The 67,771-nt window shown below is 49.2% G+C and overlaps 5 protein-coding genes and 1 pseudogene across 13 annotated transcripts; 2 read left to right on the top strand and 4 right to left on the bottom strand.

Moving 5' to 3' along the window:
* Positions 1-1,163: 1,163 nt before the first annotated feature.
* MUC21 (mucin 21, cell surface associated) lies at positions 1,164-4,346 on the bottom strand. The gene is made up of 3 exons (XM_087437858.1): positions 4,279-4,346; positions 1,764-2,574; positions 1,164-1,414 (listed from the first exon to the last, which is right to left on the bottom strand). Exons 1-3 carry the CDS (start codon positions 4,344-4,346, stop codon positions 1,226-1,228), a joined length of 1,068 nt encoding a protein of 355 aa, XP_087293984.1. The 3' UTR covers positions 1,164-1,225.
* A 14,555-nt stretch (positions 4,347-18,901) lies between these two features.
* LOC101396624 (gamma-soluble NSF attachment protein pseudogene) lies at positions 18,902-19,569 on the top strand (annotated as a pseudogene).
* A 9,213-nt stretch (positions 19,570-28,782) lies between these two features.
* Positions 28,783-37,100, bottom strand: MUCL3 (mucin like 3). Its single transcript, XM_087437857.1, has 4 exons — positions 37,002-37,100; positions 30,338-31,197; positions 29,540-29,980; positions 28,783-29,026 (listed from the first exon to the last, which is right to left on the bottom strand). Exons 1-4 carry the CDS (start codon positions 37,081-37,083, stop codon positions 28,880-28,882), a joined length of 1,530 nt encoding a protein of 509 aa, XP_087293983.1. The 5' UTR covers positions 37,084-37,100; the 3' UTR covers positions 28,783-28,879.
* Positions 37,101-45,436: 8,336 nt separating this feature from the next.
* Positions 45,437-46,801, top strand: SFTA2 (surfactant associated 2). The gene is made up of 3 exons (XM_004424388.3): positions 45,437-45,552; positions 45,803-45,891; positions 46,030-46,801. Exons 1-3 carry the CDS (start codon positions 45,489-45,491, stop codon positions 46,114-46,116), a joined length of 240 nt encoding a protein of 79 aa, XP_004424445.3. The 5' UTR covers positions 45,437-45,488; the 3' UTR covers positions 46,117-46,801.
* Positions 46,802-48,987: 2,186 nt separating this feature from the next.
* VARS2 (valyl-tRNA synthetase 2, mitochondrial) lies at positions 48,988-60,613 on the bottom strand. Of its 8 annotated transcripts, none has more exons than XM_087438287.1 (30): positions 60,483-60,613; positions 59,758-60,287; positions 59,553-59,634; positions 59,336-59,436; positions 58,926-59,047; positions 58,747-58,813; positions 58,550-58,647; positions 57,900-57,981; positions 57,609-57,728; positions 57,040-57,151; positions 56,217-56,305; positions 55,588-55,678; positions 55,214-55,341; positions 54,991-55,094; positions 54,678-54,759; positions 54,283-54,359; positions 54,125-54,200; positions 53,738-53,843; positions 53,460-53,530; positions 53,210-53,335; positions 52,887-52,991; positions 52,657-52,725; positions 52,453-52,531; positions 52,205-52,332; positions 51,910-52,062; positions 50,887-51,093; positions 50,078-50,189; positions 49,750-49,925; positions 49,456-49,584; positions 48,988-49,351 (listed from the first exon to the last, which is right to left on the bottom strand). In XM_087438287.1, the coding sequence occupies exons 2-30, from the start codon at positions 59,956-59,958 to the stop codon at positions 49,256-49,258; spliced, it is 3,189 nt and encodes a 1,062-aa protein (XP_087294413.1). In that variant the 5' UTR covers positions 59,959-60,287; positions 60,483-60,613; the 3' UTR covers positions 48,988-49,255. The 8 variants fall into 8 exon arrangements, 6 of the variants coding, with proteins under 6 accessions (XP_087294413.1, XP_014638386.2, XP_087294416.1 ...); XM_014782900.2 differs by having other exon boundaries at positions 59,758-59,985; XM_087438290.1 differs by having other exon boundaries at positions 59,758-59,861; positions 60,483-60,612.
* A 120-nt stretch (positions 60,614-60,733) lies between these two features.
* On the bottom strand, positions 60,734-66,410 carry GTF2H4 (general transcription factor IIH subunit 4). 2 transcript variants are annotated; one of them, XM_087438291.1, is made up of 14 exons: positions 66,202-66,410; positions 65,657-65,799; positions 65,276-65,380; positions 64,790-64,921; positions 64,465-64,561; positions 64,284-64,372; positions 63,952-64,063; positions 63,734-63,802; positions 63,417-63,500; positions 63,039-63,171; positions 62,707-62,837; positions 61,984-62,031; positions 61,744-61,822; positions 60,734-61,034 (listed from the first exon to the last, which is right to left on the bottom strand). In XM_087438291.1, exons 2-14 carry the CDS (start codon positions 65,794-65,796, stop codon positions 60,862-60,864), a joined length of 1,392 nt encoding a protein of 463 aa, XP_087294417.1. In that variant the 5' UTR covers positions 65,797-65,799; positions 66,202-66,410; the 3' UTR covers positions 60,734-60,861. The 2 variants fall into 2 exon arrangements, with proteins under 2 accessions (XP_087294417.1, XP_004424447.1); XM_004424390.3 differs by having other exon boundaries at positions 66,174-66,409.
* Positions 66,411-67,771: the final 1,361 nt, after the last annotated feature.

Below are 67,771 nucleotides of genomic sequence, written 5' to 3'. Positions count from 1 at the left end.
CCTTTTCAGGGTGTTCAATTCAGCTTCTCCTTCTGGTTGCTGGATCCCTTTAAGTAAGATGATGATGATGATGACGACGACGATGATAATGATGATCCCGCATAGGGTTTAGCATGGCCTCATTGATTCGGATCAACTGTTTGGTTTGCTGACATTTGAGAAACCCAATGAATGTTGAAAGGCAGGGCAGTTTCCACTGCTGTGAGTTGAAGTGAACCCCCCAACAAACTGCTAATTCTTTCCTGAGGGCTCTGTCCCATGTGAGAGTCCTCTCACTGCCTCATGGATTCAGAGCAACTCAACCCTCCAAAGTAGCTCCCCTTTGTCCTCCAAGACCTGTGAGATCAGGTAGCCTTCTCTCCTGGACCCATGAAAGGGAGATGTGCAGCGCCTCTGGGAGGGTAATTCATGACAATCTCTTTAAAATGTTTTACCCCAGATGTCTCTGCTGTGACCCTCTCGAAAGGTTAGACCTTAGCCAGAAATGTTAGGGCCAGAAAGTCTTTCCCTTGGTAAAACAGGAAGTACTTTCTCTCTGCTTCCACAGGAAGCACTCTGAGAGAAAGTGTCAACCAGCACCTTCATTCTGACAACTAGCCCAGGTCTGGAGCAAATGTAAATGCCCTGGAAACTGACTTGGAGTGAACATGCCCCCCCCCACGGCGCATGTACTTGCACCTCTCCACCTCGTCATGTCCTGGGTTCTCCATGTGCCACAGTGTAATCTCTATGGACCACAGGTCTAACCAATGAGCCCATAGAATCCTGGGACCTGCCCTCGCTTCTCATCTCTCCCAATTCAATTCTCCTGTCAATCTGTGTGAGTCTCTGAAACACAGTGGTCTTTGGGGCAAGAAGGATTAGAAAAAGGGGACAGATAAGAATGAGGTCTCTGAATTTGAATGCCAAGTGCATTACAGTATGGGGGTTCTCTCATACAACTGGAAAATTCAGCTCAGCACTGTAGACAAACACTCACGTGCACACACAGGTTCTCTTTGTCATATTTTGGATGTGTTTATTTCTTAGTAAAATGACCAATAGAGTCTCCTCTTTCCAGTGTCTGGTAAAAGCGAGAGGGGGGAAGTGTCTTCCTAAGGGCTGTCAGAGACCCAAACAAAGCTGAGAGGGGACTCCTGGGGACAAATGAAAGGACACTCAGGTTTCTGGTTCCCCAGGTCACCTTCCTCCATGAAGAATGTGGCACTCTGGCTGCAGGGGCTGCTCAGGGCCCGTCGTGACTCCCTGTCATCTCCATGGCTGTTGAAGATACTGGTCTCCTCCAGAACCAGTTACGGCTCCACCTAGGCCTGTGGTGGACTCCACGATTACCTCCAGAGCCCAGGCCAAGGTTGGGGCCGTGGGTGCGATAGACAGCTGTGTCAAGGACATTTCTCAGGGACAGGGAGTTTCTCTAGAAAAAGAAGGGTAAATCATTTCAGAATTGTATTCCCCTTCCCCAAGCCTTCTCTGTGGACTCCTTCTGGAATCTTCTCCCCCTTCATACCATCTCCATCACCTAGTGCTCCTTCCTCCAGGCTTTATTCCCTCTTGTGGCCCCCTTTTTCCACAAGTCAATAGTTTCTTCTGCACATTGATTGGCTTCTCTGTTTCTACCTTGCTATTTCTCTTTAGTAACTGTCTCCTGATCTTTCTTTCCTCCCTACCCACCCCCAACTTGGTGCCTGTATTATTCATATCCCATTTCCTTACGTTCCTCCTACTCCTTCCCCCAGGCACTTTCCCACATATTAGGCACTTACTACACAGAAGAAGAGCCCAGCAAAGAATCCTACGGCCACTACAACTGAGACCAGAGTGATGAGGAAGATTTCCCATGGCTTCAGAGACCCACTGGGCTTCACTTCATTCACAGGAGTAGTAGCACTTGTGCTAATTCTATTGGAAGTTGGGTGCATTCCAGTTGGAGGTATGTTAGAGCCTTCTGTGGTTGCACTGGATCCAGTGTTGGTGGCTATGCTGGTCACACTGGAGGTCACACTGGATCCAGTGTTGACAGGTGTGCTGGTCCCTGCAGAGGTTGTGCTGGATCCAATATTGGAGGCTGTGCTGGACCCACTGGAGGTCATGCTGGATCCAGTGTTGACAGGTGTGCTGGTTCCTCCAGAGGTCATGCTGGATCCAGCATTGGAGGCTGTGCTAGTCCCACTGGAGGTCACACTGGATCCATTGTTGGAGGCTGTACTGATCCCATCAGAGGTTGCGCTGGATCCAGTGTTGATAGGTGTGCTGGTTCCTCTGGAGGTTGTGCTGGATCCAGTATTGGAGGCTGTGCTGTTCCCACTGGGGTTCACACTAGATCCAGTGTTGGAGGCTGTACTGGCCCCACTGGAGGTCACACTGGATCCAGTGTTGGAGGTTGTACTGGTCCCATTGGAGGTTGTGACGGATCCGGTGTTGACAGGTGTGCTGGTTCCTCCAGAGGTCATGCTGGATCCAGTATTGGAGGCTGTGCTGGTCCCATTGGCAGTCACACTGGATCCATTGTTGGAGGCTGTACTGGTCCCACTGGAGGCTGCACTGAATCCAGTGATGACAGTTGTGCTACTATTACTGAAGGTTATGCCTGATGATAATCATAAATGATGACAAATATATTGAGCATATATACTTTCTGCTCAATGCTTGGTTAAATTCATTACATGAATAATTTTATTTAATGCTCACTACAGCCCTATGAAACAGATACTATTATTATCACCAGCTAAGACGAAGAAATTGAGGCTTAGAAATGTTGACACTTGCCCAAGTTTATACAGCTAGTAAGTAGTAGAACAGGAATTTGAACCCAGGCTACTGAACCTGCACATTTAGTGACGATGCTAAGTCACCATCCCCACCCACCCCAAAACCAGGGTTACATGACCTAGTTTCGCTGGTAGATAAGCTTATTCCATATTCTGCTGTACAAGATCTAATACAGATAGAAAGTATCACAAAAGAACTGTAGGACCCAGGTGAAACTAGTATATATTGATTGATTGATTCTTAAAGTAGTATTGCTCACTTCTTGGAAAATATTTCTCAGAATGTTATTCAGAAAACACCTACATTAGAATCACCTGGGGAGCTTGTTGAACATAAAGATTCCTAGCCAAACCATTCCAAACTAAACAAATCAGAGTTTGAGGTGGGGCACAAGTATCTGCCTCTTCAACAAGGGGGCCAGGTGATTCTATACGCATGAAAGTTCCAGGGGCTCCTGATCACTATGGCAGAGGCTGGAGAAAAACAAACTATATGTAGTTTAAATGTGTAAGATCTCCCAGGATTAGGGGCTACAAATCAAGATTTACAGATATAGAGAAGCTTTTCAACCTTCGTGGAGGTACAGCTGGAGCCAAGGTTATGCCTACTTTTTCCCCCTCACTACCCTGAAGGACAAAGGCACTCAGCCTCTTCAGAGTCTATATTTATCTCCTTTTTGGCTCATTTTACTACTAATTGGGACATAGGTGCCTATCACTTCGCCCTGCACATGTATATTTTTTCCTTAGTCTTATTTGAACTAACATAGGATTTGAGTTTAGCTCTATTTTGCAAAGCCACCCCAAAAATCTACAATAGGGTATAAATTGAGGTGAAGGTCAGAAACATGAGTAAAACTAAATAAAAAATGAGATGACCAAGAATAGGGGTGACATGTGAAAGAGGGAGTGGATTTGATCTGGGAAGTTTTGGAGAACAGAATAGATAAATCAAAATTATAGGAAGGTTAATTTTGATTCAAAATGATTAATTCTTTAAGAAGTCATGTTTTCTGGTTATGCAATAGGAGATGGGGTGTGGAAATAGACTCTTGAATCCTATTCTCCTTGGTCTGAGGCTGACTTAGGCTGATATTGAATCAGAGGTAGGAACAGGAGAGAAATTAAGTTTGTAGAACATAGAAGAGTGATATCTTTAAAAACAGTCAACTCTTCTTGTCCTTAATATTTAACCCCCCAGCCATATCACACAGGTTATTACCATTTTATAGATGCAGAAACTGAGGCACAGAGAAATTAAACAACTCACCCAAAGTACACAGGCAACAGATGGAGCCATGATTCATACGTCAGCAATCTGAGACCAGAGTCCACAGTCTAAATCACTGTGCTCTGACTGTCTCCCAGGTGATACATTATTAGACTGAGCGATTGGAGTAAAGCGATGATCCTCACTCTATGGAGGAGAACTAGAGCTAGTCCTAGTAGTGGTCATCATCTCCCCAAATCCTTCTAAGGTTCTCAACCACCCACTTTTAAAGAAAATCACTCACCATCTTCTAAAAGTAGGAGATGTAGCAGTAACCAATATCTAAGGAGAATGTTTCCCTTCTGCATCTCGATGTGCGTCTTTGTGGCTGGCAAGCAGGATGCCTGGATCCAAGATGTGGCCAAGACCTAGAAGGCAAAGAACAGGATTCTTAAGAAAAGAGAGTTCAAGGGGAAGAGATAAAAGCTGGAGTTTCTGGGAGCTTGGGTTTCCTATACGTGTTCTTGGGAAGAACCTTTAGCCTGGGGAGGTAGGAGGCTGGACACCTGGGTTCCTTAGGCTTCCTCCATGTGATGCTGTCGCTTTCTTTATCATGGAAGAGCTGCAGGGGCCTTTATAGCTTCAATGGGTTGGGGAGGGGTTAGGAAGTTGACTTGTTCTTCTGCCAAATGTGAGCAAGTAGCAAAACAATACTGAGCCTGAGAAGGAATAGACTGGGGGTGAAAAGGAAGGTCAGAAAGGAGAATGACATGATTACATCAGGCAGGGCACTGGGCTGGGATGGAGCAAGAAGTAGAAAGGGATAAGAAGATCAAGGTTGTCAGAGTGGAAGGGACCCACCCTCTGAGGAGGGGATGGGGCCAGAAACCTGTTCTACTTCAAGACTTTTGTTTCCTGGTCAGGAAGTCCTGTGTGCCTGCTTTAGCATGGAAGAAGCCCTAATGGACTGAGCTAAGTGGGCAGGACCCCACATCTCTCAAGCAAACAGAAATATGAGACCCAAAAGAGAACAATAACTAGGGATCTTGGCTCCTGGGCTATGCGCAGAAGACAGATGGAGCATTCCTGTGTATGCAGTAGGCCCTCAACAATGCACACTGAGTGAATAGAGGAAGAGAGATCCAGGGGTTAAGGAAGCCATCTGTGGGGTCTCTGGGGCATGGAGGCTGACTGTATGGGGAAAGGGTTGAATGTGCAGGAACAAGCCACCAGTCAGACTCAGAACAGGTGAAGGGGTCATATAGGGCCCCCTCCTGACCCTCAACCATAGGAGTTCCCCTCTTGTCTGTTTTCAGAGGAATTCATAGGAGCTTTTCCACTCTGGGATCCTTCAATGTTCCTCCTCATCTGCCTTAAGGAAGCGTCTCTCGGTAGGGTGTACCATAAGCACCACATTAGAAGATGTCAAGTCTGTTGAGGGAGGGAGATATAAAGTCCGAGTCCTCTAGGAGCTTCAAGTTGGGTCCGGACATGGATGTAGCAGCCGAAAGGACACACAGTCAGCTAAATAAGCATGACTGAACATATCCAAATAAGCAGAGGTTTGGGGAGTTCATGAGGAGAGCATCTTGTGGCCAGAGTGAGGGGAGTGGGATTGATGGGAGTTCCAGCACACAGTCTGTATGACTGAAGTCAGCTGTCTCCATTCTCCTGTCAATGAGGAGAAGCTTCATGAGAGAGGCGACAAGTCAGATAGTTTATTTGTAGATGAACGAACATCTCCAACATGTAAGACCTGTTAGAAAGAAGCTGGCAGGCAAGACGTGGCTGGAGACATGAAGGAGCTTGGATTGAGTAAGTCTGAGAGTCAGGAAAGGATGCAGTGTGCTGGGAAAGGCTCAGACATGGGTCTGCCTAGTAGCTGTGATGGGCATTTTCTGAGCCTTAAATGTGAGGGACCAGTCAGTGACAGGTTGGGTCCTGGACTCCCAGCAATCCTATTCTGTGGCTGAAAAGCTGATAGCACTCTAAGAAAGAAACTTTTTTTTTTTCCCTTTAGAATTATTCAGAAGCAGAGGTCCTGAATTCAAGTCCAAATTCCACATTTTAGATGTTATCCTACAATTTTTTTAAATGCATATTTAACTTATCAGAGTTTAAATGTAATTAATATCTTTACTCTCCTTCAAAACAATACAAAGACCTTGTAGCACTTTAATTCTTATTACCAATCTCCTAAGTCATACCATAATGTTGTCAAGTATTTTAATTCTATCTTGTTTTTTAACTTCATGAGAGATTATTGTCATCTTCCACATCATAAGCCAGAACATAGTCACACGGCTACAGTAAGCTGCAAAAGAGACTGGGAAATATACTCTCTAGCTGAGTGTACATGTGCTCAATAAATCTTAAGAATTCTATTGTTAAAGATGGAGAGTGAATATTAGTGGGCCATAAAGCTATGACACACATTTAAACCTACTTGCTTTATACTCTGTGTTTAATAATTCCAATACCGACAGATTTTTTGGATCTGATCCTGCTATCTCTTTTGGTTTGTTTTGTTTCTTGCTGGCTTTCACTTACGGTGTCTATTTTCATTTGTGACTTGAGATTTATGATTATGAATTTATTTTTCTTGGAATGTTATCTGTAGAAGTTCTTTGAAGCCTGAGATGAAGGTATGATCTTGCACAGAGAATTTGCATGTTTTGGCCAAGCCTATGGAGGCATTACCATTAAAAGATTTTTTTTAATTAAATGGTAGGCTTGAAGTCTTTTGAATTACTTAGATTGCATGGTTTGAGGCTGCAAACCAGGTGAAGTATTGTTGTGATTACAAGTTATTTCTCCAGAGATACTTCCTCCTCTCCTCCTTTTTCCTGCATCAAGTTTAGAGACAGACAATTTTGCTTGCATTTCCTTAGAGGATGCGTGGGGTTATTTTTAGTTTACACTCTCCCTGAAGGTTTCAGATTTACATGAGGGTCTACCGTGAGAGGCCCCACCTGGGCTGGTCTGACTGAGGCTGTGCAACGAGAAGCTGAAGTTCACTGGGTCTGGCAAACGTTGGCTTCAGTACTTTCCTTACCTCCCTGGGTTCCTACCTTAACTGAGTCTTTAATTTTCGGATTCCTTACTTGCCTGCTGGCTCACTGATTCACTTAAGAAGAATTTTTGGTCCATCATTTTAAGTTTTTCAGGATATTTTAAGTCAAGGCACCTAGCCCATTACAGAGCTAGAAATTTAAGTTCTCATTGGATTGTTTTGAGAAGAAAATGATGGTATATTTAAAGGCACTAGCACAGTGTTTGGCACATAATAAGCATGTAATAATAAAGGACAAAGGAAAAACAAAAAGAAACACATCAAAACATAAATATACAGATGCCAGGTGTATTATGAGATTCTAATTTGTAACACGTCCCAGTGATTTTTTCCTTACTTGTCACACAGCATTTAGAAGAGAAAAAGAAGTAGGGAGGAAGAATCTTCCCAAAGGAGAAGACCTGGAGGACAATGAGTGGGTATAAGATGGTTTTCTGTCTACACAGTTTGTATGATTTGAAGCTACAAACCTAAATGGATATTAACTAGACGTATTGTAGTGATCATTTCACCATGTATACAAACATTGAATCATTATGTTGTACACTCGAAATTAATACAATGTTATGTCTCAATTAAAAAAAAAAAAAGAAAGAATGGACATCAGATTAGTGAAGATCAGGCTGCCAACGAGTGCTTACAGAATTCCTACTGTTACCAATTGAACTCTCTCCCCAGCTGGGGAGAGACCCAAGGAAGGGTCTCTTGCTCTTCCTCTTGGGGTTCTTCCTCTGTTGGGTGTTGCAACTTTGAAACGTGACCAAAGCTGAGCATTCAATAGCACAAGCTTTATTCAATGACCAAAGAATGGAGACGGGGGAACAAAGTTCACAAATCAACTTCTCAGCTTCTGCGGTGATTAAGCAGCTGTTATAAGGGATCTAGGTAAAGAAGGGGAGGAATATTCATAGTTATTCAGGAAAATGGGCAAGCTTTTCTGGGGAGCAAGTGTGCCACCTCTTTTCTTTCCTTATTTGGTTATGTTCTGTCATTGCCATGGCAGTTGTAAACTGTCATGGCATTGATGGGTGTGTTCTATAACATGGTAATGTATTACAATGAGCGTACAATGAGCTGTGGGGTCTGTCAGGTCAAGTCGGACTGCCATATTGCCTTCAAGTGGTTTTAACTGGATTTGACCTATGTCTCAGCCACCTTCTCCTTCCTCTCTTTGTGGTTTCCTGTAAGCTAAAGAGAACATGTTAGGCTTGTTCTGAGCATGATTGTAGTTAATGCCTTGTGGGTTCAGTGGGCCAGGTAACACTACTGTGTGCCTTTCCATGGTCAGGATTCAAGCCTGATATAATTAGACCGTGACTTCCCACTGCCTTGGGAATCTGCCCCTTCAACTAGCAGCAAAAACCGTTTCCACAGTTGGGGGTCCCTGAAATATCAACTGACATAATTTTGCCAAGATAATCCTTGATGGGATACCATCTTTCAATGAAGATGTCTAGAGTGTGAAAGTCTTCTTTTCAGAATCCAGTAAGATAGTTGTTACACCTGTTTCTCTGTGGAAGTCTTAGAATTTAACTCAACAGTGTTTTTAACCTTCTGGTTGTTTTTGTCCTCTTAGGCTGCTGATTTAAGAAAAGACTATGAAAGGATTGACATTGTCCTCTATTTAAGAAACATCTTATTGGTTTCTATGAGTGTTTTTTTTTTTTGCTTTCATTACAAAATGATTCCATAAATTTGCCTTACTCTGATTTTTTTTTTTAAAAAAGGAACAATGTCATGCAAATACAAATTCTCCAGGGAGATTTATCACCACCTTCCACTCCGTGTCAAGTTTACAGACAGACATTTTCCTTAGTCCCCAAAGTGCATGAGGAGCAATGCTGTTTTATTCTAATTTAACCATACACTGAAGCTTTCACCCTTTTAGGTCTCAGCTTTATTTAGGGTCTCCTATTAGACTCTACCTCCTATGCAGGTCCTGGACTTTGTCTCCTGTACCCTAAGTGCTAAGAGGCTATGAGAAGGTAAGCTTAAATTCCCCAAATTTGGCAAATGCCCTCAATGTGTAAAGGCTGGTTCAAGCTCTCCTAAACCTCTGAGTCTCTACCTTCTCCTGGTTGTTGATCTAAATATTACCTACTATCTACCCAGTTAATTGATACAATTATAAAGATTTTTTTCAATATTATCCAGCAATTTTTGTTGCTTTCATTAAGAGGAGTAATGTACCTTCTCCACTATATTGCCAGAAAAGTGAAAGTTCTCAAAAGATTGTTTTGAGGTTATAAATTTCAAAGTCATTCAATGATAGTGCATTTAAAGTCACCTCATACAATGCTTAGCACATAGTAAGCATTCAGAAACAAAGGAAATCAGAGAGAAAATAATGCCCAAACAGATAAACAAGCAAGCAAGTCACCTTGCTACCGCATATATTATAAGTTTTTTTTTTATTATTATTAAGCTGTAATAATATCGTTCTTCTTCTTACTTGTCACATTGCTCTTGAGGAAACAAAAAAGTAAAACTCCAAAGCCAAAAGGGCATAGTTATCACTTGCATGTTGAGAGATCAAAGAGAAAGTGTTCTGCGATGAGTCATGGTGACCTCCTAAGAGGTTCTGAACTATGGTTAAGCTCAGGGGATATTTTTACCTGAGCTCACATGCAAATCTGATGAGGCTGCAAGTCTCCTCCAGAACCACTCTCTGTTTTTCTGTCTGCCCTGTTGGTCAAATTCACTGTGATCTTTTCTCTGTTTTTTTTCTTGACTTTGCTCATAACCACCTCTATGGCCAATTCCCTGAAGACCTTTTGGAAGCCCATCCCAACCCATTTTATGGTCACTGCTTTCTCCTCCATTACACCCCTCTTCCCCAGTATTTTCTTTTCCATGGCATCTCCCATTAATTATCCAGTCTATGTCTATACTCCCCTTTTCCTCCATGGCTTCCTCGGCAGCCTCTTCTGTGATCCATTTCATGGTTATTGTAATGGCCTCCACCATGTCCATGAGTCTCACCAGAATTCATGCCATAAACACACTCATGGCTGAGGCTCAATTCATGGCCCACACCAGAGCCCACTTTGTGTCCACAGCCATGTGCTCTTCCATGAACCAGTTCATTTTCCAGGCTGTGGAACATTCCAGAGCCCAGTCCTGAGTCCAGGTCCAGACAAAGGCCAATTCTGTGGTCATGAAAGTTATAAATGCCTCTATCTATCATAGGAAAAGAAAAGTCCCTCTAAAAGAGAAAAATATATAAGTTAAGTCTTTTCCTTCCGTATCATTAAACCGTCCCAAGATTGTCAAAAATCATAAATTTCCACTTTTCAGTACTGTCTGTTTTCTCTCTTCTCATCCATTCTTTTTGTGTGTGTGTGATACTGCTGTCCCTCTTCCTCTCATTTATTTATTTATTCACATCTCTGAGAAAACAGCCTTTCTAATTATTGCACTTGCATATTCTCTATGTAAATACTGTGATCATTGCTCTATGCCTCGGTAAGGTTACACGCTGCTAAACTTTCAAGACAGGGGCAAATCCATGTCCTGTACCTAGGGAGTAGAGACTCTCAGAAATAGGGAGTCTTTTGTTATGTTAATCAACCAAGAGAGTTGCATGTCCATGAGGACAGGTAAAAATAAATGAGTTCATAAAATAGAAGTCAGAATAGTAGTTCCCTTTGGTTGGGTGGATATTGACTGGGAGGGGACATAAAGGAAACTATTCAGATGATAGAAATGTTTAATATTTTGAGCTGAGTGGTGGTTATATGAGTGTGTACACACTTAAAATTAATCAAGCTGTACACTTGAGATTTGCGCACTTCTCATAAGTTATACATCAATTTTTTAAAAAAAAAGATAAGGGAAGGGCCATAAAGAGCTAAAGCTTGGAGAACCGGCTTCATATACTGCGGCTAAGAGCACAGGCTCTCTTGTAGAGTGGACTTGGTTTAAAGCCCCTGCTCTGCCACTGCCTCACCCTGTGATCTTCAGCAAGTTACTCCAGTCTCTGACTCCAGTGTCCTACTCTGTAAAATGGGATATTAAGAGTACGTGCCTGGAAGGTGGTAAAGCAGACTAAAGGAGAGACAATGCCCTCTTGCACTCTTGGCTCTGGACCTCACACTTAGCAAACAGTTAATAAAATGCTAGTTATTATTATTACATCTCTATCTTAAAAATTTAGAAGATTGCTTATGGCTGGTGAGCCTCATTTTGTTCTCACCATAAGGAAACATCGGACAATCTGAAATAAGCAACTCAAGTAAGTTGAATGCAAATTATGCCAACCATTTGTGGCTAGCTCATGAAGTTTTTATTTATTTATGGTATATTTACTCTGGCTCATCCTACAAATGTTGAAGTTCATTTCCAGGAATACATCCAGCCAAAATAGAAAAATATAAATATGGTTTTTAAAATAGGACAAGAAAAATATTTTAGAATAGAAGATTAAGACTAGGATGGAGAATAGAATGCAGAAATGCAGTCTGCTGGCATGTGGCTTTCACATCCGCCACAGACAGGCAGAGGGCTCCGGGCCTCGAAACGTGTCGTCTCTCAGAGCATCAGAAGCCTGTCCTACACGAGCGTTTCTGTGGCTTCTGTTCTTGCTGAGAGTATTTCTTTGTTATCTGCCCTTAGTATTTGGTGAAGTATTTTGAAATTTACAGCCTATTTGAGCTGTGCTAAGGAATACCTAGAAAAGTGAATTTCTTTTCACTTGGGTAAAATCATGAAAGAACGGAAAAAGAGTCCCTACTCTTACCCCCTCACCCCCAGAAGTAGCATGTGGTAATACCTATAATGGAAGTGAAAAACCTGTGGGGGCCCAAACATTCATCACTTTCTAGAGATCATTTTCTGAGTGGTATTTTATAAAAGATACGCTGTTTTATAAAAGGCACACTTCCCTTATCCTCTCGACTCTTCTCTATTCACACCACATATACCCATACACTTGCCTCTCTCTCGGGTCTCCACTTCACCTTTCTTCTCTTTTTTTCTACTTCTCACTATATCTATCATTTATATTTTCTGTCTTTCTCCCTCTTGTGGTCTTTATAATACGCTATGTGAGAAAGTAGAAATCAAACTGAGACAGTAACCATCTACCCCACCATTCATCAGGCTGGGATAACAACACGGATAAAGCCAGCTCCAAAGTTCACTGGAAACAATGTTTTCCCCAAGGACACGCTGCAGCAGTAAAGCATCATAACAGCCCCCTTCTCTGAGTGACTTATTCACTTTCAGTGATTTAGTCAATGATAAATATAGTTCTCCAAAATCGTAAACTATCCAAATTTGCTGTTTGAAATTATATCAGTAAGAAGGAAATGTCCCGTTCTTGTCTGGAGAATCTAAGTTACTCTGACACAGAGACGCAGCCTCGATTTCCAACCCAGGGGCAGATAAGGAGTTTCTGAATACAGCATCCCACATCTATTGTAACGTTGTTTCCAAGGAAACGGTCCACTTCATGGTCCAGAGCTGCTGTTGACCTTGTTCACCCAGCCCTGCTTTATCTTGAGCTTACTAAAACTCTGCTTCATTTAATTCTCACCAAAATTCCACACTTCCCCCAGTACTATCATGACCCTTTTCTATAGTTTGGTAAGAAGCTCCTTAGTCCCTCTGGTGTACAGTCTCCCTTGTTGTAACCAGCTGATAAATCAGACAACAGGTTTGCTCCTGCTCTCTTATGTGCTGAGCTAGGATATGTGTGACTCTCCACACACTGCTCTCTCATTCTGAATATCCTAGTGGTCCTAGTCCTATTATTCTACTCCCACTCATGATCTATCTTATAGGTGGGTTCCCCCCATCTCCATGCACAGTAATTCACCAGGCAAAAACTCAGTCCTACCAGCAGCCCAACACCAACCACAACTGCAGCCAGAGAGATGAGGATGATATCCCAGGGCTGCAAATATCCACTTGGCTTAGTCATATTTGTTGGCGTGTGGCTCACGCTAATTGTGTTTGTGCCTGTGGTGACGGGGCCTGTTTTCTGGGAGGTGGTGCTGGTTCCAAGAGCGGTGGTTGGCCCATGGGTGGATCCTGTCCTGAAGGTCCTGGTACATGGGACTGAAGTGGTAGATGATGCTCCAGTAGTGGATGTGGCCAGGCCAGAGGTATTGGAGGCTGTCCAGGGATGGTGTTGCTGGTAGCAGGGGTCATGGAGTCCATTCCAGGGGCCATGGTGACAGAGATGGGGGTAGTTGGTCTGGTTCCAGTGGTTCTGGTGCCTAGGAAACAGGTCACACAATATGATGCATTTGTAGTGGAGATAATCAAAGGGGAGGCAGGTGTACTTAGAGCAGAGGGGTTGAATCCAACATACCTATGGTAGTGGTGGTTTGAGGAGAGGTGTTGTGGTGGTAGGAGAGATAGTAGAAGGTGATTTGTCTGAGGCCATGGTCCTTAGAATAGAAGTGAGTGTCTTAGAGAAGAGAAGGTACAATATGTCCACTGATGGTGCTGGTGGAGGCAGAAGATTGAGGAAATGTGATTGTGATTGATACAGAAGTGGAAGATTTATTCAATTTCAAAAGTGGCCACCCAAATAGAGGAGAATGGGCTGGGATAGAAGGGATAGGGTCTGCCACTCTTGTGATGTAGTCACTGGGTGTAAGGACGGTGCTGGAGGAAGAGACGATAGAATCAGGTTTACTCACAGGTGAGGCAGTGACCATGGCTAGTAGCAGAGGTGACACGATCTAACACAATCATGGTGGTCAACAAAGTCGAAGTGAGTGCGCTCGGAACAGATGTGGAAGAACCTGACCCATATGGAGGAAGCTGGCCCCAGGGACAGGATGGGGTGGACTCAGAACAGGTGGGAGGACCTAATACAGCAGACAGAGTGGAGGTGGAGGCTTCAGCAGCTATGGCAGTGCTTAGATCAGAAGGGGCTACACTGATACAAGAACAGTGTCACTCTCTGGACTAGCAGTGGGTGGCTCAGAATAAAAAGGGTAGAATCAGATCCGATATGAGTGCTGATGGCAAGTGCGGAGGTGATCTTATTCAAAGCACTGCCAGAGTACGAAAAACATCATTCTGGTCTTAGACTAGAGCAAAGATTGACAAACTTTCTCTGTAAAGGGTCAGATGATAAATTTTTAAGCTATTTGGGTCACATAGTCTCTGTCATAACTATGCAAAGCAGCTGGAAAGCAGCTATAGATGTAACTGAATAGGTATGGCTGTGTTCCAACAACACTTTATTTGGAAAAACAGAAAACAGGCAAGACTTGGCCCATGAAGTGTAGTTTGCAACCCCTGGCTGAGGGATCAATATATTGAAGGTGAGGTGGTGGTGCCACAGGTGGTGGATGGAATAGAGCTGATTGTCCTTGACATAAAAGTGAGAGCATCTGACAAATGGGGATGGTTGTCACAGAGTTGAGGTGAATTTGCTGTCAGTAGAAGTGATGGAATATAATTAACTGGTGGGGGGTGGATAATTTGCAAAGAAGTATTTCTGATTGGGATGGAAATGATGGACACTAAACAAAAAGAGGTGAGGCCAGAGTAGAAATAAGTAGGATTGAAGAAGAGGAAACAGAATTATATCTAACAGGTGTGATGGCTTGACTAGAGTCCACAGCAGAAATGATAGAAACAGATGAAAAGGTGGTGGTTGTCGCTGGAGTTAAATGTGTGTGCTTACAGTAGATGTGGTAGTTAGTACCTGATACAGCTGTGTTGGTGATGGATTGAGCAGAAAAGTCAGTGGCCCTGGTGGACAGCAAGGTGGCAGAAGACGTTGTAAAAGGTCTAGAGACACTGGTGGAGAGTGAAGTGGCCCCAGAGGCGGAGGTCTAGGCGAAGAGCGGCAGCGAGGCCAAAGTGAAGGCTGTGGTGACCTCTGAGGCTGTGGTGGGTCCAGAAGGTAAGGTGGAAGCTTTGGTGTCCCCAGAAGATGTGGAGGAGAATATGGTGGGCACAGATGATGAGAAGGAGCCTGTGGTGCTCTTAGAGGCTGTGGTTGAGACAGCGTCTCAGAAACTGTGGTGCTGTTTGCAGCAGGCACAGAAAACGTAGACAAATCTGTGGTGAGCTGAGAGGCTGATGAGGAAGCTGTGGTGGACTTTATGGTTTCAGAGCCTATCCTGGAGGTTGTGGTGCTCACAGACGCTGTTGTGGATGGCGTGGTGGACTCAAAGACTATGGTAGAGGCCATGCTGCTAACAGACTCTGAAGTGACCTCAGAGGCTGTATTGTAGGCCATGCTGGTCTCAGACCTTGTAGCGGAGGCTTGGTGGTCTCAGAGTGTGTGGTGGACAAAGACACTGCCATGCTCTCAGAGGTTATGGTTGAGACTGTTTTGGGCACAGACATTGTTGCAGAGGCAGTGGGGGTCTCAGAGGTTGTGGTGGAAGCCATGGAGGTGTCAAAGCCTACGGTGGTCTCAGAAACCATAGTGTAGGCTGCGGTGGTTTCCAAGTACGTGGTGGACATGGATGTTTTGATAGAGGATGTGGTGTTTTCAGAGGCCACAGAGAAGGCCACAGTAGTTTCAGAGGCTGAGGTAGAAGGCTTGGTGGGCACAGACTCTATAGTGGTCCCTGAGACTGTGGTGGAACCCATTGTGGACACAGACTCTGCAGTGGTCCTGGAGTCTGTCGTAAAAGCTGAGGTGGTCTTAGAGGCCATGGTGAAGACTGTTTTGGACAGAGACATTATTGTGGATGTCATGGTGGTCTCAGAGAGTATGGCGGTCACAGATCATGTGGTGGACAAAGACCCTGCAGTACTCTCAGAGCCTGTGGTGGAGGCAATGGAGGGTCTCAGAACCTGTGGTGGAAGCCATGGAGTTTACAAAGCTGCCAGTGGCCTCAGAGGCCATAGTGGAGGCTGTGCTGGTTACAGAGGATGTGGTGGAGAGCGAAGTGTTGATAGAGGATGTGGTACTTTCAGAGGCTGTGGAGAAAGCCACAGTAGTTCCAGAGGCTGAGGTGGAGGCCTTGATGGGCACAGAAGTTATCATCAAGGCTGTAGTGATCTCAGAAGCTTTAGTGGAGGCCAATGTAGGCACAGACTATGCAGTGGTCCCTGAGTCTGAGGTAGAAGCTATGGTAGTCACAGGGACTGTGGTGGTTTCATTGGTGAAGACTGTGATGGGCACAGATGTTACCATGGAGGATGTGGTGCTATCAGAGGCTATGTTGGACACAGATGCTGTGACGGTCTCAGGGGCTGTGGAAGAAGTTACGATGGTGTCAGAGCTTATAGTGGTTTCAGGCTAAAGAAGAGGCCATTGTAGACATAGATGTTAATGTTGAGGGCATGGTGGTCTCAGAACCTGTGGTGGACATAGACTCTACAGTGGTCCCTGAGGCTGTGGTGGAAGCTATGGTGATCCCAGAGCCTATGGTGATTTCAGAGGCCATGATGAAGACTGTGGTAGGCGTAGATGTTGTCGTGGTGGAAGAGGTGCTCTCAGAGGCTGTGATGGGCATTTTGGTGGGCACAGATGCTGTGGTGGTCTCAGTAGATGTTGGGGTGGCTGTGGAGGGCATAGACTCTGCAGTTGTCATGAGGGCTTCAGTGGAAACTGTAGTACTATAGTGGTATCAATGCTGTGTTAGCAGCCATTGTGGTCTCTGAGGTGGTGGTGGAGGCCGTGGTGGTCTCAGAGGGTGAGATAAAGGCTGTCATGGGCACAGATGCTGTAGTGGAGGACCTGATGATTTCAGAAATTGTGGAGGAGACTGAGGTGGTCTCAGAGCCTGTGGTGGTTTCAGAGGCTATGGTGAAGACTGGTGGGCACAGATGTTATCATGGAGGCGCTGGTGCTCTCAGAGGCTGTGGTAGAGATCATGGTGGGCACAGAAGCTGTGGTGGAGGGTGTGGTGACCTCAGAAACTATGGTGATGGTTGTGGTCATTTCAGAGCCTATGGTGGTCTTACAGCCTGTGCTGGAGGCTGTGGTTGGCACAGACATTGTGATTGAAAACATGATCTTGGAGCCTATTCTGGAAGATGTATTGCTCTGAGAGGCTGTGGTGATGGTTGTGGTTGTTTCAGGGCTCATAGTGGTCTCAGAAGCTGTGGTGGAGGCTGTGATGGTCTGAGAGGTTGAGTTGCTCTGAGAACCTGTGATGGAGCCCATTGTGGACACAGACTCTGCAGTGGTCCCTTGGGCTGTGGTTGCCTTGGTACTATGCCTAGAAGCTGTATGCCTAGAAGCTGTATGCCTTGGTAGTATGCCTAGAAGCTGTGGTCAGGGATGTGGAGGGCTCAGAGGCTGAGGTGGACCCAAGGATTGTAGTCCTCCCTGAAATACATCAATTTATATTCAGGTATGGCACTCATATTTGCATTTTTCATATCTAATTAGGAGCATTGTGCATATCTCTCTTTCCTGTTTCCTTTAAGTCAGCATAACCACTGGTATCTAGTTAACCTTTTATTTGAAAACGTACCTTAGAGACAGCGTTTGTAGTTTTCTCCTCCTCTTCCTTTTTTTTTTTTTTAATGTGAATATTATGGGCCTGATTGCTGATTCAGCTGTGCTTCTGTATTGAGTGAATGAATCATTTGATCAATCTCCTTTGCACTTTTTCCTTCCTTCCAGAACGTTGCTAATCAGAGTTGTCAGCTATTTTTTTGGCACTATACTTGCCTAGGTGAATCTTTAAGTGTAACACATGCTAAGGAGGCAACCAAACAGAAACTGCACGTCATCTCTCTTTGTGTGTTTCAACACTAAGGAGGGTTGGAGCTCAGAGGAAGGAGAAAATGTGTTGTTTGAATGCCTCATCAAAGTCATCTGGACTGATCTTCCCAGGAGTATTCCCTTGGCTAGGTCGAAGTAATGAGAAGCTCACACCAAGATGGGAGGGCTGCTTCAGCAGAGACCCTCAAATCTAAATCCCCCTTCACTCTTTGGGGCTTTCAGCATGCTGTCCTTGCCTGAGGAAAGCCTGCAGGTTCTCATGCACCAACTGAGGGCAGTCGGGTTGTCAAGTTGAGGTGAGACCAGATTTTGCAGGGCTCTTTAGGCAGTCAAGGTCAGAACTGATGTGTTAGGCAGTTCGTAAAAGTTCTCTCAGTGAAGAGACACAAGGAAATGCCAGAGGGGAAGATCCTTGGGAAGATTACTTGATTTCTTTCTTTTGCTTATTTTTTTAGTATAAAGTCTAGACCAAGTAGTAGCAGTGCGAATGGATTAGAGAAGAATCTGAGAGGTTAGTCTAAGTTTCTCTCTGCTAGGCACTCTGCATCCAGTACTTCTCATTCATTCATTCAAAAGTATTCCTTAATGTGGTCGACCTGGTGGCATAGTGGTTAAGTTGGCATGCTCTGCTCCTGGCAGCCCTGGGTTCGCAGGTTCGGATCCCAGGCATGGACCTACGCACTGCTTATCAAGCACACTGTGGCAGGCATCCCACATAAAGTATAGGAAGATGGGCACGGATGTTAGCCCAGGGCCAATCTTCCTCAGCAAAAAGAGGAGGATTGGCAATGGATGTTAGCTCAAGGCTAATCTTCCTCACCAAAAAATATATATATATGTGTGTTCCTTAAGAATCTTCTATGAGTCACGTGGGGTGCCAGGCATGGGATGCAGTGGCAAAAAAGTACATATGGAGCTTATATTCAAGTGAGAGAGAGAGACAATGAATAAGTAAACAGATAATGTCTGAAATGAAAAATCTATACCTGATGAGAATAGCTGACGGGAGCTTTTTCAGGGCCTGAAAGGAAGAGGCTCTGTTAGGGATGGACTGTGGAGATGGTGGCCCAAAGAGAAATGAGGGCCTGAACACCTTGCCAAAGCAGAGAAATAGTTGTTTTCAAATGGAAGCCCGATTATGACAGTGCTACTTCCGAATATGGAAAAGCAGAGATTCTGAGCAAACTAGCATGATGTTGAAGGAGATGCAGAAGCTACCAACTGATTGAGAAAGCCAGCATGATGTTTCTAGAAAATGGCACTCCCTCTATAGCAGCTCTGGAGGCATTGGAACACAGCAGGCATTGGAACAAGCTGGAAAACTCGTAGGAAACATAGATCCAGAAAAGTCAGTACAATTGTATCAACAGACAGCCAACATGCCTGAAAATGAGGAACACTTGGAGCGGCAGTTGAATGCTTAGGAAAAGCCTCAAGACTGCTAGTGCAAGGATGCAGCATTGATCAGGCAGCACTCTATTCAGAAAGAAAAAAATATTTATAAGGAAATTGAGAATTATCCAACTGGTTATAAGGAAACAGTTGCTCAAGTCTTGGTTCACCTACACAGAAATGACTATATGGCCACAGAAAGCTGTGTCAGGGAGAGCTCTAGCACACCAGGGTCTATGGAAGTGACAGCTGTGCTGCCCTAGAACAGCTTCTGGAAGGGTACGAGTGGCAAGACCAAGCTGCAGTGTCCAACGTCTGCGCGTCTCTACGTTTCAAGTACATGGACAGCAATTATGCTAAACTGGGCCTGAGTGTGGTGGTTCCAGGAGGGGGATCAAGAAGAAATCACCATCAAAGTTTGCACAACCATGTGAATGTACCTAATGCCACTGAACTGTGCACTTAAAAATGGTTAAAATGGTAAATTTTATGTTACGCATATTTTACCACAATAAAAAATATTAAGGAAAAGAAGGAGGAGGAGGAGAATTAGAAGGAGAATTACAAAGAGAGCAAGACGAGGAGGAGTAAGAGGAGGAAATAAGCCTGTGTCCTCACCACAGAGCTGATGAAGAAGATGAATATTCAGGAGGACTGTGCTAGTATTTTGCTTTGCAAAAAAGAAAAGAAAAAAATCTGCCATGCCATTTCATGGACTTGGAGCTTGTCTAAGAGCATTCCATACTTCATTGCAGCCATGGTTTTAAATGCTAATAAAGACTGTAATTTTTAGTTACCAAGTCCCTAAATCACCCATCTGTGTCCGCTATCTGTGAAATGTTTTTTTTCTTTCTCTAAGAGTTTTCCTAAGATATAAGCAGGAATTAACAGGAGAGTACTGTCATGTTTTAATACAGTTGATTTTTAAATTTACGAGCCAAATTCTGGATAAATTACATTCCGAACAAATAGGGCAATAAGCGTGGATATTCTCTCATGGGCTCTTGTCATTTACTATTCAAGAATTTTCTTTTCTTTTTATTTAATAATTGGTGCTAAAACTGAAGCTTACTGATAAGAAAGTTAATTAGAATTTTAAAAATTTGTTTTGTTTTGTTCTGAAAATGATATTTATCCCCTGTGATATTGGATACATCTAAATTATTGAATATTTTCAGAGGCAAAATTGGGACAGGAAGCTATTTTGAGCCTTACAATAGTATTTAGCCCAATAAAAGATGCATTTAGGTCTTTGTTAAAAACCTATAAATAGCAATTATACTATGGGCATGATATTTAAATCTGCAGGTGCAAATACCAGGCGAAAAAGCTAAAAGTTGGAAGTTGTTGCTTCTGGAGAGCAGGAATCAGACATGAAATGGAGTGGGTGCATCAGAGGTGGCTTGTTTTTGTAAGGGGCCTGTAGGACTATTAGACTTTTAAAACTACTTGCACGAATTACTCTGGTAAAATTTGCAAAGGAAACGTACACACAGTGAGTAGGAGATGGGGAAATGGAGATAGCGTTTCTACAGAACTATTTCAAGAAACTTGGCGATAAGAGAGAGCAGAGCTGGGAAAGATATGAGCTGTTAAGATGGATGCTGAAAGAGCAGAGCTTTTCAAAATGGGGCCCCTGGACCACAGGCATCAGGATTGCCTGGAGACCCCCCACCTCAAACTTATTGACTCGGGAACCCCAAGAGACAGGGAGCAAAATCTGCATTCAAAAAATAATCTCATGAATATACAATGGAATATTATTCGGCCATAAAAAAGAAGGAAATCTTGCCATTTACTACAACATGGACCTTGAGGACATTATGCTTAGTGAAATAAGTCAAACAAAGACAAGTACCCTATGTTCTCACTCATACATGGAACTTTTTTTTAAAAAAAGAACTCATAGACACAGAGAACAGCTTGGTGGTTGCCAGAGGTGGGATGCGGGAGGTAGGCAAAATGGATGAAGGGGGTCAAAAGGTATAAACTTGCAGTTATAAAATAAATAAGTCAGAGGATGTAACGTACAGCATGGTGACTGTAGTTAATAATACTGTATTGTATATTTGAAAGTTGCCAAGAGAATAGACCTTAAAAGTTCTCATCATAAGGGAAAACTTTTGTAACTGTGTGTGGTGATGGATGTTAACTAGACCTACTGTGGTGATCGTTTTGCAATTCATACAGATATCTAATCCTTATGTTGTACACCTCAAACTGGTATATGTCAACCATGCCTCAATAAAAATAAAAAATAAAAATAAACAAATAAAAATAATCTCCTCCAAGTGATTCTTGTGCACACTGTTCTAGAGTTTGTTTAGATGTTGATGGGAAGAACCCTGGGGAGGGAGAAGGATAAAGTGTGGGAGGGGGAGGAGAAACCCACTAAGAAGGCAGGTAGCGGGGGAGGGGAACCAAGCCCAGGTGGAAGGACACTCCTCCCATGTAAGCAGGGAGAAGGGAAGGAGAGAAGGGATGCAGATGAGGATAACTGTATAGACCTGATGGTGGGAAGACGAGGCGGTGCCTGACAGCATTTTTGCACACTTGTAACTCTTTTATTATGTGTCCTACTTTGTGTGATGTCTGCCTTTCCCTTTAGACTGTGTGCTCTCCGAAGACAGGACTTGTCACTGCTTTGTTCACTGATGTATCTTCAGACCAGAGCAGATGCTCCAAAAACGGAGCTGAATGAACATGTGAGTGTCATGTTCAATATGACATGACATCCAAGTGAAGATGTTATGGGGAAAAAAATCCTGGAAATAGAGGACCGGATTTCAGCACAAGGATAGGCTAGAGATTAGTCTGGAAGTCATCTGCAGCAATAATAGTTCAAAAAGAACGGGCTCACAGAGAGGCTGGGAGGAGAAAGAGAACAGGATGTGCAAGACAGTGGTCTCCAGGAGATAGTCATTGGGAAAGAGCAGAGGGAGGGCGCAAGAAACAAACATCAAAGGAAAAACACCACAAAAATCCTCCTGTTTATTCAACCTGTTTCTGTTGATTCCACACCTACCCTCCCCACTCCCTTTTTAGGCCTTCACCCCACAGGGGAAGTGAAGGGACTTTCTAAGTTTTTTGACATTGGCTTTTAATAAATAAGAAGAGAGACTTGAAATTCTGAAGGAGTCTAGGAGAGAAATCAGGTGAAATGGCTAGGAACATAGGAGCCCAGACTTTGCTTCTCCTCGGGCTAATTTCACTCACAACTCCCATACCCCAGGGGTCTCTGTGATCCCTCCACGTGTGTTTCTGTCCAAGGATTACGATAGCTGACCAAGTATCTAAATTTAGGCAGCATTTCTGGAAGGATTTTTTTTTTAATTCATGTTTTAATAGTTTTTAACATTGTGAAATTTTGGGTTGTACATTTTTGTTTGTCCATCACCATATATATGTCTCCCTTCGCCCCTTGTGCCCACCCGCCACCCCCATTGCCCCTGGTAACCACAATACAGTTTTCTCTGTCCATATGTTGGTTTATATTCCACATATGAGTGAGATCATATAGTGTTTGTCTTTCTCTTTCTGGCTTACCTCACTTAACATAATACCCTCCAGGCCCATCCATGTTGTTGCAAATGGGACAATTTTGTCTTTTTTTTTGGCTGAGTAGTATTCCATTGTATATATATACCACATTTTCTTGATCCAATTGTCTGTCGAGGGACACTTAGGTTGCTTCCACTTCTTGGCTATAGTGAATAATGCTGCAATGAACATAGGGGTGCATAAACCTCTTTGGATTGTTGATTTCAGGTTCGTTAGATAGATTCCCAGTAGTGGGATAGCTGGATCATAGGGCATCTTTATTTTTAATTTTTTGAGGAATCTCCATACGGTTTTCCATAGAGGTTGCACCAGTTTGCACTCCCACCAGCTGTGTATGAGGGTTCCTGTTTCTCCACATCCTCTCCAACATTTGTTGTTTTTTGTCTTGGTGATTATAGCCATTCTAATGGGCGTGAGGTGATATCTTAGTGTGGTTTTGATTTGCATTTCCCTGATGATTAGTGATGTTGAGCATCTTTTTGTGTGCCTATTGGCCATCTGTATATCTTCTTTGGAGAAGTGTCTGTTCATTTCCTCTGCCCATTTTTTGATCGGGTTGTTTGTTTTTTTGTTGTTCAGTTGTGTGAGTTCTTTATATATTATGGAGATCAACCCCTTGTCAGATATATGTTTTGCAAACATTCTCTCCCAGCTGGTGGGTTGTCTGTTCATCTTGATTCTGGTTTCGTTTGTCCTGTAGAAGCTCTTTAATCTGATAAAGTCCCACTTGTTTATTTTTTCTTTAGGTTCCCTAGTCTGGGTAGGTATGTCATCCGAAAAGATTCCTTCATGACCAATGTCAAATAGTGTATTGCCTATATTTTCTTCTATGAATTTTATAGTTTCAGGTCTCACTTTCAGGTCTTTGATCCATTTTGAGTTAATTTTTGTGAATGGCAATAGCAGAAGGTCCAGTTTCATTCTTTTGCATGTGGCTGTCCAGTTTTCCCAATATTGAAGAGACTTTCCTTTCTCCATTGTATGTTCTTAGCTCCTTTGTTGAAAATTAGCTGTCCGTATATGTGTGGTTTTATTTCTGGGCTTTCAATTCTGTTCCATTGATCTGTGTGTCTGTTTTTGTACTAGTACCATGCTGTTTTGATTACTATTGCTTTGTAGTATGTTTTGAAGTCAGGGATTGTGATGCCTCCTGCTTTGTTCTTTTTTCTTAGAATTGCTTTAGCTATTCGGGGTCTTTTGTTGCCCCATGTGAGTTTTGGTATTCTTTTTTCTATTTTCTGGAAGGGATATTTTTATTTGACTTGGCCTTATTTAGACTTGGAGGCTAGCTCTAATATGGAATTAAGGATGATATTGAAACTGGGATTTTCAAGTTAGATACAAAACACTTATCAAGCAGCTATTACACTCGAGGATTCTAAGGGAAATCAAAACACAGCTGCTATTTGTGTTCATGCTTATAGCTGAGGGTTAGAGGGAGAGGATAAAGGTGGATCCGCTGCAAGGTGAAGGTGGGGGTCAGAATCACGGTCACTGGGGGCTAGAGTCAGTACTGACTTTCACAGAAATGGGCAAAAAGAAGTTCACCATCTTTGCTTCCAGAAAAAGAATGAGAATACGCAAGCAGAGGGCCTGGGACAGGGACCCTTGTCTCCTGACTTTTTGTGGCCTCCATGTCCTCTGTGATGGATAGATAATTCACTCACCAGGTCCCAGGATTCCAAACAGAAGCAGCACCAGAATGCAGGAGGCAGCAGATAATTTCCCTCTCCTCGTCTTGAAATAATCCACATGGGAAGTTGTTATCTAGAATGCCGGGGTTCTAGAGGAGAGATGGGCTGCAGAGGGGGAGCTGATGCCTGGTGTCTCAATGGAACACGAAGTTTCAGGAAGAATTAAAAGTTTGCCAGGGCCAGGGTTCTGGGAGGAGTAAGATCAATTGGTGTGAGTTCCATGGTCATAGGGAGCTGGGGACTGGGACAGATGGACTCCTGGGTTCTGAGAGCTGCTCCCACAATATGTCTTGTTTAATTTCTTTTTTCACTTGTCAGTAGCTGTGGCATTTATACCTGCTACTGGGCAGGGGAGGCCATAACTTCAAGGCCCTCCCTCTCCAAGGAGGGGCATCTCTGGCAATTTATGGAGGGAGGAACAGGGAAGGGGAAAGAACAAAGGGATCAAACCTGTCAGAGGAGAGGATACCCAACCTTGGGGACAGAGGTCAGCAAAAACCTATTTTCTCTGGGGATGTCTCATTATCTGGGACAGAGGCCTTTGTAGGAGACAGAGGGGAGAAAAATGAAGGTGACTGGATCCCACATCATTGGGTCTTCTCCTTCCTGTGCTGCACGCGCGTCTAGGGGCAGCTGCAGGGGGGACCGTGCAGTGTGAGGGGAGGGTGGAGAATCTGTGACCATGCGGCCAGTTCATGAGTCTCAGAAGGCGACAGGCTGGCAGGAAAAGACCCTGGCTCTGGGCCCTGACTGTGGGGCCAGAAGAAGAACAAGACTCTGGAAGTCCAAGGGGGCTGCAAGGGGAGACCTGGCCTCTGGAAGAAGGAGCTGGACACTCTTTCACAACCCTCAATTACACTCCGTTCCTTCGGTGGTCCCTATAGCATCCCACCCAGGTTCGAGTCATGCTGCTGCTGTTACATGGACACCGTCTCCACTAAGAAACAAGGTAAAATTGAGGTTTAGAGAAAATAAATAAACTCTGTTCCGTGGGAGCCGTGGGGATTTGAACAAGGCACTTCTCTGACCTCGGTTTTCTCATCTGAAAAACAAGTTTAATAAGAGAGAACTCGCAGGGTTACTGGAGGAGGACAGGATGTGACGTACGGGAAAGCGCAGCACAAACTTTCGTTACTGCTTGGTTACCGATGGCTGCCAGGAGGAGCAAAGCCCAGGCCTGGCCGTCTGGAGCTGAGGGCAGGAAGCTGGGGCCGGGCTCTGCAACCCGGGAGAGCCGGGCGGGAGGAGGGGATGCGGCCCGGGCCCCTCCCCGCAGGGGCTGTGGGGGCGGGAGGAGGGAGTTAGGCGGGATCCGCGGGCACTCTGGCTGCGGCGGCGGCTCCTCCCCGCGGAGCCTGATTCGGGCTGACTCCTCGGTGCCGGCGGCCGCGAGCCGCTAATCCACCCTGTTGGCGAGCGAGATCCGGGCGCCGCGGCCCAGTGGAGCCTCGAGGGAAGGAGGGAGGGCGGTGGACTCCCCCGTTGCTCGGGTCCCCTGTCCGCCAGGGATGGCAGCCTTCGGCGCCCCGACCCCAGATCCCGCCCGCGCTGCCCCAGGCTCGCCCCTCTGCTCTCGCACCGAGGGGTCTTAGGCACTCGCTCCCCAGGAGGTGATCTCTCCTGGTGGACGGGGGCGATAAACGTGTGAGGAGGGAACCTATTCCCTCCGTTGCCACTCATTAAGTAATTTTCCCCAATGAGGGCGCAGTCCGGGAGCTTGTTAAAGGATTCCCCACTAGATTTCAAAGTGATCATTAGCAGGCGAGAGAGAGGGAGAGAGGCGGGAAGGGAAATAAGCACACGATGTGCCCCGGGCCCATGGTCTCCGGTAGCTTTTGCGAGATGAAGAACCTCCCCCCACTCCCCCAACCACACACCCTTTGCCCCACTGTGCTGGTGCCTTGGCAGGGGAGGGGTAGGTTGGGTTGGATGTTTGGCATTCTAGGGGCAGAGGTGTTTTTGCTTTATTTTGTTTTGGTTTTTAATTATGGTCTAGGCTGGGGAAATTCACTGGTTAGAGGCTGGGGTTAGGGGGTGTCTGCGTTCCTCTCAGGGCAAGTGACTCTCCTCTCCTGGCAGCTGCCACATGCTGAGTCACCATCTGCGCAGACGACTAAAAACGGAGCATCCTCTGCCTTTCTTCTCAGGCACCCCAGCCCTCTTCCAGAAGGTGTCCCTCGCTGGCTCAAGGATCTCTCCAGGGACCTAAATCTGGAATCCCTCTGGCACCTGGCAGGCCTCCTTTCTGGGACCTAAGCTACACAATCCTGCTTTTAGCAGAGTGGATCTCTGTTGGGAGATTCAGGGAGATTCTCAAGCCTGAGGGCCTTCCCAGAGCTGGGCCTCTGCAGATAATTCAGTGACATGCGCATCCAGATTAGGATTACTGTCCGTAACAGGCTTCCAGCTTCCAGCAAATGGGGATGCCAAAAGTAGTAAATAGCAACTTATGGCCTTGCTATTTTTTTGTGTGTGTGTGAGGAAGATCAGCCCTGAGCTAACACCCATGCTAATCCTCCTCTTTTTGCTGAGGAAGACCAGCTCTGAGCTAACATCTATTGCCAATCCTCCTCCTTTTTTTTTCCCCAAAGCCCCAGTAGATAGTTGTATGTCATAGTTGCACATCTTTCTAGTTGCTGTATGTGGGATGCGGCCTCAGCATGGCCAGACAAGCGGTGCATCGGTGTGCGCTCGGGATCTGAACCCGGGCGGCTGGTAGCGGAGCGCACGCACTTAACCACTAAGCCACGAGGCCGGCCCGTGGCCTTGCTATTTGATTCTGGGTGGAGTTAAGGTTGGAAAGCCTGTGGCAAAGTAGAGTGCATCTCCGGTCAGCGAAGATGCTGATGCCAGCCTCCTCTTGTAAGAGTGACAGGGAAGGCGACATGGAGACGGGCGGTGCTTCTGTTGGCACAGACCTTTGGGCACGGAACGGTTTGGGAGCAGGGCAGGTGTCCTAATATAAGTGTAAGACATGATAGATGCCCATAAATATTGGGTTTATTTCATTGGAGTCTTGTTTTATTCTGTGTAGTACTGCCTTGTGATAACTCTTATTGAATTATTTAATTTTAATTTTCCTGTATTTGTGTCTCAGGTGGGAACTATGTCTTATACTTCTTTATAATCCTCAACAGAATGTATAATAGGTGTTTAGGAATACTTGCTTATTAATTAACAGATTTTCTCATTTTGTCACCATGCAAATGAGCCCAGCATGAACCCAAGCCGATCTTATCTAAATCCAGAAGTGAGCCATTTTAGGAGCAATAGAAATTCAGCCTCCTCTTCCTCGACCCTCCAAAGAATTCCTGTCCTGCAGCCACTCCTGCTCAAGATCATCTGTAAGGTCACAGCCAGAGCCAGGGATACCAATCAGGATTTTGTCCCAACTTATTGTCCAATAATTATGATGTCCTTACTTTATAAATATTTTACATTTTATTATAATAAGACCAATAGATAGAAGGAAGCTGTCATCTGTCGACTCCCTTTCCCCCTGTGCCCAATCAGTAATAAGGGAAAGGGCTTTAATAAGTCGGAGAGAAAATCCAGAAAACATACACAGATGAAATGCTTACATGGAGGAAAATCAGAATCCGGGGGGAAGGTGTGAGGAGAGAGGATGGGGTGGTAGAGAAGATGGGTGACTCCTACAGGAAAAAGCCAGGACTGGCTTTTGGCGGAAGAGACAGGAAAATAAATACAGAGTAGAGAACACCATCAGGGAAGCTCTGGGATGGGGATCAATGGATGAGACCGCAGACCAAACAAAAATCCCTCCCTGTGCACCCACCCACAACCCAGCAAGCCACACCAACAGGGTGCCCACTGTAGACATTTAGAAAAACTAAGGGATTTGGGAGGAAGAGGGAAGAACCATCTGGGCGAGAGATATTTATGATCTTTTCTGGAATTTTCATTTCTCCTGGGAATGGAGAGGGTGGAGAAGGAAATAAATCCTCTTTTCTTCTCAGATCCTATTTTTTCATTAAAAAAAGGTGGGGGCGAGGGCCCTGGGAACTCAAAGACAAGCCTGTTTACACACAAACTCTAAGTAATAGTAGACGAAAATAATATACATTGGTTCTGAAACCCAGACGTTCTGTCCTCAGTCTCCCTCTTCCCATAACCCCAACTCACTGTCAGATCTGGGGCATTGCCTTCTAACCCAGAACTTCCGTCAGCCATGCTGCCCCTCTCAGGACTCAGGTCCTGTATTGGTCCCCACCCCGTATGTCCATGAAACACCTTTTCGTTCTCAGACCATCATCTTCTAGAGAGAACACTTGCTTGTATTACTCATTCTTTCTTTTCTATTCCCCAAACTCACATCCTTCTTGCTTATCACCTGATCCCTTGACCAGTTTCATTAAGAACACAGCAGATGAAGGGTTAATGCTGTTAACTATTGGTACTTTGCCCTTCCTGGAGTTCAGGAAATAGGAGTTGTGAGTCTAATTCCTTATCCAGGAGAGAGGTAAGGCACGGAAGAGCTGAGAGTTGGCGCTTTCTGAAAGATCATCGTGGGGAAGGGATCTGGCTCGTGCCAAGAGTCTGTTGCTCCATCAGGTAGACTGGGTAGGAATTGGGGCCCACATCATTCTCTGGGTCATTGTCCTCAGGGTTCCGGATCAGTGCACGGCGTGTTCGCATCATATAGGAGACCTGTGATTGGGAGGAGAAAGGAGGAATGAGTACCATCTGCCATGCCATTTGCTTTCCTCAACACCCATATTTCAGTCCCTTTGATTCTATTCTCCCTAACCCTGGACCTTTAGTTTGCTCCTTTCCCAAGATTCCATCCAACTTTGATCCTTATTCCAGCCCCACATCCAATACACTGAGTTCCAGACTTCATCTCTAATTCCCTCCTCTGTCCTATTTTCCTTATCCTAATATTCCGTATTCTCATATCCCAGACTCTACTCCAACACCCAAATTTTCCCTACTTGACACTGTTTTTTCTCCGTCACAGCCTCCTCTCCAATTCCACTTTTCATGTCCCATAAATCTATAGTCTTTCCCCATAGTTTTCACCACCACTACCCCTCTATTACCATCTCTCCCACCATGCCTCTTTTCCTAGACTCATTATTCCCTCTAGTTCTGATCCATAACAACCTCTCCCCGACTCCCTATCCCATGGGTTAACTCTCCTGGGGCATCCCTGTCCCTTACCAAGAAGATCAGGCCAAAGAACACCAGGAGGAGAATTACAGCCAATAGGATCACAATAACTATGGCCCATGAAGGGAATGAATCCTCCCCACTCTCTCCAGTGTGGAGACCTCCCTCTGAGTCATCTTTGTTCTGATTTGGATGGCTCTGGTTGCCTGGGGCTTCCGAAACGATGGAACTCAGTTCCATGCTGGATGTGGTAGCTGTAAAAGAACCAATCGGCACCTGATAGGTAACCTCAGTTTTATTCGGACGAGGAGAGGTATTAGTGATAGATTTGTCTCCTGTGACCTTGACTGGAGGTCTTATAGTGTCTGTGGCTGCTGTGTTTTTTGCTGGGTTTTCTGTGGCCTTTATGGTCTCAGTGGCCGATGTGGTCTTTTCTACGTGCTTTGTAGGCTTTGCTGGGTCTCTTGTGGTCTTCTCATGGGTTGATGTGGTGTCTTGTCGCTGTTCTGTGGGCTTTGCTGGGGCTCTCATGGTCTTCCCGGGGGTTGCTGTGGTGTCTTGTCCCTGTTCTGTGGGCTTTGTTGGGGCTCTTGTGGTCTTCGTGTGGGCTGCTGTGGTCTCTTGTCTCTGTTCCGTGGGCTTTGCTGGGGCTCTTGTGGTCTTCTCCTGGGCTGCTGTGGTCTCTTGTCCCTGTTCTGTAGGCTTTTCTGGGGCTCTTGTGGTCTTCCCAGGGGTTGCTGTGGTCTCTTGTCCCGGTTCCGTGGGCTTTGCTGGGCCTCTTGTGTTCTTCTCGTGGGCCACTGTGGTCTCTTGTCTCTGTTCTGTGGGCTTTTCTGGGGCTCTTGTGGTCTTCTCGTGGGCCCCTGTGGTCTCTTGTTGCTGTTCCATAGGCTTTGCTGGGGCTCTTGTGTTCTCGTGGGCCGCTGTGGTCTCTTGTCCCTGTTCTGTAGGCTTTGCTGGGGTCTGTGTTTTTTCAGTGGCTGATGTGGTGTCTTTTATGTTCTCTGTAGTCTTTATCGGTTTCTTGTCTGACTCAACTGTAGTTCTGTAATCAGCAGCTGTTGTATGATCTTCATCTCTTTCTGACCTTTTTGGGATACCTGTAGCCTGGTATGGTGTGCTTCTGGCTGTTGTGCTTTTTTCTGAGGTAGATGTGGGTGTTTTCTTGGTCTCTGAACTGAGTGAGTTGTGGGAAGGATTTGTGGTCTTGTGTGAGGTGGTGCTTTCACTGACTAAAGTAATGATGTTGGTTGTTATGGTTTTAGCTGAGTTTCTTGTTACTGTTGGTTGGCTTGTTTTCGATTTACGACAAGTTGTTTTGCTCTTGGGTGCTGGGGTTGAATATTTTGACGATCCTGTATGTGTGTTAGGGGAGTTAGTAGAATCGGCAGAGCGTTCATTCCGGACAATTTGGTCTTTTCCTTGATTGCTGGGTTTTTGTTCAGAAGTGGTAGGAGCTTCATGAGGAGTTGTAGAGCTTCCAGAGTTATCTATAGGTTTGTTAGTCGGCTTGGAACAGTGTGTGGTATTGCAACGGTGTTTTGGTTTCTGGGTTTCTGTAGATTTAGGGAGGTCTGAAGAGCTGTATCCTGAATGAAGTGCAGTGTGGTCAGAGGGAGTAGTATTAATAGGGTGTGGAGTGGGAGGGAGCAAATGATCAGATGTTGGGGATTCACCAGTCTTCTGAAGTTCTTGAACTATGGTAGCACCTGTGAAGGGAGAGAGGCAAGTAAGAAACTTCCTCCATGTTCTTCTCTGCCCACCTCCATCTGTAGGGGTACCTTATTACCCTAGATATATCTCCCCATCCAGTCTCCTCAGAATACTGTAATATCTAATCCACATTCTCACCTCCAGTCTCTGGATCTTGCTTCAGGCTTAGCCTTCAGCAAGAATGCCACCTCACCCCTTCTCCACCTTTACTCTTCAGTTCTCAATTTCACATCTTTCTAGCTTTCTGGCATCTTTCCTGATCTTCCCAGCAGATAAGATCTAGCTTTATCTCAGTGCTCAAAATGTTCTCTGTTAACTACTCTTTCCTTCTACTTTCAACTTGACAATTACAGTTGCTTGGGTGCCTGTCAATCTCTACCTGCTGCCTTGCCTATCAAATTGTAAGATTTCAAGAGCAGATATTGACTGGCATTTTGCTCCACAGGTGCTCCTTTAGGGTTATATCCTTATGGAATGGAGTTCTCTTTCCATGGCAGAGCTGAAAGGAATGGGAATAAATATCAGAATCTCCATCTTCCCATAACGTTCCAGCTCCATCCCAAATATAACTGTGTGAGAGACTGAGGTAAGACCTCTGGCAGAACTTCCCATAGGGATTAGTAAGTAGACACAGGTGATGAGTGAGAGACAGGTAAGAAAAGGAATAGAGGATGGGTAGAGGAGGGAGATGGAAAACTTTCATTTTGGTGATGAAGTTTGGTCTGGATGCAGGGAAGTCAATGAGATGACTCAACCCTATGGTTCCTCATTGGATCCCCCTCTTCACTCACCTAAAGCCATCTGGGATAGATGAAGGTGGCCCTCTTGAAAGAAAAAGATATCTGCTTGGGGGTCCGGAGGGGACTGAATGAGACAGCTAGATTCTGGGAGGGACTGACTATGTTCAAGGACAGGGTGTGAGGGAAAACACCCCTATCAATGAACAGATATGGGCCTTAATTTCAGGGAAAACACGCAGTGAGGACAGAGGAGATGTCTCTGATATTGAGCCAGGAGCGTGAGAGCCGGGAGATCGCCAAAGCGTGAGAGAGAGAGTGTTCTTACATAACTGAGCTTTCCAGTCTCCTCTGTTAGCTCAAGGTGGTGTCCAGAACCTGGACTCATTCCCAATCACGGGAAACTACAGTCCACCCACCTCCCTGCTGATGAGGAGAGTCGGGGACTGGGGAACTCAGCCCTTGAAAGAAACATGGGTGGGAGGAGAAGAGTGGTGAGGGTAGTAGAGATGCCCAAGTCCCTGAAGGGATTTGAGGCAGGGGAGAGAGACAGGGGCTGAACTGTCAGGCCCTCGCTTCGCTATGCCAGTTCCATTCTCTGATGCCCTTGGCAGCAATACTAGTAATAACTATCATTCATTGGGCACCTTCTCTGGGCCAGGCGTCCAGCTGGTGGCCTCACAGATATTCTCCTTCTGGATTCTCTTCTACAGTGATTGATCTCCCAGCTCCCCACAAGGCACCTAAGAAGCTGTCAACTCCCTATTTTATAGCCAAGAAACTTGAGTTGTCATGGAAGAATGGTGACTTGCGCAGAATTCCACAGCAATGACAAGAGCCAACCATTCTCGAACACTTACTGTGAGACAAGCAGGTCCTACTAATGAGGACTTCATGTTAACTCATTTACTTTCTACAACAATTCTTTGAGGTTGAGAACTATTTGTTATTCTCCCCTTTATATAGATGAGGAAACAAGCTTCAGAGAGGTTAAGTAATCTCCCCAGGGACACCCACAAATAAGAGGTTGAGCCAGAATTTGAAAACACATTCTGGGCTCCCGGGCCCAGGCTCTTACTGGTTAAGACCATGCTATACAGCCTATAGGTCAGCCCTGTCTCTTGGGGAAGGAAGAACACTGGCATTTGTGGAACCCCTGAAGGATGCTGTTCATAATATTTGTTCATTTAATCTTCACCATGAACCTGTGAGGCAAGTGTATGGTCTTGCTATTTTACAGGTGAGGAAAGGAAGTTCAAAGAGGTTAAGTAATTGGCAAAGTCAGCCTTCCCACTACACCCCGGATGCTTGTAAACATGATAAGGGATGAATAGATATCCATGGAGTGAATCAACCAGCAGGCAGCAGTGCAGAGTGGCAAATTCCACTGGCTTTAAAGAATCAGAGGACAGGATTAGAATCCAGGCTCTGTCCCTCACCAGTTCCTTGCTCAGGTCACTTAAATGCTCTGAGGCCCCGTGTCCTCAACTGTAAAGAACAATGATGTTGACTGCACCAGATTAGTGTGAACATTAAAGGACGTATGGAGCATAGAGGACTCTTTAAAGAGTTGGATCCGAATTGTAGTCTTGGCAATAATGTCATACTTTGCTCTGTTCTTGCCCTGGTAGTAAGGAGAGCCTGAGCCTGTGGCCCTGCCCTCCTGCCATCTGCAGCCTCAGGTGTCTCGCCTGACCCCCCTTGCTCTATACACCTCTGAGGCCTACTTTGACCTCCTCTTCAAAATAGCAGCCCCTCCACATTCCTGGGCAGCTTCTCCTGCTGTGTTTTATCCACCAAGTGCGCATCACTTTCTAATATATGATAAATACAGTTTAATTTCCCATGGCGGGGATTTTTATTGTTTTATTCATCACTGTGTCTCCAGTCTACACCAATGTCTCACCCATAGGAGGCACTTCATAGATATTTGTGGAATAGATGAATGAGAGAATACTTTAAGACTGGTGAAAACTCTTCAGAAGCCACGCCAACAACCTTTTGTTATGCACATTAAGTAAAAACAAACATATTGTGACCTCCCGTGATTTGAAGACCAAGGGATAACTTCTACTATGTCAAGTAATTGAGCCCCTGAGATGAAAAGATATTAAAAGAAGGGCTCTAGCCCACCAGTTCTGGGATACCTGTTGTCGTTTAACCACAGGAGCCACACAGTCAATAGCTAGGCTTAGATAAATAGATCTTAGAATTCCAGATCTACATCACACAGTTGTGGAACCATCAATTGTAAAATCTGGAGTTGACGCTCAAGGGATTCCTTGGTCCTGAGCCTAGCCATGAGGCAAATCAGTGACTAAACCCCAGGATGAGATTATCATCTCTTCTCCCCAGTAGATCTACCAATGGTAGCAACTTTATTTCCTTGGAAAATTTTCACCATGAGACATTCATTTCACTGACTACAATAATGGCCTGAAAAGAACTTTTTTGGTCATTCAGGTAGAGGCAGAGAGGAAAATCTGGCTTTAGCACAAGACACTGGAGGTAGGTTCTCAGCCTGGATAAAAGAATGAAAACACGTCCCACGACATCAAAACCGCGTACAATTCCAAAGACCTGTTCAATCTGCTTCATTCACTTGTTTGAAAAGAAGGTGAACCTCCTGCTAAGTGACTTGTGCCATGAGGTCTCCATCAGAGCAGCCTCCCACAAAAGAGCGTTTCTGGTGTTTCTTGGTGTCCTGCCCCTCAAAAATGGCTTATTCCATTTGCAATAACATGGGTAAATGCTTGTTAAAATGTCTATATAGTATAAGCTCAATATGTGACCTAAAACACAGACACAGTAAAAAGACTAAAGAGAAATAAACTCAGATGGTTGCCTGGGTGACTAGGGAATATTAGGAAAGATTTTTCTTTTCTTTCAAATTTTCTCTATTTTCCAGTTTCTGTAATGAACATATATTATTTTTATCATAGAAATTAAATCAAATAACACTTATTGTAGGAAATGTCCTTTTTAGATTCTCTATGCTTCCCTCAGAGGTGATTTAATCCAGATTCTGCACCTATGGTTCCATGGCTGCCTAATGCAGACCCTGGGGTTCTAAGATCTAGTTACCTCAATCTGAGTATTGACTGGTCCTGTGGATAAGTGACAGGGGTACCCCAGAACTGTGGGCTAAAGGTCTTCACCCACCCCAGTTGTCACTCTTCCCTCCCTACCCCAGCCTCACTCTCTGCTGGACACAGTTATGTGCCAGCCCTGACCCACACCCCAGTTCCACCCCGACCCCATCCCAACCCCACCCCAGCCTCAAGCCCTCCCCACCTGTCACCCACTTATCTTCTATGCAGGATCTGAGCATCTAGATGCTCTTGCCTTCCCCTCCCCTCCCCTCCATCCTGCCCAGTCAAGCTCACCTCCCAGATCACACCCACAGAGCCCAGAGTGTCCTGTTCCAGAATTCAGATTTTGAGTCTGCCCTGCACCTGTCCTGTGCCCTAGAGTAAATCTCCTTCAAAAGTGAATGTGTGGGGAAAAAAAACAACAAAAAGTCAATGTGTGTGGAGTTGGTTCATGACTCATTCTCTTCTGCCCCTTACAGGTTCCTCTTCCTGGGCAGCAGCACAGACAGAAGGTGGTGGGGAGCAGCAGGTGGGAGAATCAGGCTGACAGGAAGGGGAAGAGAAGGTGGGTGAGACTGGGGATTGGGCATCTGAGGGTGTCTCCAGTGCCTCTGTCCCCAGATGCTCAAAGTGGGAAAAGGGCATCAAGTCAGGGCTCAGGCAGAAGGCACTGCTGAGACCTAGCAGAGGCAACTTAAAGATCCCTCAGCCCCTGCCCCTGCTGTCTGGTCCCCCTACCCCCATCCCCTCTGGCCCCAGCATTACCCTGAGCTCAGGGAAGGAGAAACTTTCTCTAATACCAGCCTCAGTCAAACACTGTTGGAAGGAGAAGCTGCTGCCTGCTCTGCCCCAAATACTCCAGACTCATGACTTTCCTGGCCCTCGTGTGGGATCATCAAGGCCATTACCACGGATGACCCTATCCAATATGTAGAGAGTCTCTATGGATCTATATTTGCGTGTCTGCCTTGTGAAAACCATCCTCCCAATCACCCAGGCCCCCTCCACACTGTCCCTGTGTGTGGCATCTCCTCTCTAGGTTCAGTCACAGAACTGTTTCTTAACTAAGTGAACTAACTTGGCGATTTCATTTTATCTTGTAGGGTCTGTTTAGCTCGTCAAACTTTTCCATGTTCATTTTCTCATCAAAGCCCTGGGATGTTCTCCAACTGTAGAATGGGGACAACAGCGCACACACCTTATCGAGCTGCATTGAGGAGTAAATAAGTAAATGTGGACGAAGTGTCTAGAACAATGCCCGGCTCATAGTAAATGCTCACTAAGCATCAGCTACTGGTATCGGCCAGGCTCCATCCTTCCCACTTTACAGATCTGTGGAAGTCCAGACTAATTAAAGGGTCAGAGTCAGGACTGGAGCCCGGAGCGGCATAGGACAGGGCTCTCGGGAGAGAAACGCACCCTGTGCCGCCTGAGGGCAGTGGGCGCTGTGGGGTGGCGGGATCCCTGCTTTCCTCCACGACTTCAGGCAAGCCTTCTACCTCTCTGAGTGTCACTCTCCTCACTATAAAATGAGATATTATTAACCACCTCACGGGATTTGAGGGGATGAAATGAGATGAAGTCCATGAGCATGTGTGAGTCCCTTGCAGGTGCTCAGGGAATGTCAGGTCCCCCTCGCTGCCCACCCAGGACCTCCAGCCCCTACAGTGTCTTTATGAAAACTAGAAGCAGCCACCTTCTGGGTGGGTGCAGCCTTGGGGGCCATGTCTTGAGGAGCAGAGCATAGGCTAGATTTCATCTCCTACATGCCCCCCTGCCAGCAAACTTGAGCAGTGTACACCCTAGACAACTGTACGCAGCAGCCCTATCCCCACTCTCCTTCCTACCACACACTCATCTGCTGTTCATTTCTGTGATTGGTCATTCCCCTATAAATTCTAAGACACAACCGCTCTGTGTCTTCTATCCCCCTGTGTAATGGTGACCCCTTCACCTCTGAGGGCATCTTACCTGCCTCCCGAGAAGCTAGAAGGAAGAGGAGGCAGCACTGGAGGCCAAGGATGGAGCGGATGCAGTGGTCCAACAGGGCCATGTCGGAGCTGGGCTGCTGCTTGGGGCCGTGGGCTGGGGTCCCCTCACCTTATACGAGGCTAGGTTTGACGTCACGTGGGCTGGGGCCCCTCAAGACTAAACCTTAAACAAATGCAGGCGCCCCACCCCACAGGGGTGCCCTGATAAGAGGAGACCGCAGCTGCTGCGTCATGGAGCCAGGTATGATGCCTGCCCAAGTGGTGGGATCCAGGGGCAGGGAAAAGGAACCGGGAGGGGGCAGACTCCTGACCCAGCTCCAGCAGAGGGAGAAGGGACTGGGAAGGGCGGCCCCCAGGGTTCTGGGGAGGTGGGGAGCAGATGGCCAGGTTCTAGAAGGCCTGAGTTCTGGCTGGGGGCAGGACAAGGAGGGGGGTGATTGGAGGCCTGGGTTCTGGGAGGAGATTTGAATTCTGATTCTTCTCCAGTTTCACATTCGCCCTCCGGCCTCTCTCACGTCAGCCCAGCTCTCCACACCCCTTACTCACACATGGTCACTCTTTTTGCTCTGGGTGGAGCTGTCCATGAGTATCAGGTGAAAGAGCAAAGAAAGGAGAAAGCCCTCACATGGCCCGCTGCTGCAGGGACAGGTGGTTCCAGACGCCCAGAGATGACACGACAAGATCTGGAGACAGTGGGGGAGAGTGACAGAGACAAGAGACAAGGCAGATACAGAACACCAGGAACTGATATCACACGCCTCACCAGGGACACAGACAGGTCCTGGCCACCCAGAGGGACTGAGGCTGAGATCTTTGGTAGAGATGCTCGGCATACTGGGGCTCTGCCTTCACTCCCCTGCCCCTCCCGTCCCACTGCAGCCCAGTGGCGACTGTTTGTCTCCAAGCCCCCATTCACCCCTATACAGAAATGCAGATATCCCCCTTCTAGGATCTCCTGGGAGCCTCCCTCTTCCTTCCTGGTTCTTTGCCTGAAGCAAGCATTAGCTCAGAAGCTGTCAAAATTCATATACTGAGCCCCCAAGGGACAGTGCCTGGGCTGGAGTGTGGGGAGGATGGACTGCCAGGGGCTCTAAGGAGAGAGAAAGCTGTGGGTCCGGGTGTCTAAGTTACCACCCCATCAATCAATTTGTTCACCGTGAGTCTCTAATGGAAAGTAAGCCCCTGCAGGCAACATCTCTGCCTTGATGACTGCTGCATCCCCAGCACCTGGGACAGGTCCTGGCACACAGTAGACAATCAGTAAGTGTTTACTCAGCTGAATGGAATGGAAGCCAGGGCTGGCTACTGCCCTTCTGGGTGACGTGGAGCAGGCAGAGGGAGTAGAGAGGGCCGGGACTAGAGGGCAAGACGCCAGGGCCTTGGGCGGTGGGGCTCATGGGAGGACTAGAGGGCCAAACATGTGAATTCCTCTCATTACTTGGTGTGACTTGTCTCTAAGCCCTAGGCAGGGCTGAAATGGGTGGGAAGAGAAAAGCCCAACTACTCATTAATGTGACTAATAGGAGATTAATGAGGTTCCATGGAGTCAGGCCAAGGACTGGCTGCTCAGAACTGGGCAGCCTGCCTCCCAGGCAATGTATCCTGCAGGATGGGGAAACTGAGGCAGAAGCAGGACTTCCCCTGCAACTCCATTGAACTCAGGAGTGACTGACAGACCCCCTTTCCACTAGTCAGCTACCCCACCCCATCACCCAGGAACCCGGGGAGAGAAGTTCTCAATGAGGAGGGGCAATTTTGCCCCCCAGGGGACATCTGGCAATGTCTGGAGACATTCTTGTCATGACTTGGAGGGGGATGAGACTAGCGTCTAGTGGATAGAGGCCAGAGATGCTGCTAAACATGCACAGCTTCCCCCAGAGGACACAGGCATCTGCGGTGAAGGAACCTGGAGGTAGGTGGAGGCTCAGGTTGACCTCTTAGTGTAAGCAGAGGGGGTTGTGTCTGACCTAGAGGTTGAGAGGCCAGTCACAAAACAACCCTATGAGCTACTGATGTTCGAGCATTTCTATGTGCCGAAGAATGTGCTATGCACCTCACGTTGTTATAACCTATGAGGTTGGCAATGTCAGCCTCATTTGATAGATGAGAATAAACAACCAGACTTGGCTAGTATGTGAGCAAATACACAGCGGCTGGAGACCAGTGGAGGGAGAGCTGTTTTATTTAGCAAGAATTGTGTCCACCACCACCCAGAGGGCATCACAGAGCAGGGTTCCTCACCTGTCCTGAAGTGAGAGAATCGGGGGTCTTGGGAGGGTCAGGGGCCAGCTCAAGGAGGCTCCATATGGAAGGAGATGTGAAGGGGGCACTCCTGCTCCTGTGCTGGGAGGCCTGAGCAATGTGTCCACAGCTGAGGAGCTTCTCTGATAGTTGGGGAAGAGGATGGGAAGACAGGGTGAGGGGTGAAGGTTCCAAGTGCCCAGGCCCAGCCTCTATGAGGGTTGGGAGATCTCTGGAGACCATCCAGCCCTGGTCCTTCTTTCTACAGATGAGAAAATGGCACCAGAGAGGTTAGGTGCCTATGGCAGGCTGGCAGCAGAACTGGAACTGGAATCACAGCCTCCCGCTTGGTGACTGACAGCAGACTTCCTTTTACACTGTTGGTGGTGGAGACATGGGGGGCCGGTGGCCCTACGAATCCACCCGCAGGAAATAGCTGCAGCTGTTGTGAATGGGAAGGCTGTCTTGAATGAGTCTATTTAGGAGGGGAAGAAGGCAGGCCAAAGGAGGGGCATCAGGCGATCCCGGCCCCGCCCCTTCACTTGATGGAGTAGCGCTGGCCAGGGACCTCAAGGTGGCAGCGGTAAGGGGTCACAGAGCCACAGCCACACCCGACACTCATCTCCTTCTGGAACTGGCAGGCCTATGAGATGAGGGATGGATAGGATGGGCTAACTGACGTCCAAGGAACCTGCTGCCCAACCCTCAGCTCTCTCCATGACCTGCTGCCTCCCCTCAACAACTCATTTCTCAGCGCTCCTCTTCCAGCAAACCCAAGAATGATAATGAATCAGACTAATTTACTGAGCACTTACTACATAAGTGCTTTACGTGCATCAGCTAGTGTCCTCCTCCAACAGCCCTCTGAGATGGATACTGTCATTCTCATTTATCCAGGACTCAATTACCTCATCTGTAGAGTGATGGGTAATAATATTACTACATCACAGAGTTGCTGTGAACTAAGGTATGTACAGCACCTGGCACATAGTAAGTGCTATTTAAGTATTAATTATTATTATTATTAATAAGGAATCTGGAGCACAGAGAGGCTAAGTAACTGCACAATAATGGAGGAGCCAGGATTCAAAACCCAGCTGAATGTGGCTCCACAAAGCTGGTTCTTCATTGCCTAGAGCTGAATTTAGTGCCTCCATGGGCTGGCTGGGCAGCCTTCAGTGCTCCCCAGCCTCTCTTTTAGTGGCCCCAAGCCACCATCCCTGTCTGGTTAATGTATCCTCTCAGCCACCCAGACTGGGGTTCCTTTTTTCCCTCGCCTCTCCCTAAGTGTGGCAAGCTGTCATCCTTCTCCCTGAAGCCTCTGTTCTTCTCAGGGTCCTGGGGCACCAGGTCCCAGTGCCACTGGCCTTGGGGAGCCATGCATTTGGGCCACAGCTTCACTCACCTCCTTGATACCATACAGTAGGCCCACAGTCACTGCCACTACAGTGAGAGGGATCAACATGATGGCCCAGTCCAGCACAGATCCCTTCTCCTGAGGCTTTGGGCCTGAGGAGCAGAGAGGGACAGTGACTGAGGCAGGTAGGACCTCCCACCCCCCACTCCTCACTGCCCTCCATGACTTTCCATCTTTCCTTCTGTGACTCTGATGTCTATGTGACTCTAAGACCGCGTTTCTCTCTGGAATTCTCTCCTATCATCTTGGGATGAGAATCTCAACGGAGGGGGTTTTAAAGGGCTTCAATCCAAGCCCCAGTCACCTCTTCCTCAACAACTGTGGACGTGTCTGTCAGTCTCTAAACTCTTCAGTGACATCCACATCTCTCCATCTTTCTGAACCCTCCTCCGTATCTCAGGCTCCATTGTCCATGTCTCTGGATCTGTGATGTCTCTGCACTGTGAGTGTCCCAAGGGGGGGGCCTCTCTCCTTCTGAACCCCAGTCCTCCCCACCACCCCTGACGGACGCTGACTCTGGTCACTAAGGGGAGCCAGAGGCCTTGTCCTGTCTTTCCTCCACTCATCTCCTGCCCTCAGACTGCCAGAGGGCAGGCTAGGGATGAAGGGGAGGGGAGAAAGGAGACAGAAGGAGGAAGGAGGACAGGCTCTCTGGCAGGGATGATTCTTGCCCTGGAAAGATAGATTTGGCCATGAGGAAGGAAGGTGAAAACCTTTTGAGGAAGCAATCAGGTAACAGACATCTGGCTATTGGTCTGACCAGAGGCTTGAGGGGGCACTGAAACCCCTTTAAGAATTGGAGACATCTTCAGACATACTCAAAACACAGTTGGAAGCAGGCACTAAGGGTTGTCCCCACATTCCTCTCCAGGAGCCAGGGTGGCTTCAGGGGAATAAGAAAGAATGGACCCAACTAACATTTTGTTGGTAAATGACCCAATGCGAATAAGAGCGCCATACTGCTCGGGACGCTGAGCCCAGGGGAAGTGGTAGCCGCTTCAGCCTTTATGGGAGTGGAACCCCCCAAGACAGCCCCACTTGATGTGGAAGTCCTAGGCACAGCTGGAGCAGTTCCAGGGGCTGTCGTCGGGGAGAGAAATCCTAGAAGGGCATAGGGTAAAAATGGCTAGAAGAGATCCAAGCGAGAGCAGAAGCAGAAATTACATCCAATGCACCCTCGATCAAAACCCTAGCAAGTTTTTGCTTGAAATTGACAAACTGATTCTTTGAAAATGAAAGAACTGAGAACAGCCAAGACATTCTTAAAGAAAAACAAAAGTGAAAAACCTCCACTACCATATCTTGAGACGTGCTGCAAAGCTGCACTCATTAAACACTGTGGCGCTGGAGCAAGAACAGACAAATAGAAAAACAGAACAGAGTCCAGAAATAGACCCACACATATGGTCACGACTTTTGATAAAGGTACGCACACAACTCAGTGGTGGGGAGAGAGGGAGGGTCCTTGAAATAATTGGTTCTGGGGCAACTGGTTATCCATAAGGGAAAAAAAATTAACCTTGACCTCTACCGCACTCCATACACAGAAAATAATCTGAGATAGAGCATAGGCTTAAATTTGCAAGCTAAAATAATAAAGCTTCTGAAAGGACATGTAGGAGAATATTTTCACGGCCTTGAAGTAGGCAAAAAAAAAATGTCTGAGGTAGGATACAAAAGGTGCTAACCACAAGAGAAAAAGTTAATAAATTGAAAGCAAAAAGGGGAGTCCTTGTATAGCCACCAAGGCCAGGGCCCTGCTCCAGTGAGGTTCTGGGGAACTGCCGACCGTGGTGGAGCACAGGAAGCCCCCGCCCAGAGCTACAGACCTAGCTAAAGGGCTCTTCAGAGATGGACTAAGCAGCAGAAATATTACCTGGCGACGTTGAGATTGTTCCTGAAGTGCTCTCAGAAATGGTCGGAGCTAAAGTCTGAGGGCTACTCAGAAAACCCTCAGAAGTTGAAGAAACTGTTGAGAAACTCGCAGAGACGGTGGGGAGACCTGCAGAGATGGTGGGGAGACCTGCAGAGACAGTGGGGAGACTCTCTGAGACGATGGGGAGACTCTCTGAAATGGTGGGGAGACCTGCAGAGACAGTGGGGAGACTCCCTGAGACGATGGGGAGACTCTCTGAGATGGTGGGGAGACCTGCAGAGATAGTGGGGAGACTCCCTGAGATGGTGGGGAGAATCTCTGAGACGGTGGGGAGGCCTGCAGAGACAGTGGGGAGACTCTCTGAGATGGTGGGGAGACCAACAGAGACAGTGGGGAGACTCTCTGAGATGGTGAGGAGACTAGCAGAGGCAGTGGGGAGACTCTCTGAGACAGTGGGGAGACCTGTAGAGACAGTGGGGAGACTCCCTGAGATGGTGGGGAGACCTATAGAGACGGTGTGGAGACCTCCAGATACTGTAGTAGAGATTCCCAATGGGCTCAGTTGAGCTGTTGGAAAAAGAAGAAAAATTATATGATGGAGTTAGAAGAGTTCACTATCCTGGGCCCAGGGTCCACGTGTCACCCCAACGCCCCATGTCAGAGCCCCGGTGCTCACCATGTCCCGCCAAGGCCTGCAGGCCCAGGAGCAGCACCAGCGTGGCACCCATGGTGCCAGCTGATGTGTCTTTCCAGGCCCTTCTCCCTGGCTCTTTAAAGTCTTCCAGGCCTATCACAAGTCTCGGGAGAGCCAGGTGTGCCGGGGCCTCCATCAACACCAGGATCTCCATCCCCAGGGAGAGGTCACCAAGCTGTCCCCAGAGGATTAACCTGTCCCAGCCTGATCCCAGAAAGCACTGGGTGATGGGGAGAGTAAGAGCCTGAGGACTCCCCTACCTGGCCCCCGGGCACTTCCCAGACTAGGACCTGTCCCCCAGGCCCGAGGCAGGCCCCAGCGTGGACGCTCCTGGGAGAGAGGGGACCCAGGTGTCGTCTTCCAAAGGCCTCCTCTTGCTCCTAGAAGTACACCTATTGGGGGTGAGGATATATGGGTGCCTGGGGGAAGCAGGATTTGGGAGCTGGGTGGGGGTGGAGAGCATCATGGCCTGGGGACAGCATCTGACCCTTAGGAGACCCAGGGCAGGGTAAGCGGGTGAACACCTGAGCCATCTCTCCTCTAGACCAGCAGCAGCCCACAAAATTTTCTGTTCCTTTGGTAGAGAAGGGGCGAGGGGAGAAGAGGGGCACCAGGGAAGACACGCACCATGTTCAGGGACAGTGCAATGCGAAAGTTCAGGACCCAGCTCAAGAGCAGACTGCCCCAAATCCACCGTGCTGGAATCCACCACTTCCAAGCTGTGCAGACTCAGACAAATCACATGACCTACCTAAGTCTTAGTTTCTTCACCCCTAAAACAGGGTAGCCTAGTCGTCATAAGCAGTAAAGGAAACAATGTTTCTAATGCACCCAGCACACAGTGGTGTCAGCTATGATTATACGGAAAGAGTTGGGGGCATTGGCTGGGAAAGACACAGGGGTGCTCCCACTCTCAAGACTCAGATGCTCCAAAGCATCTCTCTGTGTTTCCACCTTCTACCCCCTGCTCATACCTCCTGTGTCTGCTGATCGTTTTGGCTACTTATTCTTCCCACCCTGGTCTTGCTGCTCTCCAGGGCAAGTCTGGGAGTCCCTTGATGTCTCATTTTATTTACGTTTGTAGTGTAGACCGTGTCTCCCTCCATCTCTCCATGCCGTATTTACGTTTGTAGTGTAGACCGTGTCTCCCTCCATCTCTCCATGCCGCTCGTCTTGCTTCTGGCTTCTCTCCCTGCCTCCATCCCTCTGTGCTGGGCCCACTGGTTTTCGGGGACGGGGGGAGATGATGCAAAGGGAGACGGATAGGAAGACAAAGGGCACGTGCCTTTGTGTGTTCCAGGGGGTTACATGACTTGTGTGTCTGTTGAGTTGACTGCTGTGTCCGGCATTATGTGGGATGGGTTCTAATCTCTCTGCTGCTGACTTGCTGTGTGACCTTAGTAAGTCATTTACCCCCTCTAGGCCTTAGTTTCCTAGTGCATAAAGAAGGATGGTAACTAGATGGGCTCCAGACTCCCTCGCTCTACACCTCTGTCCTTGGGTTTGCCATTCTGAGTGTCTGTGGGTGAGGGTGTTGCTCAGAGTATGAGGGATCCCTTTTGCATGAGTGCACCAGGTAGGAGGTGGGAGGATGTTTGATGGAACTCATGTCTCCACCTGAGAATCTAGGATATTTTAGAGCACCTAAAACAAAACATTCAAAGATGAAAGTTCCCCGCTGCCCAGATTTCTCACACAGAAAGCTGCTCTGGCATGGGGAGCAGGACATCTGGGTCTGGGAAGAAACTTGGCAAAATCCACCCCTCCCTTTTGGGCCCACATTCCTGAGCCCTTTGGTGGCATGAATGATGAAAATTAATTGCAGTTAATAATTAATCCCTAAAGAGCAATGAGAGGCTGGGGCCTAGGTGGGGCCTGAGTGGGGCCCAGACACCTGCAGGAGGGACACTTTCCTGGTCCCCACTCCCCTCTCAATCTCCATCTCTGTGGGACCGGGCACCCACCCCTCAAGCCTTGAAACATGGGGAAGGAGAAGGGCACAGGATTGAGGAAAGGGGACCACCCTCTATTCTCCCCAATAGCCCAGTGAATGGCCCTCTCCTGGGTCCTTGAAACCATGTTGGGAGAACTGGAAAATCCAGTTACCCAGCTTCCCCCTCCCCATTCCCCCCAAACACCTCCGCTAAGGATTGAAGGGGGTATAGAAAGGCAGGCCTGGTCAGGAGAGGCCGGCCGGGGCTTCAGACATCTCTTCTGTCCATCAAGAAGCGAGGTGGCCATGATGGGGGCCAGGCTGCCCCTTTTCCTCCTCCTGACGCTCCTCGGCAGCTCACACGGAGCAGGTGAGGGCTGGAGGGCTGGACACCTGGGTCCTCACTGCAAGAAGAGGCCAAGAAGGGGAATGAGAGAGACGGAGGCACCCCAGTCCTGAGCCCCCAAGGGTTCAGAGCTGAACCCTCTCATTAAGTGGGTCTGAAACAGCATTGCTGGTGAAGAGGAACTGGGGGACAGGGGGGCAGGAGAGGGTGCCTGCATCTCTGAGGGAATCTGGCCCTGATGGCTGGGTTCTAAGTTGTACCTTTGGATCCTTAGGGCCAGGAATGACTTTGCAACTGAAGCTGAAGGACTCCTTTCTGTCAAATGTCTCCTATGATTCCAGCTTCCTGGAATTGCTTGAAAAGGTAGTTCTTTGGCAGGGGCTGCATGCACTTGGAGTGTGTTTCTGAGTCGGTTTGGGCCTCTTTGGTGGGTCTGGCTGTCTCCGGGGTGTGAGTGACAGCCATCTTACACCTTGCCCTCCAACCCCTTCTCTCCCCTAGCTCTGCCTCCTCCTCCATCTCCCATCCGGGACCAACGTCACCCTCCATCACGCAGGATCCCCACAGCACGTCATCTGCAAAGTCTGAGAGCAGTCGAAGCCTGTGCCCCACTTGGCCCGGGCATTTGGCCCCCAAGGGTGTAGGGGGGCTGCCCTGATCCTGTCTTCCAGCAGGCCCTCACCCTGCCAAGTGGCATTAAATACACAAAATCCAATGATTCGACTTTGTGGGCTCATGAGCATAGGGCCAGAACTGGACGCCCAAGTCTCTGACTCCCCCTCTTGTTAAGCAGAGGGATTCTGGGATGGACCCTCTCTCCCTCAACACCAGTGCCTAAAGACCTAGAAAGAATCTGGGGAATTAGCTGTTTGGGGACACATGTACCAACACACACATATGCATGTACGTGAACACACACTTCAAGTGAGATCTTCAGAACCCCTGGGAAAAAAGGAAACACACACTGAATTCCTACTTAGTTCCAGACATGATGCCTTCTCATTTTGATGTTTGCGGCAATCTTGAATGTAGCATGATAGGTATCAGTATCCGATTTTACAGATGAGGAAATTGAGGCCTCGAGAGGGTAAGTCCCTCACCTGAGTCCATTAGCAGTGGAGAGGTCGACACCAGACAAATGCCTTGGCTTAAACGAGATTTTAATTTCGTCTCTTTTTGCTTAAGCTTTGGGGCTGGGGGCTCAGGAAACCAGGGATGTGGCAGGGATGTGGACAGAACACCCCAGGACATGGGCCCCTGACCCGGGGATCCACACAGGTGGGTCAGGGTGGGAGGTGGGGTGGGAGGCAGCTCAGGTGAGAGATGAGGTGTTCAGCTTGTGAGCAGTTGGCTGGCCTGACATCACTGGTGGGGAGGAGAAGAGGGTGCTGCAGATCTTGTCCTGCTAGCCAGAGGAATGTGTAGTTACACAGGCCACGCTCGAGTCCTAGGTAAGTTCCTTATCCTCTCGGAGCCTCCATTTCTTCACCTGCAAAATGGGGGTAACAATAGTGCCAGCTCATAGGATTGTTGTGAGGATGACATAGATAAGCTTCTAGGGCACATGCCACAGTGCCTGTCAGATAAGTGGGCCTGAGATTGTTATTAAGGTGGAAACCCGGTCCCAAAACATAAGTCCTAGTCCCCTCAGGGGTCCAGGGTCCTCCTGGTCCTGATTTTCTTGAGGCAGGTGCTCATCTGGCTCCCCACTCAAGATTGTCTTGACTTCTTACCACCTTTCTCAAAAGGCCAGCGTGCAGCCCAGATGTGCCCATTTGGGGGTATTGATATGATTGCTTCCTGTTCTGCACAGTACCTGCCCCTGCCTGCCATACCCCCACCCACCCACCATCACCACCATGTGAAATTGGAGACAGACTCCTTTGGAGGGAGGTGAAGACAACAGGTCAGCATGGAGCATCCCTGAAGATGAGGGATGGGAGGGTGAAAAGAAAAACTTACAAAAATCCTCTAGTTTCCTTTACAACCATCTTGAGACAATTAGCCTAGAGGAGAGGTAGTGAGGGGCCCAAAGGGCCCCAGTAATTCATGGCTTGCCCCTAGCCTGCACCAGCAGGCAGGCGACAGCTCTCTGCCCCAACACTGGCCTCCTTGCTATTCTTTGAGCACTCCAGGCCTCCTCCCATCTTGGCTTTGCTCTGGCTCTTCCCTCTACCTGGAAACTTCTCCCAGATATCCACTTGGTAACTCCTGCAAGTCTTTGCTTAAATCTCACCTTTACAAGGAGCTCTGCCCCACGATTCATCTACCACCTGCCCCCCAACACACGTGCGCCTAGGTCCCCCTACATGGCATTTATGACATCATTTTACTTATTTACATGTGTTACTTTGGACTCTCCCTGCTGGAAGGAAAGTGCTACAAGGGCAGAGACCTTTGTTTCCCTCATTGATGAAGCCAAGTGTCCAGAACAGGGCCCAGCACATAGTGGGTGCTCAAGAACTACTTGCTGAACTGGGGGAGGAGAAAAAAGAAACCACCCACCCCCTCCTTTTCTTGTTCTCTTTGGGTGGGAATGTGGATATGGCGGTGGGAGCTGGAGCAGATCTTAGACCCAGAGTTGGAAAGAGTGTAACAGAATGGCAGGAAAATAGGATTAAAACAGGCGTGGGCTCCCATTACTGCAGAGCCCTGCCCTCTTCTACCCAGCAATAGAAACGTCCATCTTGTCTAAGCCACCATTATATTTGCAGCTTGGTTACAGCAGCCAGAAAGAACCTGTACCTAATTTATTGGGTTGAATCTCAGCTGATACTTTGGCCAAGGTACTTTTATTCTCTAAGCAGGTTTCTTCATCTCTAAAACGGGGTGAACATCCACCTCATGAGGTTCTCAGGAGGATTAAATGGCACCACGGAGGACCCAGCCCTCGATAGGCCCACCATGCATAGTAGCTACTCAGAGCTGCTGGACAGAGTGTAACTCGGGTGTGGAAGGGCCAGGCCCCTGAATCCCACTGAGATGAGACAAGGCGTTTGGGGTGGGTAGGTGGGCGCCTGCGCATCTCTGAGTGTGGACCTCTGTCAGGGGCTGAGACCCGCATTCTGGTCTCAGGTGAACACGAAGAGGGGAACTCAACCCCCAGCACACCCTGCAGCCCCTCAGGCCTGGAGAAAGTCCCTGCTCCTCTCAGCACCCCTGGGGAAGGGCCAAGAAGCAGGGAAGCTTCCACTGGTGAGAAGGAGGAAGGTCCTGCAAAAGTCAGGGCACTGTCAGTAATTCTGGGAAGTAGGTGGAACCCAGCTCACTACAACCAGGCCCTACTGGAAAGTTCTTCTTACCTCCAACAAGGCAGGTACCACCCGGCACCCATACTCCCACTGTGGCCCAGAGCCTGAGGTTAAGAGGCAGCCCTCCTCTTTTCCCAGACCAAAGTCTCAGGAGGCACAAGAGTGACCACTAGAGAAAAGAGGGATAAAAGGACCACAGGCAGACACGTTTGGGATTTTAAAAGTTTATCTGAATTTCCTCATTCCCAAACTTCCAGGTGGGACTGCATAGGAGGGAGACTGGGGCAGGACCGTGAGCATCTCGAGGACACCCACAGTCACGCTGCCCGAGCTAGTCTGTTTCCTCATTTACAAAATGAGGGTGGTGGACCACATGGTCTCTGAGGCACCATCGCGCCGTGACAGCTCCTGGATCTGTTTGTCCTCAAGGGCAGGTCCAGGAGGGAAGAAAACCGCCAAAGATGGTGAGTTAGAGCTCAGGGCTCCCTGGGGCTGGGAGATGCATCCATCAGTTGCCGGAGGTGAGAGGCCGCCTCGTCCAGTTTTGACAGTTCCAATTGGAGGGAAGAAAGCTGGACGAGGAGAGAAGCAGGTGAGGAGCTGGTATGAGGCCACCCCCTCCAGCCCACCTTCCCTCAAGGAGGCGCGCTTCCTGGGTGGCCTCACCCAGCCTCACCCTCTGCTGCCCCTGAGTCTCTGCCTCTCCCTCTGATGAGCTGCGGGCCCTGAGGCCATCAAGCTGCTTCTGCAACTTGTGTCTTCGGGCAGCGAGCAGAGGTAGATGGGTTTGGGGGTCCACTAGGCCCTGCAGAAGAAGAGAAAGAAAAGGCTCAGACATCTGCAGCCTGCCCAGCACCTCTCTCATCCCCATTCTAATAAGCCCCTCCTCACTTTCATAGAACCCACCCCTTCCCCTCCTCCCAACATTCTTTTCAACCCCTTCACCCCGCCTCCACTCTCCTCTGGTCACCTGCAGCTCCATGTAGACCTGAATGGTGTCACTGAGTGAGGCCTGGGCCCAGCCGGAGGGAGCTGCTACACCTGGGGGTAAGAGGCCCACGGCCCCACAGTGGCCCAGGGTGCCCAGGGGCTCCAGGAAGGTCTCGAAGAGGCCCTGCTCTCCAGGCTCTGAGCTCTGCAGCAGCACTGGGGAGGAGAAGGAATCTGTCAGGGTCAAGGCATCAGATCCTGCCTCCTTTCCCATCCTGCACCTTCTAACTCTGGGCTCTGCCCTCTCTCCCCTCTTTCCCAGCAGCCCCTCCTTTCTGCAGGGACTTGGGAGCCCAGGACCACCTCACCTCGGGGCCGGGCCTTGGTGAGCTGGTACGTGGCTCGGAGAGCCCTCAGCACCTGCACAGCCTCCTGGACCCGGGAGAAGCGCCGTTCCAGCTCAGGCTGGTGCCAGTGCTCCTGGAGATGGGGCCCAGAGTCAACAAGCCGGCTTCTGGGAGAGTCGCTATCAACTCTCCTGGCTCTATCCTCCACCTGCCCAGCCCATTCTCCTTAGAGCAACAAATCTGTCCTCTCCACCACACACAAAATTCACCACCTCAAGGAACAAAACACAGAAAAAACTGGGGCGTCATCTAAGAAGGTCTTAGATGATCAGTGGTTGATGTCAGTTTAGTTACTCTGATTGAAGATGGCAAACAACTAAAAACAAATTAGAATTAAAAAACCAAACAAGTATAAAAGAAATTTAAATAAACTTTAAAATGATTTTTTGGGTGACTTTGTAGCATTCACTCCTCTGAAGTTATTAAAGCTTAAAACTGCACTGAGATTTTTGGGCTATCCTATTACTAACATCTAATCTTCATCACAACCATGACACGTACTATTACTATCCCCAGTTTAAGATGGGGGAAACTGAGGCACAGTCACACAGCTAGTAGGTGTCAGTCTCGTGACAGAATCCTGCTCTTACCCACTGTGCTAATACTGCCCCTAAGACAGCCCTACAGGAACAATCCATCTTCCCAAAGACTCTACAGTAAAGTACAAACCACTACTGTCAATGACCCCAAGCAGCAAACCCTTTTAGAAGACTGCTCCCCAGCCCTTCACCAGCAGTCCCACTCCGAGACACCATGGGCGTGTGACTCACCAAGCTGCGGGCACTGGGGTAGGGGGCAACAGAGATGCTAGGGGCAGGGGGGCTGCCAGGCCTGGGGGGCAGCCTCTGCCAGAGCTCTTCAGCCAGGAAGGGCATCAGCGGGGCAAGGAGGCGGAGACCGACATCAGCGCAGGAGAACAGGACCTGAGGAGGCCCTGGGGGGCGGGGCGAGTGTGACAGCACTGGCTTCACAGCCTCCTAGGGAGGAAGCCAACTGGTCAGGGGACAGTCCATGGCCACGTCCTTCCTCCATTCACTCACTGCCCTACCAGCGGGGAATCTGTGGGCGGAAGCACCATCGGCTGCCCCAGGACACACTATGGAGCACGTGAAAAGTGGAAATCCAGGGCAGGGATTCTCAGAGGTGGGTGGGGAATAAAACTGTCAGGGAGGTTTGTGTAGTTTAAAGAAAAGCCTTGAGTTTTCTGCTTATCAAAAAGGGACAGAGGTTTTTAAAAAGGTTGAGAAAAAGTGATCTAGCACAGAGGTCCTGAGCCAGCAGCATCACCTGGGACAAGAAAATTCTCGCCATCCCACCCCCAGCTTGCTGAATGAACCACTCCGGGTGGGGCTCGCACTCCTGGTGAACAGCCCTCCGGAAGATCCTCACCCAGGATCACGTGGGAGAACCCTGAGCTAAAGACCACTACTCTTCCTCCCCATCTGCTCACAGCTCCTGGCCTGCCCAGGGCCCCAACTCAGCAATTACTGGGGCTCAAAAAGGATCTCCATCTGCCTTCTGACCCTGCTTTGTCAGAGTGTTTTCTAGAAGTCTCCCCTCCTTCTCCTCTCTCCCCAGATGAGAGGCAGGGAACAGTGCCCTGGCTGCGCTGCAGAGACCAGTTCCGGGGAAGAAGGGAATTGGGACATCCCTGTCTCGTCTCCCTTCCTGTCCTAACTGAGGGGACAATCAAGAACCTAGTTGAGAGCTCTCTGCCAGGGAACTTAATTTCAGGGGAATGAGAAGCGGGCTGCAGGAGTGGAATGCCACGCCTGGCCCCCGGCCTCACTCACCAAGTAGACATCACAGAGGTTGTGGAGCCAGAAGTGGTGCAGGGCATGAGTGACGAGCGAGAGCTCTCGGGTGAGGAAGCCTCGCTCACACTCCCGGGCAGTGTGGGCAAGGCAGCTCAGGATCCAGGCGTCCACGGGGGAAGAGGGAGACAGCTGTGGGCAGAAGCTGGCTCAGGACTGGGATGGCTCGACTCCCACTCCCTTGCCTCCTTTCCTTCCAGATGCCAACTTCAACCCTCAGACAGTTGACTCCCCACCCCAGAGGTAAGAAGAAAGCATCTCTTCTTTCTCTTACCTCCTCTAAAAGCTGGGGTACAAATTTCTCCCCTAGGGCATTGAGGATAAAGCGCAGGGCGTTCCAGATCTTGTTGCAGAAATGTCGGGAGCTCAGGACCTCAGAGACAGACAGGTGCAAGTCGCCCCCTGGGAGGGAGAGGGAGGAGGGAGTGTGCACATAAGCGGCGGCACACAGGAAGTCCTTGGCCCCGCCTGCCCCTCTGCACAGGTCCCCACTACCCCAACACCTCCCTCGCCCGGGCTTACCCAGGGCCCCATGGGAGCACAGGGCGAATCTCAGGGCATCTGTCCCACACTCGGGGATCCCATGAGGGAAGTCCTTTCTCTGCAACCAGATGGAGAAGAGAGGTGCCAGAGGCCTATGAGGCTGCAGGGCCAGAAGCCTGGGTGGCAGAGGAAATCAGTGGCCACGAGCTAGAGGCTGGGACAGGGCAGACACTGGGGACTCACCTGTGCAGCGGCCGCCATCGCCAGCTCTGCAGGGTCCAAGTTCCCATCCCTCAGCTTTTCCTGCAGCACCTGCGATGGGTAATGCACTAGCCTTGGCCAAAGTCCCTGCTCCTACAAGGGTCCCACCCACTGTCCCTCACAACTCCAGTCCTCCCAGCTGGCCCCTCTGCTCAGGCTCCCTTCCGCTCTCCCGTAAACCCTACACCTCGCGCCGGGCTCTGCATCCTGACCTGCAGCTCCACTCCACTGGTGATGTCCCGTGGGTCCAGCACATTCCCCAGGGACTTGCTCATCTTCCGGCCCTGCCTGTCCCGAACGATGGAGTGAAGAAGCACCTGGGGGCACAGAAGGATCAGAGGCAGGCCTAGAGAGTCTTTCCCTGGAGTGTCTCTTGGGATCTCTGGCCTCCATGCTTTTGGGGTTGGGGTGGGAAGTGAGTCAGAAAAAGGGATCAGGAACACGAACAACACCACATTAGGGGTTAGAATGGAAGACATGGTTTGGGGAACACTGGGGGTTCACAGAGAGGGGCAGGGCCCTGAGGGGCTATTACCTTGCTGAAGGGGAGCTTCCCTGTGAGCTGCGTCCCCAACATGACCATGCGGCCCACCCAGAACAGCAGGAGGTCACTGCCCGTTTCCAAAAGTGACAGGGGGTAGAAACGAGCAAGGTCTGGGGTCTAGGAGGAAAGAGAGAAGCAGTAAGAGGCCCAAGCCCTGGGCCTCTAGCTCCTCTCAAGACTTGGGGGGCCCAGGTATCTTCATCATCCCCACCTTCATGCTCTTCCTCTTAACCCGCCTCACCTCTCGGGGCCAGCCCAGGGCAGAAAAGGGGAAAAGGGCCGAAGAGAACCATGTGTCCAGGACATCGGGGTCTGGGAAACAGAATAGGGAATGGAGACAATTGGAAACTCAGCTTCTAGGACCTCAGCTCGCTGCTGCCCACCCTTCCAGCCCAACCCCCACCCACCCCCAAAGACCAGGGGTCCGGCCTTTGCCCCATTCCCAGCTTTCCCAACACCACCTTCTTCACCTTAGTATCTGGCCCCCACCCCCTGTCCCTCCACAGCTCAGGCACTCACCCCTCTTCAGGGTCAGCTCCGCCCCTGGTCTCCCTGTCAGTTCTGCAGCTACTTCTCTGGCCTCGGCCTCTGTCCGCCCGACCACCCAACAGTCCTCCCTGTTGTCCTGGAGAAGTAAGGGGTGGGGGAGTGTGAGGACGAATAACACCTGACAGGTGTGAAACCGAGTTCCATGTTGTCTCCTGTGGTCTGAGAATGGCCGGCCCCCTCTGGCGGTGAGATGAAGAAATGCCGGCTCAGGGGCTCTGATGGCTGCAGGTTACATGACTAAGACCACCACGAAGCGCACAACAGGCAGGCAGCTGGGCCTGGCACTGGAAGTGCTCTGCCTCCTGCGCTAAGGCTCCTTCCGCCACGCCCGCCCTCCCGTCCCTTCCTCCTACCAACCTCTGCATGCTCCTCTACAACCAGGTAGGCTGGAATCCGATGGCCCCACCACAGCTGCCGGGAGACACACCAGTCCCTGCCAAGAAGACATGAGTGATTTCTCAGCATAACCAGTGGGTCGTCCCTCCCCATCCCCACGAGAGCTCCCCTCTCCTTACCCAATGTGGGAAAACCAGTGCTGCCAGTTCTTCTGGTGGAAGGACGGACTGAGCTCCAGGGCCCCCGACTCCACAGCCTGGAGGAAAAGGGACCACTAGACCGTTAGACCGTGCTTCCCCTCCTGCACCTGCGCCCCTCCCGGGATGGGACAGGTGCCTCTGAGGTGGTTCTAAAACCCAGAAAGGATCTCCCAAGGCTCGTGAGAAGATTCTGGGCTTGAGTGAGGACACGAGCCAGCCCGTTCTGGGCCACTCCATTCCCACAGCTCTCCTCTCAGTTTCCACAGCTAGAGAGGTCTCCGGGGCAGGAGGGCTCCAGCCTCCGTCTCTTCATTCTAATCCTCAGGGAGCTACCCCCCACCAGGTCCCAGTCCTTCCTAGCACTGCAGCCTCACCTGGAGAGCTCGGTCCCCCATTTCCCGGCAGCGGACAAACCATTGGCTCTTCAGCAGGTATTCTACCACGTCCCCAGAACGGCTGAAAAGGAGACAGGGTAAGTCCACTGCTCCTCTGGCCCTGCACCTTTCCCCCAGTGACAGGGGTCCCTACTGTGCCAGGCCCTCCGTACTGAAGATATAGCAGCAAATAAACTGACACAGACCTTGTGTTCTAGCGGAAGGGGTACACAACCCATCCTACTGTCACTCTTAAGCTTCACCCATTCCTTTCTGGGGGTGGCCCTAAGTAAAGGAGTTACAGTGGGGTTACCTGCAAATGGGCAGCACCATAGGGTGGTTCTGGAGGCCCCGGAACAGGCCCCGCTCCCTCAGTGCAGACATAATCTTTTCCCGGGCCACAAATCGGTGAAGACCCTGGGGGAAAAGTGGCCAAAAGAAAGGTTAAAGGTCTCTAGAAAAACAAGAAAGTGGGAAAGGGGAGGAGGGGCGGAGGGTCCCCACAAAGGATGGGGTAACATGGAGGTCAGTCCCACCTGCAGCCAGTCCCCGCAGAGGGGGGTCATGGTCCCATCCTCCGCAATGACACTCAGGGGGCCCAAGCCATGTCGGGCCCCCAGCTCAGCATCAGCAGGGCTGTGAGCTGGAGTCACCTTCACTGCCCCTTGGGGAGCAGAACCACCGTGAGCACTGAATCCTGACTTTGGCTTTTGCTTTTCCAGAGGTGTCATCATCGCCCACACTTCCCTATCCCTCCCTCTCTTGTCTGTCTGTGCCTCCCTTTCGTTCCCTACTACCCATTCAGACTACCCTATGTGAGGATCTCCCCTACACTTTCTTCCTCTTCCTGGTTCCCTCTCCTCTCCCCCAGAACTCCCAACTTTCCCTCCTTCCCCTGATCTCCACTCACCTGTGCCCACATGTGGCTGAACAGCAGAGTCTGTGATGAGCGGGAGAAGCTGCCCTGTCAAGGGGTGACGAAGTTGTCGCCCATGTAGATGCTGAAGAAAGGGGAGAGGGATCAAGGACAGGCATATGTAGGGGCTGGAAAAGTCTGGGCTGGGCATGAGAACCCTAGGAATGAAAGAGTGAGAACCAGAAGGTAAAGACCTAGAGAGAGGTCAGCAAATTTTTTTCTTAAGGGGCCAGAGTGTATATATTTTAGGCTTTGTGGGCCAAGAGGCAAATTCAGTCTCTGCACGAAAACTCCCCTCTGCCACCGTAGCAGAGCTAGATGATACATAATACAGCCAGCTGTAGATAATACACAAGCAAAGGAGTGTGGCTCAGACAAAAACAGGCAGCAGAGTGGATTTGGCCCACAGGCCATAGTTTGTCAACCCCTAAGCTAGAGAAAAAGTGTAACGTCAAGGAGAAAAGGGAGTAGACTCAGGGCCATTGGAGAGCTGAGAGGAGAGAAGTCTTAGGAAAAGGAAGTAGAAGGAGGAGAGAAGGAGCTACCATCCCAAAGGAAGGGAAGAGAAAGCTGTGGGTGTACGAAGGCCGAAGGCCGGGGACAGGGAGCGCACTGGGTATTACTGTGTATCGGGAGTCGTGGGGATGAACAGCCACAGCCACGTCTCCAGGCAACGTCTCTGGCCTCGTGGTTCCCACCACAACCTCTGCGTCTGCAAACAAAATTCAAGCACGTATAGCTGATCATCACCCTGCCCCCTCATTCTCGACACAGCTAAAGCCAGGAGAACTGGCAAAGGGACAGGGCAGAGAGCAGTCAACATTGAGCAGGCCCCTAGGAGCCCCCAGGGGTAACTAGAGAAAACTAGAGCCAGGGCCTATAGGAGCCTGGGGTTTCCGTGTAAGCTAATGACCAGAGGCCTGAGAGGGTGTCTGGTGCTAAGGAATTCCTCAATAACTTGCATAGAAAAAATAGATATAGTGTTCATAAAAGCAACCAGAGTCCTTGCTTTGTACCCATAAGACACTGGGGGTTTGCAGAGCCCCAGTCACAAATGCTGTGCATTTCTCGGGGCTAGCACCAGCCCTTCCTACAAGAAACCTCCTCTGACTATTCCAGCTCATCTATCTTCCCCTTCTCTGAAGTCTTTGGAATACTTACTGTCCAAACCACACTTTAGAACTTTTGTCTCTTTTGGAGGTAGCAGCCTCCTGCAGAATTATGCTAAATTCCCAAAGGGCGGTGACCACATGAACTTTTCTTACATGGCCCAGAATACCCATGGTAAGTGCCCACAAGAACACAAACACTTGCAAGGTTCCTCATGCCCCCCCCACCAGGTCACATGGGAAACAGGCTGGTGGTTCTCCCCCATTAGCCCAACATGGCTGGAGAAAACAGAGGAAGCAGAGGTAAGTGGGCGACCCTTCCAAAGACTACCCTCACCAGGCTCTCCATCCACGGGGAAGGCCACAGAAACGAGAAGGCCAAAAGACACTGGGGTGGGGCAGCCAGGCAGTCGAAGCTCCGTGCGGCCAGGCAGGGGCCGGTTCTCCACCTGGGGGCAGCAAAGGAGGGCTGGAGAGCAGCATTTCCGCAAAGCTCACACCCAGCCTTCCCACCTCCACTCATCCATCCATGCCAGCCTCCCTCCAACCCATCTGAAAGCCATTCAGAGGATTCAGAAGCCACCTCCCTCTCCCCTCACCTAACTCTTGTGCAGTCAGTTATAGAAAATATTCACTGAGCACTTAAACCACGCACAGGTATCGTGCTGAGCACCTTCCATGAGTTCTCATTTAATTCTCACAACACCCCCATGATGCAGGCATTTCCATCATCCCTAATTTACAGACTGAGGAAACTGAGGCTGAAAGAGGCTAACGGCCTGCCAGAACTCACACAGCTGGTAGATGGCAGGACCCGGATGTGAATCCAGGCTGACTGGCGCCAGAGTCTGAGCTTGCACCCTGCCTCAGCACTCTCTCAAACCTGCTTCTCTTTCTCCGCCTCACCTCAATATCCGAGATGGCTGATTTTAAAGCACATGACCAGTTGACAAGCTGCTGGCTCCGGTACAACAGCCCCGCCTTGTGGAGTCGCACGAAAGCTTCGGTCACAGCCACTGAGGAGCCCTAGAATGACCTGAGTGTCCACATCCAACAGCCCCTTCCCAGCCCATCGCCCCACTCAGGGGCCCAGGCATTCCCACCCTCCTACATCCAACACACACAACAACCTGCCTCCCTGCACAGGTCTCTAAACACCCCCCGACACCCACAGGGACCAAGACATGGAACACTCACAGCATCCATAGTGAAACACTCTCGGTCCCAGTCCAGGGAGGCCCCCAGAGCTCGGAGCTGCTCACAGATCTCTCCACCTTTCCTGTGCCCAGAGAGATTTCCATCAGCAAACATGTCCTGAGCGCCAACTATGAACCAGGCCCAGTGATGGCCCCAGCAATGCTGAGTGCCGCAGTGAGTGTGCCATTGATCTGCCCTCTAGAAGCTAATGGAGACAGACTCACAAACCCATGAGTTTAAAAGAAGCATAACAGCGGAGGGGACAGCTGATTTGTGGGAAACCCAAAGAAGCTTTACAGAGAAGATGGCATGTGATAACATCTGGAAGAATGAAGGTAATTTCACACAGACGGAAAATGGAAATGGGTGACGAGAGGTGGTGAAATGTAGGCAAGGGAAAATGGGATAAGTGGAGGAAAAAAACATATATATACATATGCACATATACACATAAATATATACAGTTTAATGTATATCACACACACAGCTAGGAGACCCCATCAAATGCTAAGGGGCTCCAGAGGTTATGTCTCCAAAGGAGGTTAGGGCTGGATGGGAAGAGCCACGATTACAAGTTAGGACAGAGTGGCTGGGAAGCAAGCATCTCCACCTGCTCTCTTGGCCCCTCCACCCCTGCCCATCATACTCACTCATCCTTCCACTTCCACACCTCCCTAAGGAATTCTTCTCGGCTCAGCTCGTGTCTCCTCACTCCTCGCTCCTTCCATAGTTGTTTTTCCACCACAGCCTACAATAAGATTAGAGGGCAAATGAACAGAGAATCAGGTTGCTTTAGGGGAAGAAATCTCTTTCACTCAAGAAAAGGAAAAAGTGGCAGAAGACATACTTGGGTAGCAATTCCTGCATGATCTGATCCAGGGACCCACAGCACCTGATCCCCACGCATCCGGTGCCTGCAAAAGAAATACGCTCACGTGAATCCCTGGGCTTACGTGTTTATCCTCACTCCTTCCCACACTTTCTACTTCCCCTCCAAGAACTCAAGCAGCCCCATTCCCCTCTCACCAGCGCACAAGGGCATCCTGTATAGCCACTGTCAGCGCATGACCAATGTGTAGGGAGCCAGTGACGTTGGGAGGTGGGATACACATGGAAAAGGTCTCCCCTGTGGCCTGCGGCAGCTGGGTCTAGAAGGAAGGAGAAAAGTCAAATGGCAAGAGAGGACTGGATGTTACCTGAGGGGATAGCACCCTCTGGTGTCTCCAAGGCAGAAAGAACTGCAGGGAAGGGGAAAACCTGATAAAAAAAACGCTTTGGGGACACCAGGGCCAGAAGACAAGCGCTCCCTGTTTTTTGACAGGCTCTGCAATGTGGCTGGCTGTGAGCTCTGGGCTCTGAGGCTCAGCTGTGTCCACCAACCTCACTCACCAGTCCATCCTGGGGACCGTTTAGTCCCCCTCCTGCCATGTACTAACCTGATATTCTGGTTTGAAGAAGCCCTCTCGCATCCACCATGGGTACCAGGCAGCCTCAACATATCGGGGGCTGTATGCAGGGGGCAGGGGCTGTGAGACATCTGTGGAGGCAGAAGAGAGCTCCACTAACTCCTGAACTTTGTTCCCAGGCTGCATTTCAGCAGATCAAATAGGCAACAAATATGGTGAGAGAAACGACCTTCAAGTTCCTAGTTACCTTTCTTTTCACCGGGTTCCGTGGGGATTTCATACAGTACTATCTCCTTAGGAGCCCAGGCCTTACTGGATTCTGCTGGTGACTAGGGGGAGGAAGGACCAGAAGGGGGAGATGCAATTCCCAGGATACCCCAGGCACCAGTCTCTCCTCCAGCTCCCTCCCAAGCCTTCTCATCGAACCAAGGACAAGCTGTCTGACCCCTAACCTTGCTCTTCCGGGCTATCCCAGCCTCCAGTGCCGCCTGCTTCTCTCGCAGACGCTTCTGTTTGGCTTCACGGTTCTTCCGGGAGATAGGGGATCCATGGGGCTCTGATTGAGTAGAAAGTGGATGGGACCTGGGGAGGCCCCGTGAGGGCCTCAGCCCCCAAAGCGGTGGTCGAAAAGAGGCCAGAGCCAAATGAGGCATCAGGAGTGCTTGAAAAGGGGCCAAGATCTGTTCCAGACAGAGTACATTAAAATATGGGGGTGGCAGAAGGTCATACCCCCTAAAGTCACACCCAATTCCTTTTTCCCTGCCTCCTACTAGCACTGGTCTGTTATTCTAAGTATCTATCCCTTCCCACACAACCCTTCCTCCCTGAGGACTAGCGTGCATGGTGTCGACAGTGACAGGTTCCTGGGGGTCACGGAGACCAGGGCTCTTCTGGGGCAGGGTCGGAATCTCTGGCCCTCAACGTATTCATCCGCGACGCGGGGATGACCGCTGACACACGAGTGGGGAAAAGTCTCAGGGATCTAGGATAATGATCGACATCAGCGCACCCGAGAGCCAGCAATGAGTACCCCCATTATCACTGCGATCTCGGCCTGCCCAGAGCCGCCCGCCTCGCCCCCAGGCCTGTGCGGCCCGGCCTTCCCGCCGATCCAACCGCGTGGGCCCCGGGCCCGCAGCGCCTCCCACTCCCCAGAAGCCGCCTCACGCGCGCTCACCGGGCAAGCCCGCCGCTATCCCAGGGCGCCCCGCGGCGGCGGCAACAAGAGCTGCATGAACCGGCGAACCCGACCCCGGAACGAGATCCACGATCCGCTCGGCGCCGGGCGCCGGAGCTCCGCCGGGCGCATGCGCAGTAGCTGGCCCCGGCCCCACCCCCTTCCCCTCCGCGTCGAATGGCCGTCGACGTCGAGGAGCGCGCCGCCGCGGAGAGGGGAAGCCCCGCGGGGAGGCGCCCGGGCCGCGTGGCTGATTTCCACAACTTTATTAAACAAGAGTCCCCACGTGTAAATAAAAAACGCCTGAGTTCTGAGGCCACAGCCGGCTCGGCCCGCCCCGCCCAGCCCAGGTCCGGTCCGGTCCGGTCCGCCCGCTTCCTCAGGAGCTGTGCTTCTGCCGCTTCCAGAAGCGCTTGACGTCGCTGTGCCCGGCCGGCGTCACCACCATGAGCCGCTTGGCCGAATTCTCGAACACCAGCACGCCCAGCTCCCGCGCGTGGGCCAGCAGCAGCTCGAAGTCCACTTGCGACAGGAACTGGTTATACAGGACGCCTGGGTCCCAGGACGGCAGTGGCGGGAAGAGAGAGAGACAGAGAAAAGACCAGAACGTGAGGGAAGAGCCCCTGTGGCAGCCTCAGGGCAGGGGTCCGGGCTTGCCACCCACCACAATTTAAAAACTAATCCTCTATGCTTGTCTGTTCCAGGGACCTTCTACCACTAGTGTGATCCAGCCATATTCAGGAAGGTGATATAATACAATAAGAAAACCCCTTAGGGCCGGCTCCGTGGCTTAGCGGTTAAGTGCGCGCGCTCTGATGCTGGCGGCCCGGGTTCGGATCCCGGGAGCGCCCCGAGGCACCACTTCTCCGTCCAACGTGAGGCCGAGTCCCACGTACAGCAACTAGAAGGATGTGAACCTATGACATACAACTATCTGCTGGGGCTTTGGGGGGAAAAAAATGAATAAATAAAATCTTTAAAAAAAAAAAAAAAAGAAAACCCCTTAATGCTCAGCAAAACCAGAGATACATGAATTATCCCTCCCAATTTCCCTCTTCTAGCTAAATCCACATTGCACTGATTTGAGACTATTTATTTATTACTACAAACTCACCCTAAAATAACAAGTGTCTTGCCAGCTTTTCTCTCCCAGCCCATGCGGTAAACAAATAAAATGCATTAATAGCTTTTTCAGCTCATCAAGACTGAACTGTCCTTCCTCTGGCCAGTGACCAAGAATCACCCACCAGAAGCCACTCACCCTCGGTGAACCGGAGTCTGTCTCTTTCCAGCTCCCACAGCCTGATCTGGTCAGTGATGGTGGGGGGCAGCACCGGTGTCTGCAGGGGCAAGAGATGCCTGTAAAATTCAGGAACACTGCCCCAGACACCCCCAGCCCTCCACTCATTCCCCAGACTTGGATGCCCCTTTCTCGTTTCCATCCCTTCATCACCAGGTGCCAGGGGCTGTCAGCCTCCAGCAGCCTGGCACCTGTTTGTACCTGTTTAAGCATCACTGGGTGGGCCCTTGTCCTTAGGAAATGGATGATCTAGGAAAACAGACAAGAATGGGATCAAGGGCTTGAGTAAGAAGGTAGGAAAGCTACCCAAGCTGTCACCTAAGTCATTGGAACATCAATTTACTGTTTAAAAACTCATAGCCACGTGCCTGTAGTCAACTCAACCCATCCCTGTTCAGCTGTTGTCTCAAGTGGCTGTTCCCATTGGTCATGTCTGCTACTCCTTCTCTGGCCCTTCTTGTAGTCTTGTTTTGTTTTTCTTTCTTTAAAATAGCAGCAGCTATTATTTTGTGAGGACTTACTGCCTGGCAGGCTCTGAGCTACATGCCTTACCCTCTATTCTTTCACTGAATCCTCCCAACAACCCTATGAGGTGAGAACTGTCATTATTTCCATTTTCCAGATGAGGAAACTGAGGCTCAGAGAAGTGAAGCAACTAGACTGTTTATGCAGCTAAGAAGTGGTGATGCCAAGACACAAATCCAGAGCTGTACCTCCTCCCTCCATGTTTTTTCCCCTTGAGGGTCTGCCTGTTCCCACACCTAAAGCCTTGACTTCTCAATGCCTGGTGATCAAACACAGACAACTCACCACCACCTACTGTAACAGATCAGGTGCCAGCTTTCTGTAAGGTGACCAGCCTGTACCCCACGGCCCAAGTGCAGCCAGTCCCTTCCTGCCCCCACCTCCCACAAATGGAGATACCTGCTGGGCTGTGATGCCACTGGCAATGGCCTGCTGCACGCTCTCCCGGGTCACCTGTGCCACCACCAGGTTGGGGAAGCGATAGAGCATCTCAGAGAAGAGGGCGATGAGGGCAATCTGCAGCTCTGACTCTGAACCAGGGTAGGAGAAGAGGATGAGGCTCCCCCATACCCAGACTCCCTCCAGCCCTTCCTTCAGCGTGACGAGAAATGTCAGAGAGCTCTCTAAAACCTCCAGGTAAATGTGAACATAAACTGGCATTCCCTCCTGTTTCCGTCCCCCAACCCACTCCCATCCCCAACCTGCTCTCCAGGGCCCCTGTCCAGCCTCACCCGTGTAGGCATACAGTCGGTAATTGGTTTCCACGACAATGAAGCCCGGCTGATGCGCAGTGCCCCCAGCCCCTGAAACACCTGACGAGAGATTGATGGCCAGGCGCGTGGGGTAGTAACGCCGAGATTTCCTCTGGAAAGGATAGAAGGGAAAGGCAGAGGGCCTCAGGTGTCACCGCCCTACATCCTCCTGAGACATCAGATCCCTCCCAGTGCCCAGAACCTCGACTCCCAACTTCTCGCCCCCAAGGGGCCCAAGTATTCAGTTCTGGCAACTGCTTCTTACTACTGTGTCCCACGACCCCACTCCTTTTTAAAGGGCAAGGCAACATACCACCTTGCCTCCTCCCTACAAGCCACGTATCTGGGTGTTCATACCTTCCTCTGGAAAACAAGCCCGAACTCACGTAGATGTTGCAGGAAGTTCAACAGAGAATCACTCATACCTTCTACAGAGTAATCCTGGGAAAGAGAAGTGGCCAGCTGGGGTCCAAAACACATCCCATTCTCCCTTTCCCATCCCATTCTCCCTTTCCCCACCCCGTACACTCACTCCCTCCTTTCCCATCGCTGGTCCTCTTTGTTCATTCTTATTTTTAACTCTATTGCCCCATAACCTCATTTCGCCTTCCCTTCTCTCTACCCTTCAGCTCGCCCACCCAAGCGCCCAGCTCCAGCCCCAGCCCCCCGCTTACCTTGCCCAGAGTAGAGAAGCTGAGCTGGAAGAGGAAGGAGAGAATCTCCACTAGGTCCATACCCCGACTCTAGGGAGGAATGGCAGAGACAAAGGCGGAGTGATGGGAGGGAGAAAATGAGAGGAGAGAAAATCGGGGAGCTGGGTCTGTAGCAGTGGTCTCTCAGTGGGTCCTGAGAAGAGCAGAGCATATGGGCAAGCAGCCCCCGGCATCCTCACCTGGGCTGTCTGCAGATACTGCAACATAAAGTACCAGAGCTGGGCAGGGGTGTCCAGCAACAGGAACTGGAAGCCAGCAGAAGTAATGCAGGGCGGCTCTCCAGGTTCAGTACTAGAGATGTAGAGAGGGACAATGATAGAGGTATGCAGAGAAAGGCTACCACCCCGACTTGTCCTCTCACGTTCTTTCTTGGTTTATCTCTGGCCATGCTCCACTCAGCTCTCCTTTTTCAGTCAACTCCCTCCAATCCTGACCCACCCCGGACGCTCAGTTTAGCAGGGACCCAAGGAGATGGCAAAGCATGGAGCTGTGGTACCTCTGGCCTCCTCACCTCTTCATGAGCCCAGCCTGGCTGAGGAGCTGAGCCAGGTCCTGGCTGACGGCTGCACTGGGGGAGCCCACCATGAAGTGCAGAACCACCTGAGGAATGGAAGAGAGCAGAGAGACCAATGCTTCTAAGGGCCGTGGGATGTAGGAGCAAAGCAGACACACACAGAGTCCCAAGGCCTCACCTCCCATCGCTCTTCTGCGTACTTGTCAAGTGAGGGGACATCCCGGGCATGCTTGTCTGGTCCCAGCTGACTTGTGTCATCAGACCAGGCCTTGCCCCTGTGCCAGGATGTGCCAAGAGTAAGGAAGCCTGCCTGTGTTCCCCGCTCATCCCTCTGCCCTCTTTCTACCCTCACGGGCCATGAGTGGGAGACACCATGCAGCTACATCTGGTCCACCTCATTCCTAAAGGAGCTCCCCAAGGTGGAGCCCCCCACCTGCAGTTTAATTAGCAGTTTAATTACTAGTGCCCCTGGTTTAGCTTAGGAAGAGATGGAAGTGACATACCCACCCAGGAGGGCAATGCGGAGGTTCTGGCGGAAGATGGGATTGAGGATGAGGCCCTGGAGACCACCAGGGAGCAGCTGCGTGTGCCAGATACGGAGGCCGCTCAGCAGCCCTGTACTTTCCTCCTGAGCTCTGGAACAGAAACAGAGAAGTAAAAAGGGTGTCTGGAGAACAAAAAGAAGGAGGGCCATATAGGCCCCAGTTTCTGCCTTTTCTGAACTGGTAATCCTTGGAACACTTTCACAGAGTGAAATCAGTGTCTTCTTAAGGCAAATTTCTTTACCACAACACCTACCAGAGCCTTGTTATAGATATCACAACTCTCCAAGAGGGAAAATACAGTATACAGAGTTTCCCAAACTTATTTAATGACAAGTTTTGCAGTGTACCCATTAATATTCCCTGGAAGTGTTCCAAGGAACAGCAGTTTGGGAAATCTAGCTGTTAAGAAATTTGTATCTGGCTGAGAATGCAGTAGAGACTCACTTGCTGAATTCCTTCTTCACCCACAGGGCTACAGCAGCTTGCGGCAAAGGCTGCTCCAGAAAGAGCATCCGCATCACCCAGTTCTTAGCCAAAGATGGGAGCTCCCTGTGAGGCGGTAGATAAAATGTTAATATCAGAAACTGCCTTAGGTCTGCATCTCTGCCCTCAACAGCCTCGCAAACAACTCATCTCCCCCCCACACACACACACACACACTTGCACCAGTCTTGCTGCCCCCACAAACTCTGTCTGGGCCTGACACACTTTAATCTCCAACACCCCCCCGCCCCGGGCTAAGCTTCTGCCCATGGTAACTTATTCCAGTCTGCAGGCCCCATTACATTTCCTCACCATGGTCCCTGCCATGAAAGGCGTCCTCACCTGAAGACAGCCAGACAGGTGGCAGGGTGCCCATACAATCGATCCAACACCCCAGGGCTCAGGCCCCCTAGGAATTCCTGCAGATTCCTGCATTGTAGGTGTACTCGGTTCAGTCCACCCCTTGAGGGGGTGCTCTCCATCACCTGAGAGATGCAAGTGTTAGAAACAAGCCCCCACAATCCATGCCAGTGTCACCCCTCACCTTCCTCATTGTGTTTCCAGATCCACTGCTCCCCAAAATAACCCATCTTTCCTATAGTTTCCTTGTGCATGTCGCTCATCTCCTCTTGTTTCTCCCAAACCTGACCAACCTGGGCGCGGCAATAAACAAACTTTCCCCTCCATGTCTCCCAAAGCTAATTCCACCTGTTTCCTCCTCCCCGCCAGGACTACTTCACCCCGTTCACCCTGATCCAAACCCGATCTCCTAACTTCTCTCCTACTTACCTCCCACTCCTCGCCCCTCACTCAACTCTCTCTTCTACCTCCGCCTCCCCCCCTCTCCCGGCCCCCTTACTGCTCCGTGTCGATCCCCCCTCGTGCACCGTGAGTCTCAAGCCGTCGTTTAATCGGGGCCGATGTCTTGCATTGGCTCTCGGGAATAGGGGGAGAGACAGTGAAAAAATGAGAGAAAAAGATGGGGAGAGGGACGAAGGACTTTACAGACAGGAGTCCAGAGTAGAGGACTCAGAAGAGAAGGGAAGGAAGGGAAGACGTGGGAAAGCGAGGAGGATAAAGATAGGCGCTGCACTCGCCTGCCGCGGGGCATACTGGGAATTAGAGTCTTGTTCTTGCCCATCCCGGAGGAGGCTGAAGTGAGTCTGACTACAACTCCCAAAAGGCACGGCGGGGAAGCAGCGAGGAGGGAGGCTGGGCTTTAATTGAGAGAGCCCGGAACATCGGAGGCGGGGCTCCTTCGTTCCGTGTTGCTCTCCACCCACGCATCCTAACGGCTTTCCTAACCAACTAGTGTAGGAGGGGGGACGGCGGGAGTAGAAGTGCCCCGAGGGCTTCCTGGCGGAGGCGCGGACACGACTGGGTGGTGAGGCGCTTACATTTAGAGATGGACGAAACTGGCTTCCTTGAGCTCAGTTGCTCCCAGTAAGATCAGAATAATGCGCTCTCCAGAGCGTTTTCGCGAGTTAGGAGGTAACATGATCAGTGCGCCTTACTGGGCACGTAGTCAGTAAATCTTAATTGCCAAGTCCACCATGCTCCCCACCCCCCCGGTTTAGTTAGAAAATCCTAATAAATTCAATATTTAAAAGAAACCAATCGTTTGGTCTGATCTGGTTTATGAAACTACTGCAGGGAAATGTCTTCACCCAAGGCCGGAGCTACACGTTCCCCCAAGTTTCTGTAAAGCGAGTTGTTTTATTCCCACTTTGCAGACTAGAAGACCGAAACTCGGTGAGATTAAGACATTTGCCGACGATCAGGCAGAAAGTGCCGCAGCTAGGATTTGAAGTACGTTCGCAAGGGCCCAGGGACCGAAACGTTAAGAACTGTGTAAGACTTTGTTATGCCTCGTAGCTCACGGGTGTTTGTTTTGTTCCGTTTCTTTAGCGATCAGTGTTTAAAATCCTCAAAGAATGATACAAAAGTGACAGAGTTTCTTTATGGCAAACGTTAAGGAAGGTTAAAAGACAAATTACAGTCTAGGAAGAAATATTTGATAAAATAGACTAAAGAGAAAGAGCTCTTACAAAGCAATAAGAAAAAGAAACAAAACAATAGAAGGATTGACAAAAGAGATTACAGGCAATAAACAGAAGAAATGCAAATGATTTAAAACCAAACGAAAAAACTCTCAACTTCACTAGTAATTAAGGAAAAGTAAATTAAAGAAACAATAAAATATCCTATTAGCAAAAAAGTAAAAAAAGAAATTAAGGATTGACAACCTCAGTGTTGGCCTTGGTGTACATGAGGATGTGAGCATACTCATAAACTTTTGTTGAAGATTGACATAGGCACGCCTTTTTAATGGCACTTCTGCAGTTTGTACCAACAATTTTAATGTGGCTACCCTTTGACCTAGCAACTCCCCCTTTAGGAATGTATCATACTGAAATTACCCACATGCATACAGAGATATACATGCAAAGATGTTTA

The sequence above is a fragment of the Ceratotherium simum genome, chromosome 13, assembly GCF_057802395.1.
Source record: "Ceratotherium simum simum isolate JZ-2026a chromosome 13, ASM5780239v1, whole genome shotgun sequence".
Lineage (NCBI taxonomy): Eukaryota > Metazoa > Chordata > Mammalia > Perissodactyla > Rhinocerotidae > Ceratotherium > Ceratotherium simum.
The sequence above is the reverse complement of the archived record's forward strand: the minus strand, read 5'-3'. Positions and strand labels throughout refer to the sequence as shown.

What these genes read in the sequence shown, in the direction of transcription:
- MUC21 (XM_087437858.1), bottom strand. Translation starts at nt 4,346, where the DNA reads ATGCAGAAGGGAAACATTCTCCTTAGATATTGGTTACTGCTACATCTC. An exon ending in CTACTTTTAGAAGATGGTGA is followed by an intron (nt 2,575 to 4,278) that starts GTGATTTTCTTT and finishes CATAACCTTCAG; the next exon opens with TAATAGTAGCACAACTGTCA. An exon ending in CTGGGCTCTTCTTCTGTGTA is followed by an intron (nt 1,415 to 1,763) that starts GTAAGTGCCTAA and finishes TTCTTTTTCTAG; the next exon opens with AGAAACTCCCTGTCCCTGAG.
- GTF2H4 (XM_087438291.1), bottom strand. Translation starts at nt 65,796, where the DNA reads ATGGAGAGCACCCCCTCAAGGGGTGGACTGAACCGAGTACACCTACAA. An exon ending in AGTATCTGCAGACAGCCCAG is followed by an intron (nt 63,803 to 63,951) that starts GTGAGGATGCCG and finishes ATTCCTCCCTAG; the next exon opens with AGTCGGGGTATGGACCTAGT. An exon ending in GTGGCATCACAGCCCAGCAG is followed by an intron (nt 62,032 to 62,706) that starts GTATCTCCATTT and finishes CTGTTTTCCTAG; the next exon opens with ATCATCCATTTCCTAAGGAC.
- VARS2 (XM_087438287.1), bottom strand. Translation starts at nt 59,958, where the DNA reads ATGCCTCATTTGGCTCTGGCCTCTTTTCGACCACCGCTTTGGGGGCTG. An exon ending in CCCACGACTCCCGATACACA is followed by an intron (nt 55,679 to 56,216) that starts GTAATACCCAGT and finishes CCCTTTCTTCAG; the next exon opens with CATCTACATGGGCGACAACT. An exon ending in ATGGTGCTGCCCATTTGCAG is followed by an intron (nt 54,760 to 54,990) that starts GTAACCCCACTG and finishes TCTCCTTTTCAG; the next exon opens with CCGTTCTGGGGACGTGGTAG.
- SFTA2 (XM_004424388.3), top strand. Translation starts at nt 45,489, where the DNA reads ATGATGGGGGCCAGGCTGCCCCTTTTCCTCCTCCTGACGCTCCTCGGC. An exon ending in CGGCAGCTCACACGGAGCAG is followed by an intron (nt 45,553 to 45,802) that starts GTGAGGGCTGGA and finishes TTGGATCCTTAG; the next exon opens with GGCCAGGAATGACTTTGCAA. An exon ending in TCCTGGAATTGCTTGAAAAG is followed by an intron (nt 45,892 to 46,029) that starts GTAGTTCTTTGG and finishes TCTCTCCCCTAG; the next exon opens with CTCTGCCTCCTCCTCCATCT.
- MUCL3 (XM_087437857.1), bottom strand. Translation starts at nt 37,083, where the DNA reads ATGGCCCTGTTGGACCACTGCATCCGCTCCATCCTTGGCCTCCAGTGC. An exon ending in TCTAGCTTCTCGGGAGGCAG is followed by an intron (nt 31,198 to 37,001) that starts GTAAGATGCCCT and finishes CTCCCTTCACAG; the next exon opens with GTGCTACCATAGTTCAAGAA. An exon ending in CCACAGGGGCCCACGAGAAG is followed by an intron (nt 29,981 to 30,337) that starts ACCACAAGAGCC and finishes CAGCGACAAGAC; the next exon opens with ACCACATCAACCCATGAGAA.